Below are 72,089 nucleotides of genomic sequence, written 5' to 3'. Positions count from 1 at the left end.
AAAAAGAAAAACAAAGACAAGACATAGAGAGATAATTTCCATGAATAAAGTGTAGCCAAACACATCACACCTTACCCCTCTATAAGGTATAACATGATACCGTAGAATACCTAATGAACTACCGAACTTCACCTATCGACAACTCATTAAGTACCCTACAAGGGATTTTAAAAACCATTTTCTTACTTTTTTGGAAGTGGTGAGCATTTTCTTACATTTAATAGAATTTTAAAAATTAGTTTAAAATTTTGTCCATTTTATTTTTACACAAATTTTTGGAAAAATTTCGGCAGAGTGCCGTTTGTATTTTAAGAAAATAGTTCTTTAAAAACCTTTAAAAATACTTCCAATAATTCTTTTTCATCAAACTCACTACTACCTCAACACAATTCAACATCATTTCTCAATTCAATTGTCATAAAAAATAATACTCAATAATTCCATTCATTTTTCATGAAAGTAAAAACAATTTACATTCATCAACCAAACTTTACATTAGCAAAACCAAAATAATATTATTACAAACTCTATATAACTGCTTATGACCATTTTATGCATGTACATACATTTACATACATCAAACTAAATATTACAATCAATGTATAAAATATACCCGACAAAACTTCAGGATGTGGCTCCAAGATCCTCAGCAGCTCACTCTGCTACCCCTCTAGTCTCTATATCTGTGACAACAATAACAGCCATCGCTGAATACTATGACTCAGTGGTGCACAACATACTAAAATAACAGTTTATGCATAATTCAAATCACATTTATTCAAATACAGTACTGAAAATGAAAGACAGATACAAAACATGATTTATAAACTTTTTATTCCAAACAATTTCATTTAGGAAGTCTCAAAATGAATTTCATAAAAATACACAGTTATATCATGCCATTCGAAATAATATTCATCTCAATAGCCGGAGGCTTATGAGAAATTACAAGGCTAGCTAGCTCAAACATATGGGTACCCATTCAAATTTCTTCTTCTACTAGCAAACACCTCAATACTTCAGCCAGAGAAGGAATCAAAATTCAAAACTAATTCCCCCCACTAGTCATGCTAGTGAGGCATTCAAATATATGGTCATGACACTGTGGTTTCAAAATGGTCTTAGCAATTTACTAAATATTTACTGTCATTTCAAACACATACAAATAAACTTTCAACAATTTAAGTCAAAAGCATAATAAACATTTCAATACAATTAAGTCATAATTTAATATTACAATTCATTCAAAACAATTTGCAGAAGAAAATTTACAGAAATTTCTATGTTGTGCACAAACCTTATACGAGTCACCTCTTGGCCTTGACTCGATGCTTTGGGTTCTTTCCCGATATTCTTTTCAACTGAAACACACAATTTCACAGTGTTTCAGTATCATAATTTATCATAAATCCAAAAATAATTTCAAATCTATTTATGACACTATTCAAGTCAAATTGTTGACTTTCTAATGCTTAATAGGTATGGGAATTTTAATTTCACCCACATACCACATTTTGATTACCTAACTTGTTGGTTTTGATTGTTTTCCTCAAATCTTAAGTCTCTTAGGTGAAATTCCAAAATTTCAGATTTGGTGTCCTGTTTTGCACTGTTTCATTGGTCAAATTGCTGTAGTAATTTAACTAAGTTTTCTTTATAGAAGTTATTTCTTATTATCTTAACTTTATTTCCTTTTTTGAATCACTCCATTTTGAGTTTTGTAGCCCTAGTTATAGCCATTTGAACATGGCTGGCCGGATTTGGTGTTACCCAGAATTCTAGACAAATTCCTGGTTATTGGCCGTTTTTATGGGTTGACTGCAGGTAGTTTTTCAAATAGGTTATGGTCAAAATTTGGGCTTTTTTTCTTCATGAAAGTTGTAGGGCTATGTCTCAGCTTTCTATCGGTATAAAATTCAGGTCATTTGGACCTTTCTAGTCCAAGTTATGGTCATTTACGTAACTACTATTTATTTGGTCATTTTTGTACAGCTTAGTTTGCCCAATTCCGGATTTGGTCTAATTGTTCACTAAGTTATGGTCACTTTCTGGGCATGATTCCTAAATTAAAAATGTGTCATTTTATGTCTAGTTTTATTCTCAATTGGCCTCACACCAATTGGGTAGGTAAATTTTTTGTTTTAGTCCCTGAAAGGGACTTAGGTCAAGCTACTTACAGATTGACCCTCACCAATCTGAATTAGAACTTGTTTCCAACAATTCATACACATCACAAATGGTCACAATTGACCATTTTTCAACTCAAATAAAGTTAACTACATCATTTGGCCAATTCTCAAATTTTTCTTCAATTTTTCACATGCTCAAAACCCTAGCTACACATAAAGTTCAATCTAATGCATTTCAAAGTGTACATTCATGACCTACACACCTAATGCACCTCAAATAACCATTCAAACACTTCAAACTCATTCATTTCAAACCCTAACCTTAGCTGGATGAATTTCATGTTTGGTCCCTCAACAATTGTTTTTGTTTGATTTTAAGTTGATTTCTAGTTTAATTGAGCTACAAACACAATATATAAACTAAGATTTTCAAATTCAATTACTTACCTCCACTTGAATCTCAACTTTTCAATTTCTTCCTTTTTCCTCTTTTCTTTTCTTCTTCAATCACCTTTTCAAGTTGGTCTAATAAGTTTTAACGGAGAATTTTAGGGCAAGGTAAGGTTTAATGGGTGGAATCAAGCTTTGTCCAAGCTTTAATGGAGGTTTTCTTCAATGGTAAAGTGAGGGAGAGGAGCCAGCTGATTTGAGGAAGATGAGAGAATGATTTTCTTCTTTTTTTTTATGTCATTATGTCTTTGAATTAGCTATTTGACTTAGTCTAAATTTGTAAGAAAATTAAATTAATTTTTGACATCATCCATGATATCATCCAAGTGATGTAATAACACTTTTTCTTTTTCTTTTTTATTAGTTCTTTTAATTTAATTCTTGGTTCTAAAATTTTCTTTTCTCTGATTTTATTTGACAGATAGGTCAGGAGTCAGCTCTAGGAGTGAATTGACCAAATTGCCCCTTGCCGGTTCAATCCGGTTTGCAAATTATTCGATATTTCTTTCAGATCCCTAACCTAATTATTTGACCTGCTTAACAATTCTTTTCTGTGATTGTCTCTTTTCCACTGTGTTCGCAATAGTCCTAAGAACCGCAGCATTACATTTAACGGTTCGAAATTTGAGTTTAGACTGACCTCGCAGTCATTTCTCGAAAAAGTCACTCATCGCTGTGACTCCCGGCTCATTTAACTTCTTGTGTTTTGTTTTTCTTATTTATACTTAACTATTTGGCAATTACTAATTATTTGCGTTCAGGGCTTAACTAAATATCTTAGATGTGGTTCTAATCCCCTAATCGTCCAGACCGATACCGGTCACCGGAACAGTGAAATGTACTAGGCTATGCAAATAGGGGTGTTACAAAACAGTGGCCACATCTTGGCTAATTTGCTAGGAGAAGATAAGACACAAAATCTGGACCTAAAGAAAGGTTCAAGATATTATTTGATACATGACATGTAAATTACCTATATGAATTGCTAAATGTATAAGTTACATGTAAATGAAGCGGAAACCTATTTTCCTACTATAAATTGACATGAAACTACTATAAAGCACTAATAATGCATGACATGAAATGATAAGATCATAAGTAATTAATAATTATTAATTTGCCCAAAGTACACTTAGACTTATTTATATAGCATAGATCGATTGGTATACCAATTAGGGACTACAGATTGCAATACTACCTACAGGAATAATCATTGATAGACTATATATGTATGATATGATTGTTCTACAGGCTTTATGCCTACCCGTTGGCCATTGTGCCTGGTTTTATTTCTGGCTTTATACCTACCCGCTGGCCTTGTGCTTGACATGACAGATGTACACATGTTAGACATGCGGGTGTCTAACTAGTATACTCCTGTGTATCCAGTCTTTATAGTCTGTCATAGGTTACTTAGGCACAAATATGTGTAATACACTTTAAATACACAAAGAAAGTACTAATATGGGTATAATAAGTTTGAATATGTAATATATGAATAAGAAGATCCCGATAAATTATTTGCTCTCAAAGTGTCATAATTAAGTAATTAATTCAAAATTTTAGTAACTTTTATATGGAATAATTATTTCAATTATTAGTTTTTTTTTTTAATTATTGCACCACTAAGCAAAAATGCTTAGCGCGATGGATTGTTTCCTCGCGTAGGTACAGGAGATCATTACTAGCAGTAGCAGCAGCAGCAGTAAAGCCTAAATAGGTTTTTTATCAGACCTGCTACAATGTCAGTGTCACCTCAACAGTTCGTTTTGGTAGGGCTCATGTAAATTTAGATTTTTGCATTTTGATTATTGTACATAAGTAAACATTGTAAGTTATTTTGATACATGTAATTAAATTTTAGATTGTATATAATTGTACATTATTATATGTAATGTTATGTGAATGAAATGAAAGTTTATTTTCTTGAAAATTTTATGAGTAATGATATGATATGGTACATGAATAATTGATATGAGAAATAATGTGATGAAATAGATATAATTGATTTTAACAGGTAAATAAGGAAACCCGCCCTGCACTAATAAAACATACGAGACTTTGTCTGGGTCTCCATAAAAATGAAATTGAATAAAAAAAATTTCTACATGAAAGATAATATAATTAAATAGACAATTAAATTAATATTGTACATGATAAGATAGGATAGGGTGCTCCGGCACCGAATGTAGCACACCTTGCTCGATTACACTGTAGATGGGTGAGAGGTGTTACAACCTAAATAAAAGATACTTAAGATTTGAGATTCCAAACCCTCGTTAATTATCAAAATTCACAAATCCTCTTTTGAGCTTGGCTTATGACAAAAAATAAATTTAAAAAAAAAAAACAAAAAGAACACAAAATGATTGTTTCAAAATCCATTAACTCTTTAAACTCCTTTACCTAAGATCTCTCATACCAAACATGACACTTCTTATGCATTCTAGACAAGCATTGAACTTTACCCCCTTAAAAATAAATAAGGACATAGTGACAAGAAATCCTATTTCAGGCTCTCCATATAGCCAACCTCAAGTAGTTTGGGATTAAAGCTTTGTTATGTTGTTATTGTTGGGTCCTCATATGCTTTTCAATCCATAGTCCTTGTAACTTTGATTCATCTACAAAGACCCATAACCATGATGTAAGAAATTGTTGAAAATGTCAATTCTATTTTGAGATCCATGTGGAAGATTGTAACGTCCTCACTTTAGGTAGTCCGTACATTCTACTATTTCGATGACTAATGCCTGTTCGGACAGCCAGGATGTCTGGAACTAGACTCAAACTAGAGTGAGGAAATATAAATTGACCAAATACAGACTAAGTAAAATTAAAGAAAAGTAAAAGAAGCGAAGTACAACTCGGTTAAACAAGCCGGGGTCACGGCGATGGGTGACCATATGGGGAAGCGACTGTGAAGCCAGTTGCAGACCCCAGACTCACGAGAAACTCTAGAAAATAATTTTCGAGATTAAATTAAAGGATTTATAAAGATTAAATGATATTAAAAATGTTAAAGAAAAATTCAAGAAAATTAGTTAATCAGTACAGACCAAAAATAACAGATGAGCCTAGTTAAGGGCATTTTGGTCATTTCAACGCTAGAGTTGAATTTTGACCTAAATTTCAATTAAAATGAGAGAGATTAAAACACATAAAATGAATTAAAATCATGAAAAATGCAATGGAAAAAGGGAAAAGAAAAGAAAAGAAAAAGAAAAAGAAATAAAAATTTTGATGTAAGCATGACCTCATGCTAACTTAAGCATAGCCTAAGCATGAGGCAAAAATTACTTCATAAAAGGATAAATATGACTACATAAGAGAAAAATTGACCCAAAAAGCTTGTCATCTTCCTCCTTGGTCTTCCATGGCCAAAAATCCTTTCTAAAATACTCCCACCATTTTTCAAGCTTTAAGCTTAATTTCCCACCCTTTCTCACCATAAAACCCTAGACTTCCTTCACTAAAAATCATCCCTACACTATAAGGAAGACTGTAGCTGCCAAGAAGTGAAGAAAAATTTGAGTTTCACAAGTCTAAGAAGTGCTCACAAAAGGTTAGTGCATTAAACACATTTCTTTCCTTCTCTAAGTATGATTAGTATGGTAAATTGAAGTAAATTTCCAAGAAATTAAAATGAATACCATGAGTAGGGGAAACCTAATTTTGGTAGCCATGGAAAGTGTGATGAATTGATGGTTTTGAATTAGTTAGTGATGTTGATTGATGAACTTATATACATTAGAAGTCGAATTGCCATGCTTGTGATTGAAACTTTAAGTTAGGGTTTTGACCTAATTTTGGTAATTTTGCATTATGGCTTGAAATTGAGCATGTTGAGATGAATTGTTGATCATTTAAAGTACTATGAATGTGAAATGAAGTTTGGGAGTTGGGAGGATTTGAAATTGGGAGTGCAATTTCTCTTACAGGAAATTCAGACCTATGAGTCTAGTGAGGTTTTTGAACCATAATTAGAGTTGTGTGTCATAATGCCCCATTTTTCATGAAGAAACCATGCACAAAAACTGTCCCTAACTTGTCCTAAAATTGACTTGAATCTGGGTAACCCTAATCTAGAAATGGAAAAATTACCAAATGAACAATAAATGTTCAAATGGCCATAACTCACACTAGGAAGGTCAGAATGACCTGATTCTTGAACCATTGGAAAGGGTAAACATAGGAGTACATTTTTCATGAAGAATATTTAACCTAGATCTGCCTCTAACCAAGTCAAATTGTTAGCACAATTTAGATCAACAAAACTATCCAGAACCAATTTGCCCAGAATTTGTTGGACTTAGGCTTACCCGACCAATTTTGGAAAAAATATCATAACTTGGTCTACAAAATTGCAAAAGCAATGAAACTAGTGCCAAAAGTTTTATAAGACATAGATCTACAACATTGTTGTTTTGACCAGAACCCAGAACCAAAGGAAACTAAGTCAAATTATTAGAACAATTTAGTACACCAAATTCTGGAATTTGCCTCAACTACCACCTGACCCCAGAACAAAATTTATATAATAACTTTCCCTAGGAAATCCCAAATGGGATGAGCCAAACTGTTCTGGAAACCTAAGAGATAGGGCTTCAACTTTGATTTAGAAACTTTTCTCAAAATTTGAGTGTAAGAACCCTAAAATGAGAGTCAAATCCACTGACCTGAACCTGGAATCCTGTAGTCAAAGGGTTCCTGAGTCCAGGCTAGTTAATTTGCTATAATTAATTCTACAAGACCTGAAAAATTATAATTCAAAATTTTGAATAATCATAAGACATAGGGTAACAACTTCTATGAAGAACTTTAGGCCTAAAAGTGGCTGTAACATGTCCAAATAATTAGGAAAATATTGATTCCAGAATCTGTCTGGTTCTGGAACTTAAGGGAGTTAAGGAACCAGTTTTGGTTATTTGACCATAACTTGAGTTCTAAAACTCCAAATGACATGATTCAAAAATGAAAACAAAGACAAGATATAGAGAGACAACTTCCATGAAGGAAGTGTAGTCAAACAGTGGCCACATCTTGGCCAATTTGCTAGGAGAAGATAAGACACCAAATCTGGACCTAAAGAAAGGTTCAAGATATTATTTGATACATAACATGTAAATTACCTATATGAATTGCTAAATGTATAAGTTACATGAAAATGAAGGAGGAACCTATTTTCCCATTATAAATTGACACAAAACTACTATAAAGCACTAATAGTGCATGACATGAAATGATAAGATCATAAGTAATTAGAAATATTTAATTTGCCCAAAGTACACCTAGACTTATTTATATAGTATGGATCGATTGGTATGCCAATTAGGGACTACAAATTGTAGTACTGCCCACAGGAATAATCATTGATAGACAATATATGTCTGATATGATTGTTCTACATGCTTTATGCCTGCCCGTTGGCCATTGTGCCTAATTTTATTTCTGGCTTTATTCCTGACCCGCTGGCCTTGTGCCTAACATGACAGATGTATACATGATAGGCATACGGATATCTAATTTGTATACTCCCGTATATCCAATTTTTATAATCTGTCATAGGTTACTTGGGTACATATATGTATAATACACTTTAAGTTTAAATAAATATACGAAGAAAGTACTAATATAGGTATAATAAATTTGAATATGTAATATATGAATTAAAAAATCCAGATAAATTGTTTGCTCCCAAAGTGTCATAATTAAGTAATTAATTTAAAAATTTTAATAAGTGTATGAAAAGATCACAAGTATAAGTATTGAGACTGAACATGAAATAATCGAACTGAAAAGATCCCGATTAACTTAATTGTTTCCAAAGTTCTATAAACATGTAAAAGATTATAAACTCATGAAATCTATATTTCTTTATAAAGTTATATGTTGATTGATTACTTCGATTATTTAGCTATTTTTATTTCAATTTATGCACCGCTAAGCAATATGCTTAGCGTGTTTGTTCTTATTACGCGTAGGTACAGAAGACCAGTACCAGCAATAGCAATAGTAGAACTTAGACTGGATTTTCATCAGATCTGCTATAGTGTAGGTTGTCAGCTCATCAGTCATTTTGGTAGGGCTCATGTATATTTAGGTTTTTGCATTTTGGTTATTGTATGTAAGTACATGATGTAAATCATTTTATCATTGTAAATAAAATTGTAAATATTGTACTTGATTCTATATGAATGAAATGAAGTATTTTATTTACTTGAAATGATTACGAGTATTATGATGATATGACATGGTTTATGGAGAATGATATGAATAAGGAATTTTAATCGGTAAATAATAGAATCCGACATGCACTAATAAATTAGATGAGACTCTGTCTGGGTCTCCACAAAAATAAATGTGATAAAAAAAATTTCTACACGTAGGTTAATATAATTAAATAGACATTAAATTAATATTGTACACGACAAGATAGGATAGAGTGCTCTGACACCGAATATAGCACACCTTACTTAACTACACTGTAGACGGGTGAAGGGTGTTACAAAGATAGAAAAATGAGCTAAAGATACTTTGAGAAAGGAAGTTTAATATTTTGGAAGAGTTAACAAGGCATGTTATTGGATTACCCCAATTTTAAAAATAGTAAAAAACATTAATCTTTCAGTTGAAAGCCACAAACAAACTTGCAAACCAAATCAAACCATCAAGAGCTCAAGTTGAGTCATCAAATAAGTTAAGCTCAAACAAACTTCATCTTAGAATAAGTGAGTTGAACCTGCTAAGCAAACAATGCAGCCAATTACGTGACACACTAGTTACATTTTCCAATCCAACAATTCTAGGATTGAGAATGAAAGCATTCATACCTGGTGCAAAGAACATAGCAAAGTCCTTAACTCTTGTTGTCAATCAAAACAAACATATAGCAAAATGCTAACAAATAACAAGTTTTGATGTCATTTCAACCGAATTCATTAATCAAATTATCAAAAGTGATTAAAGAAAAAACAATATAAACTGTGTGAACAAAGTGCTCATTATTCATTTGGAATTCCTTGAAATTGAACGCCAAGGAGTGTGGATTTAAAAAAATTAGTAAGTTCCCATGCTGAACTAAGTTTGAAACTAGGCTTTCCATTTTGGTTTTGTTTGCCAACGCTAACATGTCCTTTAATTTTCATATACACTGCTGATGTAGGACTTATTTTCACAAACTATATATTCTAGCGCTTCCCCCCACCCAAAAAAAAAAAAAAAAAAAACGAGATTAGGCTTAGAACTCACAAGTTAGTTGTCACTTGGCATTGCATGGGATGGTCCATCTAACTTGGATCTGGCTCCTCTTAGCCCTGCCTTCAAGCACTCCCCCCCCCCCCCCCCCCCAACCCAAAAAAAAAAAGTGTAGTGGGATTCGACTTAGACCTCACAAGCCTAGTTGTCACTTGGCATTGCATGAGGTGGTCCATCTAATCTAGATCTGGCTCTTCTTAGCCCTACCTTCAAGGTCTAGCTCACTAAGTATTAGGGTTTATAACCCCAATTGATATGACACAAAGAATTAGAACATAAATAGGAAAAAATATAGAGAAACAAGAGAAGAATAGCAAGAAACAAAAGAAGAAAAGAGAGAGAATTGGAAGAGAGAATAGTATTGAAATTGACTAAGTTCTTTAGTTGGTTATTCTTATTTCAACATTACAAGCTATTATTTATATAGATTCTCTCTAACAAACTAATTGTTCCTACCCTTTTCTTGTTATCTAATTAACTCAGTATATCTCAACTACAATCCTGCTATCTTATTATCATCCTTGCACAATTGTAGTTACAACTCAGTACATCCCCATTACTTTTCTTATTATATCTTCTTCTTCAATATGTAATAGTTAGCCCATGGATCCACCTAAGTTTTGCTTAGTTAGTTTAGCTCACAGGTTCAGCTCACTACGGTTCAGCCTACCAATCTTTCTGGTCTTGAATCTGTGATCGTTGGGTCTCACAGCTCTAAGACCATATTGAAATCGAGGGCCATGGAGTGTGAATTAATAAACATGCAGGTCTCAGCTTGAAACTAGGCTCTCTATCACCAAAATGGCCTAAGCCATTTTGATTTAATTTGCCAACATTTATAAGCCCTTTAATTTTCTTGTACATAACCTAACTTGTTCCTACAAACCATATATTCCAACAAATTCATTACTTTTGCATATACAATGTCACACCTTACCCCTCTGTAAGGCATAACATGATCCCGTAGTATATCTAATGAATTACCAACTCCGTCTACTGATAACCCATTAAATACACTACAAGGGATTTTAAAAACTTTTCTTACTTCTTTTACAGCAGTGAGCACTATTTACAGGTGTTAAAAACCTTTTTGAACTGAAGTGATAGAACTAACACATTTGAATTATTTGGAATTTCTGTAAAAATTTTGGCAGAGTGCCATCTGTATTTTGGATAAAACAGTTCTTCAGAAAACCTGTAAAAAACACTTCAATATATTTCCAAATCTCAACTCCAACATATTCTCAACACAACATTTTTCTCAACTCAAATCCACAGTGATTTTTCAAGGACTGAGATAAAAGAAATATAATACAATTTTTTTACAAGTCAAAATAACTCATAATTATTTTACAACTTCAATGTACAATTTTAACTTACAACTGCTCAAAACCAAAAATAATATGTACATACAGTGGTCATACATTACAGTACAAAATGCAAAATGTTGGTATACTCATTATACCCGGTAATCTCTCGCTGGAGGTACTAGCAGCCTAGTCTGCTGCTCTGTCTGTCTGTCTACTGCGACAAAGAATAAAGCTATCACGAGACAATGTCTCAGTGGTGCACAACATTAACCAAATACAATTTAAATCACAATTCATAAATCATATAAATAGTGGATACTTAAAACCATAGTAAATTTCAAGACAGTAATTGTCAATAAGAATTTAAACTCCATTTCTCAATATCATAATAAATTTCAATAAGTCAGATCATGGTTGAATTCAAAAGACAGTATATGTCAATAAGAGTTTAAATTCATTTCACAATCTCACAATACATATCAATAAATCACACACAGCTTAATCATGTTCCAAAGTTCAATTCGTCCCAAAAGCCGATGGCTAATGAGGTATTCAATTCGTCCCAAAAGTCGATGACTAATGAGGAATAACATAGCTAGCTAGCAAAAATATGAGTACTCATCCAATTCGTCCTCAACAGGCACACACCTCAACACTTCAGCCAGAGAGGGAATTCAATTCGTCCCACTAGACAAGCTAGCGAGGAATACAATCAATATACATGACAGTTGTGGTTTCAAACCATTTCCAATGTTTTTCAATCAATAAGTATCCATCAATATCATTCAAACAATTTTACACAGTTTCAAACCATTTACAATGCTTTTCAAGCTATAAATATCCATTCAAACACATTTCCACAATTTAAAACAATAATGTACAATTAGTCATAATTCATTTCAATGGAAAAATTCAAAGAAATAGTTGTTGTGCACAAACCTCTGATAACTGTCTCTTGGTCTGGACTCAGTGTTTCCTTCCCTTTTCCTGAGTCTTTGGTAACTAAGAAACACAATTTGAAGTGTTTCAGTGCTAAATTAAATTGTCTCTAACGATAATGCTCGATAAGTAATTCACTGAAAGCTATTATTTGCTTAATCACCTAATATACCGACCCTCGATGCGTTCTAGGTAAATTAGGTTTTAGTGTCACTAATATGTCACATTCGATAGTGTTTTAGGGTTGGTACACGTTACCAATTTCATTTTCTTGTTTAGTGCATTTTATTGCAACTTGCTGGATTTTGGTATACTAGTTTGACCTAGCCGGAAGACCTAGTTCCCTCGGTTTTCGGGTTTCGGTCAAAACTACAAACTTGTAGATCTATGTCTTATGGAACGCGGGGTAAAAGTTTAGGTCATTCTGAGTTATGTAGACCAAGTTATGGTCATTTTACTATTGCTGGTCAAATGGCATCAAATTAGGTCATTTTAGGTCAACTTTGGTCAACTTTGGTTCGGCCAGTTTTTGGACCCGAACTTGTGCAAGTTGTTTGACTTGCTTATGGTCATTTCTGGGCTTTGGTGTCATCATAAGACTTGTAGGTATGGGTCTTAACTATTCATGGTTAAAATTTCAGGTCAATTGGACCTGTTTTGAGTGAGTTATGGCCTAAACACTAACTGCTGCCCAATTGGTCAATTTTCAGGCCTCATTTGCACTTAATCCGAATTGGTCATTTTTCATGCTACCTTGCAAGCAGAATTTTGGTATGCTTTCTCAATGAAAGTTGGCACATTTTGTGCCTAGTTTCACCTCCAATTTGTCTCATACCAATTGGAGTTACACATTTAGAGTTATAGGCCAAAATGCACACTGTCCTTAATTACCTTGCTTAAACATGTAGCAATTACACATTTACCTTACCATAAATCCACTCCTCAACCCAATTCTGTTTTGGTACATTACCAAAACCATATACCACTTCACTTTAAAGTCACTTTGGGCAGATTACAAACATCCTCAATACACCAAATAAAACTCCAATTCATAAAGTCCAAATAAAACAATACATACACATGGACATTTCTAATTCTTACACATACTTTACACAACCAATTTACATACACACTCATCAATCCTCAATGTCACAATTCTGCCCATATCTTCATAAACACATACATTTATCAAAGAAGCCTCAAGGCTGCCGAAAAGCTTCACCATGCCAAAGTGTCCATAATTCATCAATTTCCATTCCAAGTGCATAATCACCATTTACATGTGGAATTAACTACTAGGACATCAATTCACCCTATTCAACATGAATTCCCATCAAATATATGTAAAATAAATCATCAAATATACAACTCCATAGCTACCCAAAATTGATATATTAAAAACTCCTCAAACTTGAAAATTTTCTTCACAATTCAAACACCCATAACAAGTATACAAACTTTAACAAAGCAAAGTTCAAAAATACAAACTTACCTATGGTTGGGGCTTGTTAAACCTTCACCAAACTTCTTGATTTTGGTATCAAGCTCTTCCTTGTGATGTGGGGACAATTTTTTATGAAGCAATCTAAGTGATTAGAGGTGAAATGGAGGAAAGGATCAAGCTCTAAGTGAAACGGCAATGGAGGATTTTCTTCCTTCTCAATTCGGCATGGTTGAATCTAAGTGAGGAAGATGAAATGCAGATGGGATAATGGGTGTACACCTACCCCATTTAGCTTTTAATTAATCCTTTAGTGGCCCACTCACTCAAATAAATCATATAATAAGTTTAACTCCCACTTATTCCACATTAAACCCTTAATTGTTGCTATTTACTTTAGGTACCACCAAATTAATTTTTCATTTTATTTTCTAAGTGTAATATTACTTATTTTTAATGGAAATTTAGGTCAAAAGACAATTCGAGATGTCAAATGACCACAATGCCCCTGTTCGGGTTGCATTCCCGATTTTTCGATAACACCGGATTTTGTCTGTTTTTCGATTTCTCACTTTTCTTTGTACTAATTATTTAATTTTTCTTTGATATTTCTAATGATATTTATACTTCCATAAGGGTCTATTTAAGTCGTAAAAATATTTTCCAGGGTTCCCCGCAATCCAGGGCTAGTCAACGGTCCACGCCGTGACTTCCCGGCGCGGTCACCCATCGCTAGGGTTCTCGACTCGTTTAACTTGGTTACATTTATTTGCTATTATTTTTCCTTTGTTTTTCTTGTATTTTCTTTTCTTGTATTTCACTATTTTATGTCTCCTCACTCATAACGAAGTGTAGTTCTAGGCATCCTAGCTGTCCGGACAGCACTGGTCACCGGAACAGTAGAACGCACTACCGAACTTAGGGGTGTTACATACAAATTTATACATATTACATAAATATGTAAACATAAATCAAAAGCTCTCTAAAAGCTCCCATCAGTTAAATGCCAAAAATGGATAATATTCCAATTTTTAGCTTTTCATGGAAATATGAACTAAAAGTTCCTTGTTAGCTGTTGGTTTTCGGATTAAATTATGGCTCACCAAACACTTTGGTTAGAGGATGGTGGGTGAAATACTAATCAGTGAACCAATACTATAAACTTTTAATTGTTATTCAAAGAAATATAGATATTAATAGTTGCCAGCAATGACATCAATGTAGACAGAAAAGAATTGTCACACCTTATCCCTTTGTAAGTTATAACATGATTCTGTAATATACCTAATGAATTACAGAACTATACCTACCGATAACCCATTAAATATACTACAAGGAATTTTAAACAAAATATAACATTTTATGTTAATTCTACTTTGCGAAAAACTGCATGGTGATGGTTAAAACTTTTAGCAAAACCCAAAATTTATAACCTGTTGAAAACATAATATAAGTCAAGTAAAAGATTTCCTTCATCCATTTCACAAGCATAATAAAAATTCATTTACATTTCAAGTAAACATTTGATTTCAAATCTTACATTTATTAAAGATAATAAACTTAACATTACAAAAGCTACATTTACATGAGTCTCAAAATAAAATACAAATATTTACAATCTCAAAATATTATAGCAATGTAAAGCTTCTTAATACAAACTACTCAATATCTGTACATCATACTTATAGCTACAAAATACATCAAAAGGAATTATAGGAGTATACCTACTATATGTACCCACAATCAATACAAAAAATGCTGCTCCCATGTCTTTCACTCGGCAGCCTACTCTTTTCCCTGACCTGCGATAGTATAAATAAGCTATCACTGAGTATATCACTCAGTGGTGCATAACTAATAACTCTAAAACTTAAAGCAAATAACAACTTATCAAAACATAATAAATCATATTTTCCATAAGTATGAAAACATCACAGTAGTTTCTAAGCCCATAAGAACCATTTATTGAAATCATCTTTCAATGAAGAAATCACAATTCACAAATCACAATTCATAAAGCATAAGTTTTGCCAACATCAACACATAGTTTAGATCATTACACAAAATTTAATGATCAATACCGTGTTGTACACCACGATAAAGTAAATCAATCTCATTAACCATTATTAATGAGAGAAGGACTAGCGAGCTAATGAATACTCATATAGTCTCACCCCACTAACCGTTATTAATGAAGGATATAACCATAATCAAATATCAAACCCCAAGTACTGGATTACACCTACCGATAACCCATTAAATATACTACAAGGAATTTTAAACAAAACATAATATTTTACGTTACTTTTACTTTGCAAAAACTGTATGGTGATTGTTAAAACTTTTAGCAAAACCTAAAATTTATAACCTACTGAAAACATAATATAAGTCAAGTAAAAGATTTTCTTCATCCATTTCACAAGCATAATAAAAATTTATTTACATTTCAAGTAAACATTTGATTTCAAATCTTATATTTATTAAAGATAATAAACTTAATATTACAAAAGCTACATTTACATGAGTCTCAAAATGAAATACAAATATTTACGATCTCAAAATATTATTGCAATGTAAAGCTTCTTAATACAAACTACTCAATGTCCGTACATCATACTTATAGCTACAAAATACATCAAAAGGAATTATAGGAGTATACCTACTATATATGTCCACAGTCAATACAAAAAATGTTGCTCCCATGTCTCTCACTCGGCAGCCTTCTCTTTTCCTCTACCTGCGACAACATAAATAAGCTATCACTGAGTATATCACTCAGTGGTGCACAACTAATAACTTTAAAACTTAAAGCAAATCACAACTTGTCAAAACATAATAAATTATATTTTCTATAAGTATGAAAACATTACAGTAGTTTCTAAGTCCATAAGAACCATTTATTGAAATCATCTTTCAATGAAGAAATCAAAATTCACAAATTACAATTCATAAAGCATAAGTGTTGCCAACATCAACACATAGTTTAGACCATTACACAAAATTTAACGATCAATGTCGTATTGTACACCACAATAAAGCAAATCAATCTCACTAACTGTTATTAATGAGGGAAGGGCTAGCTAGCTAATGAGTACTCAAATAGTCTCACTCCACTAACCGTTATTAATGGGGGATATAACCATAATCAAATATCAAACCCCAAGTACCGAACTACACCTACCGATAACTCATTAAATATACTACAAGGAATTTTAAATAAAACATAATATTTTATGTTACTTTTACTTTGCGAAAAACTGCATGGTGATGGTTAAAACTTTTAGCAAAACCCAAAATTTATAACCTGTTGAAAATATAATATAAGTCAAGTAAAAGATTTCCTTCATCCATTTCACAAGCATAATAAAAATTCATTTACATTTCAAGGAAACATTTAATTTCAAATCTTACATTTATTAAAGATAATAAACTTAATATTACAAAAGCTACATTTACATGAGTCTCAAAATGAAATACAAATATTTACAGTCTCAAAATATTATAGCAATGTAAAGCTTCTTAATACAAACTACTCAATGTCCGTACATCATACTTATAGCTACAAAATACATCAAAAGGAATTATAGGAGTATACCTACTATATATACCCACAGTCAATATAAAAAATGCTGCTCCCATGTCTCTCACTTAGCAGCCTTCTCTTTTCCCCTACCTGCGATAGCATAAATAAGCTATCACTGAGTATATCACTTGGTGGTGCACAATTAATAACTTCAAAACTTAAAGCAAATCATAACTTGCAAAACATAATAAATCATATTTTCCATAAGTATGAAAACATCACAGTAGTTTCTAAGTCCATAAGAACCATTTATTGAAATTATCTTTGAATGAAGAAATCACAATTCACAAATCACAATTCATAAAGCATAAGTGTTGCCAACATCAACACATAGTTTAGACCATTACACAAAATTTAACGATCAATGCCGTGTTGTACACCACGATAAAGCAAATCAATCTCACTAACCGTTATTAATGAGGGAAGGGTTAACTAGCTAATGAGTACTCATATAGTCTCACCCCACTAACCGCTATTAATGGAGGATATAACTATAATCAAATATCAAACCCTAAGTACCGAACTGCACCTACCGATAACCCATTAAATATACTAAAAGGAATTTTAAATAAAACATAACATTTTATGTTACTTTTACTTTGCGAAAAACTGCATGATGATGGTTAAAACTTTTAGCAAAACCCAAAATTTATAACCTGTTGAAAATATAATATAAGTCAAGTAAAAGATTTCCTTCATCCATTTCACAAGCATAATAAAAATTCATTTACATTTCAAGTAAACATTTGATTTCAAATCTTACATTTATTAAAGATAATAAACTTAATATTACAAAAGCTACATTTACATGAGTCTCAAAATGAAATACAAATATTTACAATCTCAAAATATTATAGCAATGTAAAGCTTCTTAATACAAACTATTCAATGTCCGTACATCATACTTGTAGTTACAAAATACATCAAAAGGAATTATAGGAGTATACCTACTATATATACCCACAATCAATACAAAAAATGCTGCTCCCATGTCTCTCACTCGGCAGCCTTCTCTTTTCCTCTACCTGCGACAACATAAATAAGCTATCACTGAGTATATCACTCAGTGGTGTACAACTAATAACTTTAAAACTTAAAGCAAATCACAACTTGTCAAAACATAATAAATTATATTTTCCATAAGTATGAAAACATCACAGTAGTTTCTAAGTCCATAAGATCCATTTATTGAAATCATCTTTCAATGAAGAAATCGCAATTCACAAATCACAATTCATAAAGCATAAGTGTTGCCAACATCAACACATAGTTTAGACCATTACACAAAATTTAACGATCAATGCTGTATTGTACACCACGATAAAGCAAATCAATCTCATCAACCGTTATTAATGAGGGAAGAGCTAGCTACTTAATGAGTACTTATATAGTCTCAACCCACTAACCGTTATTAATGGGGGATATAACCATAATTAAATATCAAACCCCAAGTAGCCATTACTATTGGGGAGTTCCGAAAGGGACTGTCATGCTAACTGTAGTTTTAAAATAAATTTTCAAGAGTTTCTCAATCAATAATAATCACATTTACAAAACAATAATTACATTCAAATCATCATAAAATCCATAAAGGAGTTGGCAACACACAATTTCTCCATTTCAAGAAGATTATAACTCATTCAAAGTAAACTTATTCAAATAAACTCATTTAAATTAATTTACAAAGTTAAAAACAAAGAAAAAGGTTAGTTATGCACAAACTTTCAATAATTTCTTTTCTCTTTACTTACTTCTCCTCGTTCGTCCCAACCTCTTCTTCTATTGAAAATACACAAAAAGAATACCTCAATACTCATCTCAATTTTTGCCAAGTACTCATTATATGAATGTCTAATGCATTCCTAAGTTAGCTTTGCAATTTCAATGAATTATAGCTTTCTGGACAGCTTAGTGCATTGCACATTGAACCCAATTTTTTACCTAGCTTCAATCATAATTTGATGAGGTATTCTCCATGAAAATTGTTCCTCTAGGTCTCAGCTTTATTTTTCTTTTTGTATCACCTAATTTAGAGTTTTGTGCTCAAGTTATATTTAAAGTACTTTTACTGTTTACATGAGGTAACCCTGTAGATTCCAGGTTTTCAGAATTCTGCCCAATTTTGTATCTAACATGCAAGCCTCTTAAGTTCATAATTTGACCTAGGTCCTTAAAACAATATTGTAGGTCTCTATCTTAGGTTTTCAAATAATTTTGAATCTACATGGATCAAATTAAGGGAAACAATGACTGGCTTGAATGTTGCCATGAAAGCACAAAAAGGAGTGAACCAAAAACCCACAAACTAATTGGAGAAACTGGACTTCATCTTCATTTTCAAGAAATTTAAATTTATAAATTCCAATTTATGTATCAAGTAGGGAAATGTTTAAGGATAATCAAGGATATAAGTGGCATTACTAAAGAATCGAGGAAGTCTTGACAAGAAATAAGAGACACCCACATCAGAGAAGAGTCCTAGAGCTGTTTCAAGCGTTGCAAAGACCTGCAAAATGTCCCATATAAAGAAATTTGCTAAAGGAAACTAGAAACACTAACTTCTAAGATAGTGATGGATGTGAAACATATAAATTTCAGCTTCGCTAAGGCTCCTATGCATTAATATCATTGAATTAATAAACAAAAGGTATTTAGAAGTGCATTCTTATGATCAATAAATGAGAAAAAAATATACAAGTACTGCAAATTCACCCACATAGAAAACATTTAAGATCATAGCGACAAAAGTTCACTTCTAATAAGGGTAAGATGTATTCTCTGTTGCTTCAAACCTTTACTAGAGAGGGAAAACTATCGAATTCTCAGTTGCAACACGAAATCTTTCATGTATAGAAGCACCACCACCACCTCCCATGACAATTCCATTAAGGATAGAAACCTTCAAGGGAATTAAAGAATGCATTTGGAAGTTATATGAAATGTAGATATAAATGATAGAATGCACTCCATGGGGTTTAGCATATGTTGCCATCACATGTTTAAAATGAATTGCTTCCCAAAGAACTTGACACCTAATCTCCAATCAAATAAAGTTCCTCAAATTCATAAAAAGTCTAATTCAACTTATAAAGCATGAATTTGAAATGTCTGTTAAAAATGTGCAAATCAAATACACATTAAAACTAAAAGAATTTTAGATTTAAAATCTCTCTATGACATGAAAAATATTCCATCTAGAGTAAAGTTATGGATGATCAATGTTTTCAATGTAAAATATTAATTTTTAATAACGACAACATACCAAAAAGTAGTATCAAAAGACTTATAAATATTGAATATTGATATAGAAATGGTTTCAAATAGAGCTAAATGGTGAAAATTGATCCGTGTGGCTGATTCCAACTAATTTGGGATTAAGACTTAGTTGTTGTTTGTTGTTGACACTAGATAAAAGGGAAAGAAAAAAGTATTCATATCCATACCTTCAAGAATATCACGAACCGCAGCAGAAACATCACCACCTGCGCAAAATGCTCTTCCATTTCCCTACATGAAAATAGCCAATCAAGTTTAACAAATTTATCTTAACAACTAACACAGGGAAATGTAACTTAGCAATGTAAAAAGAGCTGCATAATCTCCATATTCCAGGGAAAATATGACGCTGGATTTGATTTTAGTATATGAATCTTCAAATTTGAAGAGAAATGATAAATCAGGACCTTAAGAACAAGCAACTTGACATTAGGATCCTCCTCATAAGCAATGAAAAGCTCCAGTAGGTGAGAAACCTAGAAGACAGTAACATGAATGGAGTTACAACACTACTCATTCGCATAACATGAATGGAAAATCAAAGGGAAAAAAGAAAAGCTTAAAAAAGATTGAATTGAAGTTGAACAAATACCATTTCAATGGAAAGGGCATTCAAACTGTCTAGGCCTGTTTAATATCAAAGTTCTTGCAGATAAGTTCTCTTCCGCCAGAACCTGTTGGAAATAAATAATATAAAAGAAAAAACCGGAATTCATATTGAAATGAAAATTTTATAATAAACAAATAAATTTAGTAGAAATCAATGAAATTTCATTTGAATGAACAAGTTTTTACAATCTCGATAAATTCAATTTAATAATGATTCTTTTTCAAAATTTTCAACGATAAAAAGAATTAAATTAAATTCAACTATTTGTGAGTGTTGGAAAAAAGTAAAAGTTTTCTCATTTGTAGCTCTCAAATTAATGATAGATATAATCGAAATCGAATAAAAGTAAACCAAAAAGAAAGCAAGAAGGCTGAGGAAGAACGGACTTGGTCATGCTGGGCTTTGACTGAGGCCGAGGCACGAGAAGCCATTGTTTTTCAGCTTCGATATTATTAGGCAAGCATAATATAACTAAGGAACGGAGGCTCCTGCCCTCGGCTGGGTTCTGTTGGCAGTTTGGAATTTTTTCTAACGCAAGATGATGACGTACGAACCACTGTTAAAATTATGGTTTATTTCCATTTAACTCATACTCTTCACAGCTAATGTAGAATCTTAAAGGAGCACTTTGAGATTTAAATGGCCTTGATTTTGCGTCTTTAAGGTTTTTCGCAAGTTGAGTAAAAAATATAACTTGCATGTGTATTCAATTAAAATAGAAAAAAGATGATAAAAAAAGATAAATATGATAAAGATAATAATAAATAAGAATTAAAATAAGAAATAATTAATATTTAATAAATAAACTGAGAAAAAATTTTAAAATATCATCTAAATTTATAATTATGCTATTATTCTATATAATACATAGTTTTCATAAAGTATTATCTAATAAAATTGTAATAATTTTAAATTAATAAATATTTTTATCTATGTAATCAATAAAATAATGATAAAATTAATATTTTAATTTAAATAGTTAAATATAATAAAAAATTTATATACAAATATATATAATAAAGAATAATAATATGTAATGCAGATTATAAAAAAAATAATAAAAAATATATATAAATAGATTCCTCTCTCCATTTGTTTCGAATTTTTACGGATACTCAATCCGATCGAATTCTAATAGAACGAATTTTGATAGTATATAATCGAATTTAGGATGAGCCCGAGTTTGAAATTTAATATTATTAATGAGTTTGGATGGGGTTTGAGTTTTATTTATTAAGTATCCGTTATTCAAATATATTTATATAAATATTTAATTAAATATAAAATATATATATATTTTTTATAATAATCTTTATAAATTTTTTATCTTTTATTTTATATAAAATAAAATTAAAATATTTTAAAAAATTATAAAATATAAAGTATTAATAAAAATAATTTATATATAAATTATTAATTAAAATATATAAAATTAAATTAGTCAAATATTTATCATGTAGTAATAATTAAATTTGAAATGAATTTAAATAATTAAAAATAAATTTTAATTAAATTTAAAATAAATTTAAATTTTAAAAATATTAATTAAATTTAAATATAATGATTTATGTCTTATTATCCATAATATTCCCCTCTCTTCTTTACTCATTATTATTTTTTACCTGTCATTCCCTTCTTTCTCTGTCTCTCTCTTGCCCCTATGTAACTTTCAAAAGTCTCTCTCTCTTGATTATGTTAACATTTTCTCAAAAATAAAATACTTTTATATTTTAATAAATAATATATTTTTTTAATTAAACATATTTTAAAATTCAACCTTTCAAAATGTTATGATAAATTAAATAATAGAATCAAGTATATTACTAATTTTAATATTTAATTTTTTTTAATTTAAATTATAATTACTAATTTTATTTTTTATTAGTTATATATTTTTTAAAATTTACCTGTGCAAATTTTCCTTTTCTAAATTTATATAAAATAAATATTTTGAAGTAATTTTTTTTGTTTAATTAAAAGAATAATTTAGAATTCAACTTTTTAAATAATTAAGATAAATTAAACTGAACCTGGTTTAGTGCCGCTCATCTGGCTGATGCATGTTTGTTCCCATCCTCCAATTGGCTTATTAATAAAAAAAAAAAAAATCTATTTTATCCTAAGCTACGTCGTTTGGACAAGCTCTCATTTCACATACAAACCTAAATCCCACAAGTTTGGACAGTCGGCACTCTGCAAGGCTCCACCGGATTCCCTCTCACTGTCATCGCCATCCTTTCCTCTCCATCAGCCTCTCTCTGAGTCTTGCTTCTGCACCGTCGCATCTGCACAGAATCTATCGGCCCTCAAGCTAGCCCCTGCTCCGCAATCTCGCGGCCTGCCACTCAATCTCGCCGCTGCTCGTTCACGCGTTGCCGCTTCTAACAGGTGAGTTATTTTGTTCTTCCAGATCGTGTTCCTTCTTTCAATCTGAAGTAAATTAAATGTATTGCATCTGATGTTGGTTTATGTGATTTATACTCTATTATGATGTTGGCTGTAAAAAATTGTTGGCTTTTGTTGGTATATTGACATGTTGCTTTATGTGATTTATGCTCTAATTTGGTTTAGCAGCAGCTATGTTGTCTTTAATGAAATTCTTAAGGCAGCATCTTAGAAAAGTGTTTTGTTATTTCATATTTTAACATTTATACAGAAAATTAATAATCTGACAAAAAGTTTTTCTCATACGTGCAAGACTTCCTGCAGATATATTGCCTTCTCTCATCTTCTACATGAATGAATTTTTACAATAACACTACTGAAATATCTGCGAGACCCGTGGTTTTATATTCTGCCGTGCCTAGTGGGTATGGCCATATGGATTTACTCAAGGTCTTTAACTGTGGTTTTTGGTCTGTAACTGTGTAAACACTCTTATTTCTTTGTGGAGATTGGGTTTGGTGGGGGGGGGGGGGGGGGGGGGGGGGGGTGGGGTTGGGGGGAAGAGTGTGTGGGGGAGGGTTGTTGCTGAAATTTGCTGGGTATTATGTTATTGATTGATTGTGCGTTGCATATGGATTGTTGATTGTTTCTTTTTTTTTTTTTTCCCCTTTATAAATACAATGGAAAGAAGATTATTGATTGTTGGGACATGGGAAGAATGTTATCTGGGTATTGCATGAGTTCAGTTGCTGAAGCTTTGAATTTTGATTGAATCTTGAAATTGAAAGACAACCGATCGACTGAATTGAACCGGGCTGATTTATTTTGATTCAGACTTTCACAAATGCATTTTGGTTTTTCAATTTCGGTTCAGTTCTAAAATAAACTGACCAAATACTCTCCCTTAATTTAAAGTGTCGGTATTTGGCATGTTTGATATAATTTATATATCATGATTAACTTTTTCATATCATGTTTTATGTATTATGTTTATTTAAATTATATAAACTTCGGTGAACATTTAGTATGATATGCTTAATTGTTTCTTAAAATATATATAATTTTTATATATCATTTTAATTAAAATATATATCATTTTTATAGATATATAATTTGATAATTGTAAATTTAAGTATTTCAAAAAATTTTTTTAAAAAAGATTAGGATATGCCATGAGAGTGTGCTACATAATTCAGTGAGAGTATTCAAAAATTGACATGTGACATATCTTAATCTTTTTCAAAAATTTTGAAAATTTTAAGCTTATAATTAAAGCGTAGATAAAATGATTAGTATAATTAATATGGTTCAAAATAATAAATTTTATTTAGTCTTTTTTTAATATATCTTTTATTTATATTATTCAATTAAAAATTAAATAACTCAATTTATTAAATTATTTTTCAAACTAATGAATTTTATCTTTCAATACTTATTAAATAAAAAAAATTTTCGTAAACAAATAAATAATTGCTATTCTAAAAAAGAAAGTGGTATAACATGAGACAGATGAAAAGGAAAAGTGACCTTATTTTTTCAGAAGGAGAGAATAATATAATATTACTCTATCTTTTCTCTTCAATTTCTTAATATTATAATTTTTAGATTTTGAATGATTATTTTATTTATCCAAAAATATGTTATATTTAAACTTTCAATTAAAGAAAATTATATTTTTATTTTAATTTTTCTATGTAACTGATAAAAAATTGATACAAAATATTGAAAGTATTTTACTAAATTGAAGCAAAATAGAGACAATTTTACATATTAATTAAAATAAACTAATTTAATTAAAAATAAAAAAAATTATGATTTTAATAATTATATAGTTTTTTTGGATTTAATTAAATTAAAAATCCAATTTAATTTTTATTTTAAAAAATAAAAATCAATTGAAACTACACTAAATTGAAAATATACTATTCTATTTTAAATTTTATATCAATATTTTTGTTTCTGCTAAATTTCATTTGTGTTATATCATATAGATTTTTTAATATATAAAATAAAATTTCATATATTTTATTTTTCTTGTAGGATCATCCAAACTGTCTGCACTAAACCTTTTTTTTTTCTTTTCAAAGAAAACTGCACTAAACTTAGACTGGCCTACCCCTATCTATTCACTTTTCCCAACCGCATCAGCTTCACTTTGATTGCAATTGCTCATTCTTCTTATCAGGTATGGTCTTCTTATTTCTTCCTCCTCCTTCCAAGTTTCATTCAATTCCCTGCCATTGGGTTTACTTAATTTCTGATTATAAGTAACAATTGAACTAAAGTCAATTGGGTATGTCATAGATTGATAGATTTTGATAGAAAATGATGGAAAGTTAGTTTTTTTAGATTGCATATCTCAACAAAGCAATTGCTTTTCTTGTGCAGTAATAGGAAGATGGCTAGACAAGCTAATAATACCCTTTTCCTTGAAGAATGGTTAAGGAGCAATAGTGGAAGTACTTCTTGCAGTACCAGTATCACCACAAGCCACTCTTCTTCTTTGTCTGCTCGGGCCATCATTCAAGCGTGGTCTGAGCTCAGAGACTCTCTTCAACATCAATCATTCCTACCCAATTATCTTCAAGCTCTCAAAATCCTTCTTCACTCTCAAACTTCCCTTCATGTTGCTGACCCCCAAGCCAAGCTTCTCCTTTCCATTTTATCTTCTCAAAATCTCTTGCTTCCTGTTGAAGCATATCCTTTGTTGTTGAGGCTTCTTTATATCTGGGTTAGGAAATCGTTCAGACCCTCTTCAGTAGTTGTTGATTCAGCAGTAGAGGTATTAACTAAGGTTTTAGATAGCAACTTTGATGCTACGAGAAGCCCTGAGTTATTTGCTGAAGGCGTTCTCCTTCTGGGTGCTTTTGCCTTTGTACCTTCTGCATCAGAATCCTCTAAGACAATTTGCTTGGAGTTGCTTTGTAGACTGTTGGACAAAGAGTACAAGCTTATTAGCTCAATTCATGAACTTATTCCAGATGTTCTTGCAGGGATTGGTTATGCTTTATGTTCTTCTGTGAATGCTTATTACATCAGGATTTTGGATGCACTATTGGGAATTTGGGGGAAGGATGATGGGCCACAAGGTAATGTTTCTCATGGGCTCATGATTTTGCATTTGTTTGATTGGATTATGTTTGGGTTCATCAAATCACATTCAAATGAGAAATTGCAAAAGTTCTGTGAAGAGATTTTAGAGACTCCAAATCCAAAATATGTTCCTTTTGCTCTAGTCATGGCCACAGCTGGTGCTCTAAGAGCTTTGAATAGATCAATATCAAGTGGCCACGACCTGCAGATTATTTCACGATTAAGGATTTCTGCAGAAAATAGAATAGAATTTGTGGCGCAGGATTTGATTGCTAGCACAGGAGACTTTTCTGGTATAGGAAATGACGGCAAAACTAGTTTTCTACTACAATGCATTTCATTAGCTTTGGCTCGATGCGGATCAGTGTCTTCCCGAGCTCCTCTGCTTATATCTCTTGCTTCAGCATTGCTAGTGGAAGTATTTCCCTTACAGCGTTTATATGCAAGAATTCTTGAGTTAGCACATGGCAATTATTCTAAAATGAATCCTAGTGAGGTAAAAGAACATCTGGATAGTGTTCCTTTTAAGGAAGCAGGGGCCATAAGTGGTGTTTTCTGCAATCAATATGTTTCTGCAGATGAAGAGAACAAAGTGATGGTGGAAAATATGATATGGCATTTCTGCCAAGATCTATACTTGAGGCATCGACAGGTGGCCTTGGTTCTTCGCGGCAAAGAGGATGAATTACTTAGCGATATTGAAAAAATTGCTGAGTCTGCCTTTCTTATGGTTGTGGTTTTTGCATTGGCTGTTACGAAGCACAAGCTAAATCCAAAATTCTCCCCTGAATCTCAGATGGAGACATCTGTTTCAATTCTAGTTTCATTCTCATGTGTCGAGTATTTTCGCCGGATGCGATTGCCAGAGTATGTGGAAACAATAAGGAGTGTGGTTGTGAGTGTACAGGAGAATGAGAATGCATGCAACTCATTTGTAGAATCTATGCCCTCTTATGCTGATTTGACAAATCCTCAAGGTATCCTGGTGTATTTTGTCATTTCATTCCACAAGTGTTGTGTTATGCTGGATAATAAGTTGATTCTTGATTTTATTATTGTGAAATTATTGCTTGTTCATAAAATTTCAAATGTCATATTGTAGAACTGCTGACGAAAGTGGAATATAGATGGTTCAATGATGAAGTGCAAACCGCCCGTATTTTATTTTACTTGCGGGTTATTCCAACGTGTATTGAACAATTGCATGGTCCAGTATTTAGCAAGGTGGTAGCTCCAACTATGTTCCTGTATCCTAATATCCTTTTAAAACAATTAATTAGGTTTACTGGGAAGCTCATTCCTTATATGGTATTTGTGGATTTTGGTTCTTTATTACAAGTATAATCAGATATATGGGACATCCAACCAGAAAAGTAGCTCAAGCTTCCCATTCTTTATTTGTGGCATTTATATCTTCAAGGAAGGATTCTAATGAGAATGAAAGAGCATTATTGAAGGAGCAACTAGCTTTCTATTACCTGCAGAGATCTTTAGAGGTATATACGTGGCTACAAGCTGTATTCATTGAATTTAGCACATTATCATTTAAATATAGGTGCTGACTTTGTGCTTTTGTATGAATGCAGGGATATCCTGGTATTACTCCTTTTGATGGTATGGCTTCGGGAGTTACTGCATTAGTTCGAAATCTTCCTGCTGGAAGTCCAGCCACATTTTATTGTGTCCATAATCTTGTTGAAAAGGTGAACATTCTCTGCAGTGATGTTTCCACTAAGGATACTGATATGTGGAAAAACTGGCATGGAGACTCAGAACCTTGTAAGAAAATCTTGGAGTTGTTGTTACGGCTTATTTCGCTAGTTGATGTACAAGTAAGTACTTGTTTGTTAAACTTTCCATTTTTTTTTCATTTTTTTTTTCTGTCTCTATATTGATATATTGGAAGTAGTGAAAACGGACTTAGTGGCCGTAGATTTCTGGAAATGAGCCCTAAATGGGGAGGAATGGAGGAATTGTATCCACATGGTCAACTCCATCTAGTTTGGGATTAAGGCGCAGTTGAGTTGGGTTTTCTAGCCTCTAATTGAAAGTTGGTTTTATTGTATAGCTTGATTAGAATTGATTTGTGTGCCACTCAAAATCAATATAAAATTTTAGGATGCCCGATGTGAATGCATGCTTGGGTTTATATCAAATATTACAAATTTTAAGGATGGCTGGAACATATAAATTTAGGAATAAATCTATGAGGCAAGGCTATACCATAATATGCTCCTCTTTGGGTGTTAACTATACTGGCATTTGTTTGCTTTTCAGGTATTACCAAACTTAATGAAGTTGTCAGCACAACTGATTGTCCAGTTACCTAAGGATGGCCAGAATGTTGTTCTCAATGAGTTATATAATCAGGTTGCTGAATCTGATGATGTTACACGAAAGCCAACATTAGTTTCATGGGTGCAGTCATTATCTTACCTTTGTTCTGGAACAACAAGTACAACCTTTAGAGGCAATAAAAGTGAAGAAAGTTCTGCTTTGCCTCTTCCAGATCCATCAAACAGGGACAGGATAGAAGCACGGCTCTAAGTTGTTGAGGTGCACATTTTGTATTGCCTTGTGAATTTTATTTTTATAACTTGAAGTCTTGTAGCTGATGCTGCCTTGCTAGTAAACTTAACTTGAGAATAATCTTAGGGAGAAATCATGAAATGAAAACATTCACATAAAATTGGTCTTTGCCTCTATTTATTGTTTGTTTCAGTAATCCAATCAATTGGACAATGTAACTGTTAACTTTCATTCTTCTTGCTGTAAAAGCTAATAGAGAAAAGAAAATTAATTTTTATTCCTGTGTGACTGCTTTCCTATATACATTCATGTCATTGCTAGCAACTATTAATGTCTATATTTCTTTGAATAACAATTAAAAATTTATAGTATTGGTTCACTGATTAGCATTTCACCCACCAACCTCTAACCAAAGCGTTTGATGAGCTACAATTTGATGTGAAAACCAACAGCTAACAAGGAACTTTGAGTTCATATTTCCATGAAAAGCTAAAAGTTGGAATATTATCCATTTTTGGGCATTTAACTGATAGAAGCTTTTAGAGAGCTTTTGATTTATGTCTACATATTTATGTAATATGTATAAATTTGTATATGCAAAATTAATGAATTTGTTGGAAAATATGGTTTGTAGGAACAAGTTAGGTTGTGTGCAAAAAATTAAAGGCCTTATAAATGTTGGCAAATTAAATCAAAATAGCTTAGGCCATTTTGGTGATAGAAAGCCTAGTTTTAAGCAGAGACCTGCATGTTTATTAATTCGCACTCCATGGCCCTCGATTTCAATATGGTGTTAGAGCTGTGAGATCCAATGGTCGTAGATTCAGGATCGAAAAGATAGATAGGCTTAACCTTAGTGAGCTAGAACCGTGAGCTAAACTAACTGAGCAAAGCTTAGGTGGATCCTTGAGCTAACTATTACATATAGAAGAAGAGGAGCCAGATCCAGATAAAATGGACCAACCCATGCAATGCCAAGTGACAACTAGGCTTGTGAGGTCTAAGCCGAATCTTGTTATATATATATATATATTTTTTTTTTTTTTTTTTTTTTTTTTTGGGAGGGGAAGGAGCGCTAGAATATATGATTTGTGAAAATAAGTCCTACATCAGTAGTGTATAAGAAAATTAAAGGACACGTTAGCGTTGGCAAACAAAACCAAAATGGATGGCCTAGTTTCAAGCTTAGTTCAGCATGGGAACCTACTTGTTTATTAATCCACACTCCCTGGCCTTCGATTTCAACGAATTTCAAATGAATAATGAGCACTTTGTTCACACGGTTTATGTTGTTTTTTTTTTTTAATCACCTTTGACAATTTGATTAATGAACAATTTGATTAATGAATTCAGTTGAAATGACATCAAAACTTGTTATCTTTTAGCATTTTGCTATATGTTTATTTTGATTGACTACAAGGGTCAAGGACTTCTCTACATTCTTTTCCCCAGGTATGAATGCTTTCATTCTCAATCCTAGAACTGTTAGATTGGAAAATGCAACTAGTGTGTTACGCAATCGGTTGCATTGTTTGCTTAGCAGGTGCAACTCACTGTTTCTAAGATGAAGTGTGTTTGAGCTTAACTTATTTGATGACTCAACTTGAGCTCTTAATGGTCTGATTTGGTTTGCGAGTTTGTGAACTTAGTCACATGATGGGATTATTAATTTGTTGCTTTCAACTGAAAGATTAAAGTTCTTTACTATTTTTAAAATTGGGGTAATCCAATAACATGCCTTGTTAACTCTTCCAAAATATAAAAGTTCCTTTCTCAAAATAGAATTGACATTTTCAATAATTTCTTGTTTCATGGTTTTGGGTCTTTGTAGATGAATCAGAGTTATAGGGACTATGGATTGAAAAACATATGGAGAGCCCAACAACAACACAACTAAGCTTTAATCCTAAACTAGTTGGGGTTGGCTATATGGAGAGCCTGAAATAGAATTTCTTGTCACTGTATCCTTATTTATTTTTAAGGGGGTAAAGTTCAATGCTTGCCTAGAATGCATAAGAAGTGTCATGTTTGGTATGAGAGATCTTGGGTAAAGGAGTTGAAAGAGTTGATGGATTTTGAAACGATCATTTGTGTTGCTTTTGTTTTTTTTTTTTTTTTTTTTTTTGGTCATAAGCCAAGCTCAAAAGAGGGTTGGTGAATTTTGATAATTAACGAGGGTTTGGAATCCCAAATCTTAAGTATCTGTCATTTAGGTGAGATAAGGGATTTCACAAACTCATATATTCTTTTCATCAATTTGTTCTATAATTTGTCTGAATAATAAGAAATTGGATTGCATGAGAGACGAGAGAACAAGAATACAAACAACTAAACCTTAATCCCAAATTAGTTGAGGCTTGGCATATAGATACTTTTTCGCCATTCAGCTCTATTCTGTTTGTGATCAATTCCACGTCAATATTTAAAAATTGTAAATCTCTTGACATTGCTTCCCTTCACGTCATTTGTCTTAGAGATTAAGGAATATCTGAAAATTGAATTTATAAGATTTCGCATTCCTGCTTTCTGATTCTTGAATTTTGGACAAAAATAAAGTCCAAGGATTTCAAGCCCTCATTCTAGACATGATTTTGTTGGGAAAATTGTGATCATGAAAGGAATATCTTTAAATTTTAGAGATGTTGGTCTTTTGATGCTTTCACATGAATTGCAGAACCTTGACTAGTGTTAAATGAACTAGTGGTAGAATGAAATGGCGGAGGACCATTGGGAGTGTAAGCTACATGGTAATATGAGATTGTGATAGGTAATCAATCAAATTGTAGTAGCATGAAATGATTTGTTAAGTGTTTGATTGCTAAGGAATATAAAGGGAACATTTTTTTCACTCCTTAAACTGAAAATGGTCTTTTAATATTTATTTCTATGGATAATTTGTTTTGTTTGGTTTGATTTCTAATTGAGTTTGATTTGCTAACTTTTTGTCAATTGAGAATTTTAGCTTGGTAAAATTTTGCAATCTGAAATCAAGCTAGGCTTGAAACTTGGGTTAACCTTGAGCTTTGGCTTGTTGTTGATGGACTAAACTCAGATTTGCCTATTCTGCTTGCTTTAGCTATTTGCAGTCTAAAAGTAAATGGTCAAGAAGTAGCACAACCTCACTAGTAGGAGTGAGTATCGGTCAGTTCAGTTCGGTTCAATATGGAAAACCAAAACACTGAATAAACTAAAATTTTTAGTACACTAAACCGAATTGAACAAACCAAAATTTCTGGCAGACTAAATCTAAATGAACCTAACCAATTCGGTTTGATTTATCAATTTATAGGTTTCATCTTGAGCGCTTTTTTTTTTTTGTGGAAATCATTTCAGACTTAATTTGTTATATTTCCTATTTTAACTCTAATTTGAGATCAATTTTGGATTGGTTTGATTTGGTTGTACTATTTTTTTCTCAAAAAACTGAGCCGAATGGAATAGATTGAGTTTTTTAAAATCAAGAGCCTAACTGAATGACCGAATATACTGAGTCGAATTTCAAATTAAATTGATTTGGTTGATATTTTTTTTAAACTGAATCCTGCTTACCCATACACACTGGTCCCACTCACTGGTCACTTTATACTTGGAACACGCACACACAGAAACTCAGTTTGTCCAAGTTGGTCTGATCCATGACCTGTAATTCCCAATCTCTCGTCTCAAATATCTGCTGCCATTCCACTAGTTGCAAACTTCAAGCCTGCATCTCGCCACGCCACCTCCACTTCTGGATGGCGCTCTTGTAGATCTGCTGCACTGCTCCTCCATTGAGCTTTCTCTCATTGCTCTGTCTCTCCGTCACAATCAGTAGCCCTTCGACCTTAGTGACTGTGTATTGAAAGAAACATCTCACCTCTGCCAGAGACTTACAAAAGGCACGAAAAGAAGGAGTGCCATGTTGAGGAAATTGTTAACAGAAGGTGCAGTCGTTGCTCGACCACCAGCATCTCCAATGCTGTAGACTCCATGTTGCTCCACTCTCTCAAAGAACACTATCTCGAAGTCTCCAAAATGAACCCTCCTCCTGTACGTATTATCCAACTCACTTTTCCTCTTTAACACGCATTTTTATTCAGTCAAGAAGTTCTTGTCCTGGAATTTTGAGCAAAACGTTAGGGTTTTGAATTTGTTCCTATTTTTTATGAGTTGTAGTTGTTGCTGTTTTTTCAAATAAAAGTCCATGGATGTCTTTATTCTACTTTCTTCAGTAATAGGAGAATAATTTTTAATGGTTGCCATTGATATTTTTCCACTGATTTGTTCTATGTGTGGCCTCTGTGGTTTTGCTTACGGCATCAATTTAAAACCTTTCCACTAGCGTGCCACTCCACATTCCCGCCTCTTAAGTTTAGTTCAGTATATGGGCAAAAACTGTTGTGACTTGAAACCTGATAGTAACAGTTAACTGCAGTTCCCATCTCCTATATGAGGAGGTCTTATTGGGTCCCTCTGAGATAATAAGAATCCGTGGACCTATTGAGACCAATTTAGGATAGAAAGGACTGTGAACTCTTTTTCAGCTTTCAAGTCATAATTGTTTGTACATATAAAACAAATTTAAAAAGAGTTTTTAATTCTTCATTTTGCTGACTTCTGAACTTCAGGTACTTGATCTTTTAAAGTTAAAAGGCTGGGGATCAAATTTTGAAAACTTTATATTTTAGGGAAATTTATGCGTAATCCATTCTGTAAGCAACTAAGTTTTGAATTTACATTGCTGTTGATAACAAGATGATTGCATCTTTGGCTGTACTATTTGTCAATTTTATCTAAAATTTTCAATACTTTTGGGAGAAGTGTGTGTCAAAATATTTTAGCATCTGCTTACCAATTCTATCTAAAATTTTCAATACTTTTGGAGAAAAGTGTGGTGTCAAAATTTTAGTTTCTGCTTATGGATAATTTTTGTCTAGTGGCCTTAGCTTGTTTACATTTTACCCATTCATGCATTTACTGTTAAATCAGAAATGCATATTATGGATTAGCTTCCAAGTTGGTGGTCTATCTGCTGTTTGACTACGTGGTGAGTATTGAATATTATGGGTTGAATTATATTACTAAGTAACGTAGGCAGGTCTTTTGAAGTTATAATTGTTAGTAATGTTTTAATTTTCTGGTTCACATTTATCTGTTTACTTTTTTTAAAAAAATCTTTCTGTATTTAGCCAAGCGTATTTGTCTTTATATTGGCAATGATGTGCTTTTTCCTCTATTATGTTCAATGCTCTTGTGAAAGGTTAATGTAAGATCTGCAGGTGCTTTAGTCTTGCAAATTGGCTTTCAATCTAAAATTTTATGAGTTCACCCTTTAGTTCCTCGAACAATGAAATGCAGAATTTTTATTTAGCATGATCTTCCCCATATATATAAGGACGGTAATTGTTAACTTGATCTAATCCGCCTCGTACTTGATCAATTTTTTCCCAACTCTGCTCTTACTTGGATATTGTGCGGATGGGGATAGGGATGGCGATAAGGAGGCCCCCCTGCCTCAAATCTCTGCAATCCACCTTGGTAATAATATATTATCAATTTTTATTCAAAAAAATTAATTTTATGTATTTAAATATTATCATTTTAATAAAAAGATATATGCATATTATTAAAAATTATGTTTAAAATTTATATTTTTAACTTGTAATTTATTTCTAATAAATAAATTTATATTATGTTATGACGTCAAAAAAAATGTGGAAAAATTCGTCTCGTCTTGCCTGGTGCTCGCCAGACTCTTGGTCGAGAAATGTCCGACCTGAACTTGATCTTCGGTGATTCAGGGATGGGGGGAGAGATTTCCACTCTGATCTACCCAATTGCCATTATATATTCAACATTTTGTTTATTGGACAAATATCCAATATTATGTTTATTGAACAAATATCTCAAAATTCCTAATTTTAGGTATACTGAACAAACATTCTGGTTGATGATTGAAAATGAGTTTGCTATGACTTCTATATCCATAGCCAACAAGGGGTAAGGAGATTGGACTATTCTTTGCCAGACTTCTTGCACATGCCAAGAAAGAATAGATTTAATGTTCCTGTCAATAAACACCTAAATAAAGAATAATTTTCATCCCTATATTTTTTCCCCGTATCTTGTGATCCATTGAATCTAATGTTCTATGCTGCCATTAGGTTGCTTGAACTTATATTGGGTGCCTGGATTGAATCGGATTTTGGTTAAACTTGTGGTCGAAACTTCATAGTGAAGAGACCAGGAATATTTGCCTGAGTAGTTTATTTGATGTTTCTATTGTTTGAATGTCTTGGAATGTTGAGAAAATTAGTATGACACATTGAATTGAGTAGGTGACTTTCCACTAATAATACTATTTATCATAATTTGCACATCACCTTCCACAATAATGTTTTGGAATCCTTTATGTGTGCCAATAAGGAAGGTTTCTCGGCATGTTGAGCTCTTCCTCATCCATGGGTCTTTGATCCCTAGAATTTTTTAACGAAACAATTTTGTCATCACTTGTATCACTAGCTTTACTATCATCACTACTAAAATATATATATATATATATATTTTGTCCTCCTCCAAGCATGAATCATTTTCAAGGTTAGAGTCAAGGTTAGAGGCATAAGCTGGAACAAAAGGGCATGCTTAAGGACAGTATTGAACCTATATTAAGGCCTATCAAGATAGGATTGGATATTGACGCGGCAACTTAAAGAGCTTGCCCTAAAGGTGGATTCACAAAGGCTTGCCAAATGAGGTTCAATTAGGTTAATTAAGATTTTTTTCATACATAAATATTAGTCTTTTTTTTTTATAAAAAAGGAAAGATATTTCATTAATTGGAAACGGAATACAATTCAACTCAACTCAACTAAGTCTTTATCCAAAAAATTTGGGGTTGGCTATATGGATTCGTTTTCTAGAATAAAAAACGATTTTGGGTTAAATTATCAGAAATGTGTAATACTTTTAGGTCATGTTGTACTACTCTCCTCCAAGTCAATTTAGGTCTACCCTTTTTTTTCTTTCTATCCTTTAACCTAATGTGTTCTACTTGTCTAACTGAAGCCTCTTTATGTCTACGCTTCACATGACCAAACCACCTCAATCTCCCTTCTCTCAACTTATCCTCAATTGGTACCACTTCTACCTTTTCTCTAATACTCTTATTACGGACTTTATCTAATCTAGTATGGCCACTCATCCACCTTAACATTCTCATCTCTGCAACTCTTATCTTAGACGCATACGACTCCTTTAGTGCCCAACACTCACTACTGTATAACATAGCCGGTCATATGGCTGTACGGTAAAATTTTCCTTTCAACTTATTGGGAATCTTATGATCACATAAAACTCCCGTAGCACGTCTCTACTTCAACCATCCGACTTTAATCCTATGACTAACATCCTCCTCACATCCCCCATCTACTTGTAGGACTGAGTCGAGATATTTAAAGTGATTACTTTGGGACAGTACCACTCCATCCAAACTAACTCTTTCCCTATCACTAGTTTGGCTTTCGCTGAACTTGCAATGCATATATTCTGTCTTCGTTCTACTTAACTTAAAGCCCTTTGATTCTAGAGTACTTTTCCAAATCTCTAGCTTTCTATTGACTCATTCTCGCGTCTCATCTATCAGAATAATATCATCCGCAATCATCATGCACCAAGAAATACTCTCTTGTATATGTTTCGTCAATTCATCTAAAACTAATGTAAAAAGGTAGGGGCTTGTAGCTAATCCTTGGTGTAATCCAATTGAGATCGGAAAATCTCTTGTGTCCCCTCCCACTGTGCGCACAATAGTAGTTGCTCCTTCATACATATCTTTCAACACTTGTATGTACCTAATAAATATCCTCTTTTGTTCTAACACACTCCATAAAACATCTCTTGGAACACTATCATAAGCCTTCTCCAAATCAATAAAAACCATGTGTAGATCTTTCTTCACATCTCTATATTTCTCCATCAAGCTTCTAATGAGAAAGATCGCTTCCATAGTTGAACGACCGGGCATGAAGCCAAATTGATTAAGAGAAATAGAAGTATCATAACGTAGTCGATGCTCCATAACTCTCTTCCACAATTTCATAGTATTTTATTTTTGCATAATGAAACGGAATACAAAAGTAAAATGCAAATCAATATATTTTATTTTTGCATAATGAAATTAAACATTTATATTTGATAGTATACGTTGATAGATCAAGTAGGTTGGCCAATAGGCTTATCATATGCTCTACTCTTCGACTCCATGGTCTTTTCATAAGCCCTATAAAATAATCTTCAAATTTAAATCTCTTACTAAAGAAGGGATTTGCACCTTATAGCATGCTATTCTCCAAAAAACAAAAGAAGTCAACAACAAATATACATAAAAACTTCATAAGGAGGAATAACTTTATTAAAGTAGAGAAGCACAACAAAACACTCGAGATCTACCAAAGACAGATTTGAGAATTTATTCACTTAAGATCTATTAGCAATGATAGATAGGGGTCAACAGTTTTTGGTTTAAACAGAAAAATCAAATCAAAGCAAATCAAATTAGAATGATCAATTTGGTTTTTTTGTACATTTGCTTTAATTGGATTGTATAATTTTAGGATTTTTAGTTTTCAGTTCGGTTCGATTTTTTGCAATTATAACTGAATGAATCAAATAACATAAAAAGCTTAATTTTTTATATGGCTTTAAGGAAGGCTTCAGCCCATGATGCAGCCTTACACTTGATTGCTTGTTACCAGTCAATCGTTGTGTCTCTTGTTAGCTTGCGTGTGGTGTGTGGCCTACTCTTTCTCCTTCTTCAATTCTTCTTGAATTGCTATTTGTGAATCTCCGGTCTCTCCTTATCATCTCTCGTTTATGTAAGCTCCCTCTCTCTCTCTCTCTTGAGGGCACTATTTCTTTAATTCTTTCCCTACTCAACTATTTTAGTTACTAAAAAAAAAATTAGTTATTTATTTGTTATGTTTGTTCATTGAAGAACAGTTCCAAATTTCACAGTTTATTTTCTTAAAAGATTTGAGTCTCTCCTTGTCGTCTTTCTTATGTGTAAACTCCCTCTCTCTTTTGAGTATACTATTTATTTAATCCTTTCCTTATTCAATTATTTTAGTTACTGAAAAAAAGAGTTATTTATTTGTTATGCTTGAACTTTGAATAACAGTTCCAAAATTCAGAGTTTTTTTTCTTGGAAGTTTGACTCACCTGAAAGGCTGAAACATCCAACTCTAAACTTTGTTTCAGTAATCGGCATGTTTGTTAGTATTTTTTTTTTTACTGTTTTTAGTTTAATTTTTTATTGTTTGTTGGGTAATGGATGTTGGTATCTGAAACGGCCTAATGGTAATGGATGTTGGCAATATTTGAAATAGCAGTGATTAATATGTGTGATGTTAGTTTAATTACATGGGTTTTACTTCGAAACTTTTCCTATCTTTGTTAATTTGTTTAATATTTAGTTTATTTCTCTAGTGTATATAAAGAAACTTTTCCTATTAATCCCTTTCTCATGTTAGTTTCTTTCTCATTCACATTCTTTTGGTTTTCATATAAATAAAATCCCTTTTGATATTGTCTTGGCTATTATTATGTGTAAATTTCATTTGATATTAAATGAGTTAAAATTTTGATGAGAATTGTTTTCCTATTTTAATTTTAAGAGTTTGATGTTATTGTATTTTGGGTGAACAAGAGAATACATGGACATCTTATAAAGAATTAATTATATGTGTATTACTGCTCACTTCATTGATAATGATTGGAAGTTGCATAAGAAAATTCTTAATTTTTGTCCTATTACAAGTCATAAAGGTGATACAATTGGTAAGGCTATTGAAATGTTTGCTAGAATGGGGGCTAGATAAGATAGTCACTATTACGGTGGACAATGCTAATTCAAATGATATAGCCATTTCTTATTTGAAAAAAAAAAAAGCTAGCTAATTAGGGGTTGGTGTTAGTAATTGTAATTACCTTCATATGAGGTGTATCGGACATGTTCTTAATTTGGTCATTATAGATGGCTTGAAAGATGTTAGTGAGTCGGTGTTGAAGGTAAGAGATGCAGTGAGATATATTAGGAGTTCTCCACGTAGGTTGAAAAAGTTTATGGAGTGTGTTAAATATGAAAAAATTGAAGCCAATTCTTCTTTGTGTTTTGATGTTTCAACTAGGTGGAATTTGACTTGCTTGATTTTGTATGTAGCTCAAAAATATGAAAGGGCATTCGAAAGGTATGAGTCACAATAACCTATGCTCAAGATTGAGTTGGGGGAGAATGGGGCACTTAATTTTTATGATTGGTCTAACTATAAAAAAATAACTGAAATGTTGGCTCATTTTTATGAGTTTACTTTGTGTATTTCATGTTCCCGTTATGTCACATCTAACGTTTTCTTTCATGGGATAAGTGACTTGGCTTATATGTTGAATCAATGGAGGGTTAGTACTGAAAATAAGATGAAAACTAAGGGGGGAAAATGAGGAAAAATTTTGATAAATATTGAGGGGATATAGATAAAATGAACAAATTTATTTATTTTGTTATTGTTCTTGACCCTCGCGATAAGTTTGAGTATATGGAGTTTTCATTTTGCCAAATGCACGGTAATAAAAGGGTGAGTAGTTATTCTAAAAAGTGAAAACATTTATGACTAACTTGTTTAATGAGTACAAGAAAATGTACCAATTTGGGACCCTCAAACCTAGTTTAGTATCATCTTTCCTTAATACTATTGTGATGCTAGGATATTAATGCCACAAAGGCAGAGTAAAGAAGTCGCCACCGGAGTAATAATCGGGATAAATTCTTAATAAGGGATGTGGGTGATAACTTATCCCTTACAGAGATCCAATACCTTTCTTTTACCGTAAGCCCAATGGCCTAGGTTTAAGATAGTAGGTACGAGAGAAGAAAGGTGTTAGGTACCCTCTCCACCTCGACTTATCTTAAAACAAAGGTCAACTTCTACTATTGATTCCTAAAATCTATCTTATTATTTTTTTTATTAAATTTCCTAATCATACATTTATACAATTCTAAGATTATACACATTTGAATTTAACCATTCAAAATTATAAGTATATGCGCATAAAAAGTCCTATCATGTGATATTTTTAAGTTAAAAGAATTACTTTATTCATCATCTTGCCCTAATATGTGAATTAAACTAAATTATATACAATATCTATTTACATGCTATTGAACACATTGGATCACATAAAGTATTAAATAAATATCATTGAGGGCTTTTCCAATCATACCACGTTCTTAAAAAGTATGTTCCTAAATAGTATGTTCCTAAACATGCCTTATATTTTAGGTTGTGTACTTAGGCCTTTTTTTACCATGTTCCCCTATATGTATTTTTATTAAGTTTCAATTATATGCTAAAGGTCCATTTAAAAACATTCAAAATAATTAAAATAAAATTAAGTTCCAAATTAAAATGGCTTTTACAACCCATATTCAAAAAATAAAATTAATCCTAAAAATTATTACAAGGCCTTAGGCTGATTAACCTCATGCAAGAGGTCTTGGAGTTTCATTTTGAATTGAGTTAAATGCACCAAAGAATCTAATGTTCTCCTTTCATGTTCATTCAGTTTTGGACTTCTCTTTTTGGGCTTGAGCTTATTTATATTTATTAATTATTTAAAAAATGAAATAAGAATTAAGAGTGTAAATAATAGAAAATTATATAAAATAACTAAAATAAAATAAAATTATCAAAATAAATTAGAATTAAAATACATCTCCTAAAAGAATAGAATTAGTATTCTTCCATAATTTGAGTTTAGTTGAGAAATTGTCCTCAGGCCAAACTCTTTTTTTTTATCTCTTTTTTAGCTCTTCTAAGTCTCCCAACTCATGCAAAACACAAAAATAATAAGTTAGAATCAATTAGGAAATAAAAGATGCCTAATTACATTAAAATTCTAATCCTACCAAAAATGATAGAATTGCGTAGTTAAAATTTATTTCACACAATAAAATAATATAAAAAATCACATAAAAAATACTGAAGATTCCTAAGACAATAAAAAAAATGGAAAAAATAAACCACAAAATCGTGCATTAAAATAACTTAGAAAAAATGTCAAAGTCAAATATGATGCAAATAGCATAAAACTAGACAAAAAATTCATAAAAATTTATTAAAAATAGCAAACTTACCTAGAAAATTATAAAAATTTATCACATGTTATCTAACATATCAAAAATATATATATATATATAGTTAAAAGAAACACATCTATTCATGCAAGATTTCACTCAGAAAAATTAAAAAAAAAAAACAGCTACTATTGAAAACTAGACAAATTTGAGCACCTTTTATTCTATAAATAATATAACAAACATAAAAATACGAGCCTAATAAGACATCTTGAAGGTGTATCAGAAAAAATAACAACTCAAAATAAGTAATCTAAGATAAAAATTAATTTTGCAAAATCGGGTTATATAGAAAGACAATTAGTCATGAATTAAAAATTTATAAATTTATAAATAATTAAAGAAAAATGCTTTTAAGATGATTCAAAAGGTTATTCCATATGGAAAGAACCAATGAATCTTCTAAAATTATTTTTAAGTTCTAAATCTAACAAATACATGATAAAAATACATGAATAATAAAAGCAATAAAATTATAACTAAGACAAATTATAGGAGCCCAATGAAAAATATACATTTATGTAGTTGATTTCTTTGAAATTGTGAGGCACCCTTGACACCTTAGAAGACTTCAAAATGACAAAAATATCATAAAACAAAATATTTTGGTGATTATTTAAATTAACTAACTTAAAATTATATGAAATCTATTTGTAAATTGCATGTAAATGTAGAGAAATATGCCTAATTATTATGGAATGAAGAAAGATATACTAGAAAGTAGCATTTTACACACCATAATTATAGAAAATTAACATAAGAATTTCTAATTTTCAGCCATTTTTTCTTCTCTCTAAAACCCTAATCATAATGATGTATTATTTATAGGGAGAAAACGATATGATAAACTAAACTAATCTAATTAGAATTTTAAAATTTAAAAAAGATACAAAAAGAGATAAATAATAAAAAATTCAAATCCTAATATGCGGCAATAAGGGATTTTATCCTTTTTTAATTTTTTATTTTATCTAATAATAATAATAATAATAAATATAATAATAGAATTAATAATAAAAGAAGTTAACTTCACTAGCATGTAAATCTTTTTTTTATTATTAATTAACTAAAATGTCTTTAAGCCCAAAATATTTAAGTCTATATTCATTTAATAGCTAAAATTAAAAGTTAATGGACTTCATTATTCAATTTAGCATAATTAAATATTTCCTAGGTCTATTTAAAGCCTTAAAAAATATTAGATACAGGCTTATGGACTTTAAAAAATTTTTATTTTCAAAACAAAGCAATTAATTTCCTAAAAATGCAAAATTATTTTATTTTATTAATATTCTTGACATTTCATAGCCTCTGAGTGTTTTAAGATTCCTCAATACCCAATAGTATTTTCATCACCAAGCTCTTCATTGTCTCTGCAAAGTATGCATTCAAGGGATAAAAAATAAATATCTACAACCAACCTGATTTTGAGGCAACCCTTAAGCGATAGTGGTAGTTCAATAAATTTTAAGCCAAAATTTTCTTGAAGCATTACTAAAAGAAAAGGAAAAATTGAAGAAACTGCATGTTTAGATTCAAAAACTGAATTTGAAGTGTATTTGAGTGAGGCCATTCAAGAGAACGAGGAAGATTTTTTATGTCCCAAAAATGTTTAAGAGGGGGTGAATTGGACTAATGCAAATTTTCGGTTCTTACTCAAAAACCTTTGAAAATTTGTGACTTGGTTCAACTGACTACTCTAATGTGAAGTGTGTGTGTGTGTGTAACTGCTTGAACAAACAATTGATACAAATTTAAATTAAGCAAGTTCAGTATACTGTTTCCGCAGAATATATCAGTACTCAGTTAATAGAGCAGTAAACTGAATTAAGTCACAGCACAACAAACAAAGCAGTAAATAGATTATATCAGTTTTCAGCAGATACAACAATAACTAAATTTTATCAGATCTCAGTAGATACAATAGTAAATAAATTATCTTAGTTTGCAGCAAATATAGCAGTAAGCTGTATCAGTTCTTGACTCAGCAAAATTAACTAAACCAGAAAATAAAGAGCATAAATTTAAAGAGTACGGATTGAGAGAATTTAAACATTGAATTTTTATAGTGGTTCAACTTAACTAGCCTACATCTACTCTCTCAACGATCTCACTTTCAATTTTCACATTACTATTCTTCTCTTTTAAAGGCAAGAGATAAAAACCCTTTACAAATCTTCAACCCAAAGCTTTTACAAGTAGCTTCACACTTCTACCAAGTGTTATCCTAAACACTTTATACAATCAAGCTTCAATAGGTACTTGAATGACCTCTCATAAATTCTAATAAGGTGTTTAAAATTCAATCTCACTCAATACAATAGAATCTATAAAGAAAAGATGTGTAGTTATGCCAATGATGAGCAATAAATATAATTGAAGCACTTTGAATGAAAGCTTTAATGACTTTAAAGGATTTGGAACACTATAGCAATTTTCATTAAAATGCAAAATGACAAAGAGTAAGTGTATTTACAGTCCCAAATTATTTTTGACCGTTTGAGAACTCATTGAAATGTTATAATTTTAAATTCCAAGAAAATAGCCATTATTTTATTATTTTTTGCGATGTTATACAGAGTTGAGTCAGTTAGCAAACTAGTTAACATACCATGAACAGTAGCAAACTAGTTAGTATACTATGAACAGTAGCAAACCAGTTAGCATACTAAGAACTTTGCACAACTCACAATAATGAGTTTTGGGTCATTTAACAATTGAAAACAAGTTTTGAAAAATTAGGATAATAATTTGAGGGATTAAAATTAAATATCATTAGCTTCTACTTCTCAATTCTTTTGACAAATAATCCTAAAAATTTTAAACTGTACTCTAATTTTGTACCTTCAATTTGATTTTCAATATATCTTGGAAGGTTGCTTTTTCTATCTTGTCTTTTGATTCATCTTGAGTCCTCTAAGGATGTCATCTTTCTTTATACTTCATCTTTATGAAGATACAATATAACACTTAAACAAAAATTAGTTTGATTCTAGTTGAGTTTTGTTATCATAAAAATCTATTGAAAAGTGCATTCAGTATTAGCGGGAGAGTACTTGATCCCTTTGGGAGTTCATTGACTCCTAGAATTGTAGAGGCTTTGATATGTACTCAAGACTAGTTATGTTTCTCAAATAGCCCAATGGATGTAGAGGAACTTGAAAAGCTTAAAGAGGTTATGTAATAAATTCATGTATTTAAATTATTTTTATTCTTTCATATTTTCATTTGAATATAGATTGATGTTTTTTTTTTTTCCATTATATAATTCAATTTTCATTACCACTAATTATTTGAATAACCATGGTTTAAGGGGATCAAGTTTGACTGCTACCCCTAATCTTCACTCTTAGATGTAAGTTTGATTGTTTAAAATTTTATATTGCTTTATGCTTCCATTGATTATGTAATAACTCTTTGATGCAACATTAATTTTTTTTTTTTAATTTTCTTTATGCAGGTTGCCATGTTCCAAATGAATCATTTGATGAGGTTTCTGCCTTTGTGGATTTGGTTGTAGTTGGACTACTCAAAATTAAATGTTTTTATATAGATTGTGTTGTTATTTAATGGATTTTATTTTCTTAATATGGACTGTATTTAGTTAGTCATTTTGGTGCTTTATTATCATGTAGTTGTTTTATGGACTTTATAATATGGATTGTATTGTCTTCAAATTATGTTTTGAGTTTTTTGGCTATGGTTGATTATTTTTTGAATTTGGATTTTGGATAGTTATGGATTATGTTTTATGGTTGGAACTTGGACATTTGGTGTTGCAACTGGGAATGTTAGATTTAATTATTATGAAGGTCAAGTTGGTGCTTTATTTGCAATGTTGGATTATTATTATAATGGCCAATTTTTAGCGAGTTCAAATGCATAATCTGATGTTATTTAGTAGTCTAAAATATTGTCAACTTGTATGTGTAGCACAACTGATTTTTGGCATCAGTAACATTCTATTTTCAGGTTTGGCAATTAAAATAAAATTAAATTTGTTTTCTTAGCAATTGAACTAAACCAATATTAGTTGGTTAGTTCGATTTAGCTACCTTTAAAATATCAGTTCGGATTGACCCTAGTAATTTTGAAATTTCAATTTTCAATTATTTCGATTTGGTTCGGAACCAAACTAACTAAATGCTCAAGCCTAATGATAGAGCTGAGAATATATGTCTAGAATCTGTTCTAAACGGATATAGATCTAGCAGTTATAGAAATTAAAAAACCAAAATAAGTAAAGGGAAGGGATTGTCACCTATGAAAATTCTTATTGATGGTCTGTCAAAGAGGAGATCAAAAACAAAGGAAAGAAGGGAGGAGAGAAGAAAAGATGGGAAAGATGGAAGAGGTGGGGGTGGAGGGGGGAGGCAGAGGGATGAGTTTAAATTAATTTAACAATATTAGATTAGTATGTAGCTATAATTATACATTAGAAATGAATTTTCCATATATATATATATATATATATATATATATATATTAAATTTTAAAGTTTTTTTTTATCAAATTTTAAATTGATTTAGAAATACTACATACACAAAATAAGACTCTTGAACTACTAATATTCCTTATCAATAACTATAAAATATATAATTGCACAAAATAAATATGTTAGAGTTTAAATTGATTTAGAAATATTATATAAAACTCTAAAATCACTTACATTCTTTATTAATAATTAGAAAGTATATTTTTTAGAAAATATTTTTGACAATTTTAATTAAAAGTTTTACGCGAGTTCATGATTATATTCAATTCTTTTAGTTTACATGATACAATTATATTCAAAGAATTAAATTGAATTTAGAAAAATTAATGATAAATTACAATATGATCTCTAAAATTTTATTTACTAATAAAATAATTTATTATTTTAAATTTTATAATTAAACATTATTTATTATATAAAATATATTCATTATGTAAAATATATTTTATATTTATTTTTAATTTAAATTTTATGGTGAAAAATATTTTTATTCATTAAAGTAACTTAATTATTTTTTTAATCAAGTCAAATAAATTCATGTATTTAAAAATAAAAATATAAAAATATATACCTCTCTCCAAAAATAAGTACTGACTTGAAAAGTAAACATTTCATTCTTTCCCTTTCAATCTCTCATCCTATTCAAACAAGTTGTAAGTGCAGATCTCATACTTAAGATTTAAAATGGAATGACAGTAATAAAGCAGCAACAAAACTGAACGCACCTTTAAGATAATTGCTTTCGGGACAAATAAAATAACTTAATACTTTATACATTGCAAGTAGGGGATAGTAGTTTTTGGTTGAAACTGAAAAATTGAATCGAATCGATTCAATTCGGTTTAATTGATTTGGTTTGATTTATAATTTTGATAATTTCAGTTAATCGGTTCGGTTAAGTTATTTTTATAAAAAAATAAAAAAATCAAACCGAACCGAAATTATTAATAGATATAGGAAATCAAATAAAATCGAATCAAATCGAATCGAACCGAAATCAAATAAAACCGAACCGAACCTTAAGATTTTTGAGTTTTGATTTCTAATTTTTTTTGTTTTTATGTTTTATTATTTAGATTTAATGTTAAAAATATGAAATTTTATAAATTTCGGTTTGATCGGTTTAAAATAGAACTGAACCGATATTTATCGATTCGATTCAGTTCGATTTTCTCTTATTAATCGGTTTGGTTCAGTCTTTAAAATTTTTTATTTTCGATTATCGGTTTGGTTCGGTTCGAAACCGAACCGACCCTTTGCACACCCCTAATTGCAAGGAGCCACATTAGAGATGACCAGTGGGCCAATTCTTGATTTGAACTACAAAATCCGGATTTTTTTTTTAAATTTTGATTTGATTCCAATTTTGATAAATTCAATGATTTATTTTTTTTTATTTTATTTAAAAAATATAAATTTAAATAGAATTCATTGTGTTCAATTAAAAATTAGTTTTTATTTCAAATTAAATTAGTTCAGTAGATTTTGCTTAAAATAAGTTTAATAAATACAAATGAAGATAAATTTTGACAAAAAAGGTTTGTAAAATATTTACATTTTACTTTTGAATACATGAATTTATGTCAATTGATTAAAAAATAATTAAGTTAATTTCAATAAACAAAATATTTTTTTTATAAAATTTCAATTAAAATTAAATATAAGATATATTATATTTAATAAATATATTTTATATAATAAATAAAAAATTTAAATATAAATTCTAAAATGATGGACTATCTTACTAATCAAACAAACTTCAATGGCAAATTGTAATTTGTTATTAATTTTTCTTGAATTCAATTTAATACTTTGGATATAATTGTGAAAAATGTTAAAAGTTTAATATTTTTTTTTATACAAATTTAAGAAAATTGAATGTTATTGTGAATTCGTGTAAAAGGTTTGGTATTTTTCATCCAATTAGCCTTTTAATTATCTTTTTATCCATACGTATAGAAATTATAAAAAATATTTATAAACCCTTATATTTTTTTCCCCTTCTTATTGCTCCCTTCAGTTTACAACTCTCCTAACTGTCAGTTTTAACATTGAAGGTGAAAGGACAAAATTACTTTTCAAGGGAGAATCATAATTTTAAATACGATTAAAAAAATAATTATTTTATTATATTAGTATTATTATGATTAAAATTTATTAAATTTAATTTTAAATTATTTCTTTTATTAATATATTTAAAATAAATATTTTTATTAATATATTTAAAAAAATAGTTTTTTTCAATGACAACTCTAATAATAATACTAAATGCTGTAATTATGACTTAGTTTAGATTCTGCTAGTAATAAAACCTGTTCAAATATAAAGGAATAATAAAATTAAGGCTTTATTAATTCTAAAATAAATATATTGGTGGATAAATACATTGAATATACATATAAATGTATGAAGTTGTTTTAATAACTTTAATAATTTTTATTTTTATTTTTAATTTTAATTTTTTATATATTATAAATAATTTACAACCAACATGATAAGTGAATTATTGAATATTCAATAGTGTGAGAAATTTGTTACAACTTATAAGTTTTGAATTCAAATTGATAAAATTTTTATAATTTTTCATTATTTTGATATTATTAATATTTTTTTACTTTCAAGTTTTCATGAAAAAGAAAATTTATAAAAAAATGAAAAATAACAACAATTTATTTTTTTTTAGATTTAAAGAATATATATTTTTAATGTTTCTCTTCAGACGTTGGCGTTAGTTTGCAAATAATTTAAAAAAATTGAATTTGAATTAATTAATTTTAATTTAATAATATTAAAATCCTCTTTAAATTATAAAATCTCTAATTTTAATTTTAATTGAAATTAAAATTAAAAAAAATCTGAATTTGAATTATTTTCTTGATGGAATTCAGCCAAAACCAAACAGTTGGGTAATGGGCCCCAACAAACTCTGCCCAGTTGAAATGAGAGTACAGTAGATGAATCACTAATACTACTTTTGCTCTGCGTATCTTTAAATTTTCAGATGAAAGTGTAGATGCCAAGGAAGTATCATCACTTTCCCTGCTCGCTTCGTCCTCATAATTCCTTGCAGGTTTTGGCATTGTATTGTTAGTTTCAAGAATCGAGTAGTAATGGAAGGCTGTGACCTCTCTAATGTCTCAGTCGTGGATAATGCTCTCTCGCTCCAAAACAAAATTGCTGCAATTCGCAGGGCTGGTCCTTCCAAGCTACAGGTTTCAATCTTCATATTTTCCATGGATTTTTTGACACTTTTTTCTCTATTAGTGATCTGGGTTTTATTTTTTTTGTGTCAGGTAATTGCGGATTTTGATGGAACACTAACCAAGTACATGGTGAACGGCCGCCGCGGCCAAAGTATGTTCCTGAAAATTTTTGCTTTCTTATAATAATGGTTTTTTATTTGATTTGATTTAGAAATTTTGATTATTGTGATTGTTTTTTCGTTTCTAATGGCATACATTAGGCAGTCATGGCCTTTTGCGGCAGGAAAATCCTGAGTTTGATGCTAAGAGGAAGGCATTGTATGAATACTATCATCCTTTAGAATTTTCCCCAACTATTCCCATCCAGGAGAAAACCAAGCTCATGGAAGAATGGTATACTACTAATGGCTTTTTGGTGAAGGGGCTGTTGTTGCCTTTGAGCATCTTAATTGATACACATCATATAGTAATTTACTATGTTACATGCTATAGGAAAGTTACAATTTGATGCTTTGGTAAACTGCATTCAGGTGGGGAAAAACTCATAATCTTCTTATTGAGGGAGGCCTTACATATGATGCAATTAGGGAATCTGTTGCTAATTCTGCTATTACTTTTAGGGAGGGTGTCGTTGAACTATTTGAGTTTCTGGAGGTAAACCTCTTCTTTTAACTACAACTTAAGTGTTATGGAAAAATCTGATAAGCTATTTTTATTTTTGCTTTCCAACCAGTTAGTGGTTGCAACCTATAAAATCAATTTTGTTTTTATTAGGACATCTGTTGGCAAGTTTGGTCTGTTACTTTTTAAGTAATTATGTTATAGTTCTATTCTACGTTACATATATATATATATCCACGGAAACAATGGCTTGAGCTATATACCATCTTGAGCTCGTTTGAAGGTTCACAAAGATCTCATATTCTCTCCTTAGGTTTCTCTCATCTAGATATACCATATTAAATGAGGAAAAAATTGCTTCCCAAGATACGTTATCTATGCACTCCCCCTCCAGTCATCTTACCATTTCTTTCCAAGCCTGCCAACAGCTCGTTTATTCTACTCAACTCAATTAAGCCTTTATCCCAAAGATTTGGGGTCGGCTATATGGATTCGCTTTCTTCACTCTAAACGATTTTGTGTTAAATCTTCAGAAATGTGTAATGCTTATAGGTCATGTTGTACTACTCTCCTCCAAGTCAATTTAGGTCTACCTCTTTTTTTCTTTCTATCCTCTAACCTAATGTGCTCTACTTGTCTAACTGGAGCCTCCGTATGTCTGCGCTTCACATGACCAAACCATCTTAATCTCCCTTCTCTCAACTTATCTTCAATTGGCACCACTCCTATCTTTTCTCTAATACTCTCATTACGGACTTTATCTAGTTTAGTATGAACAGCTCATTCATTACTTGAAGAATTATTCAGCTATTACCAAAAGAAAATGAACTTACCCACTAATAATTTTAAAGTAATTGGCCCACAGTCATTGCATCACTCTTCCTTTTAAAAGTAAAGCACCTGTTTAGTGGTATATAATAAATCAAAACTTAAAATTTCTTCTTCATGTAGAATCACCATTACTTCACCTCTTTCAATTGAATACTAAAGAATGTGAGGAAGAACGTCCATAATCTGAGGTCCCAATCCAGCATGGCACATTAAGCCTCAAAAGGCTACTGTTTCTCTACTATTAATGGGTTCCAAACATTGGGTTATTCATGTCAACTGCATCACTTACCATTTGCCTTTATGAATTTGCAGGAAAGGGACATTCCTGTTCTTATATTTTCAGCAGGGCTTGCAGATATCATAGAGGAGGTAAGTTTAAGAGATATCCTTTCTAAAAGTTCAACAATAGTTTTTTCATCGTTGATTTTTGGGTCTGATTTGCAACCTTGTGCATTGGTGTCTACGCTTTTTGCTGTGCCAGGTCTTGAGGCAGAAAGTTCACAGATCTTTTAGAAATGTCAAGATTGTCTCTAACCGAATGATATTTGATGATGATGGTCGACTCATTTCATTTAAAGGTATCATTTTAACCCAATTCTGCCTCATGTGATTGGTGTTTAACTTGTGTTCCTGGTATGGTATCTGTTCATATATTAATAAGTATGGCTTTTTTAAGCTTTTATACCGTGGCATTTCTGCACCTGCTGGGTGTGACTTTAATTGATGAATGATGATTGCCACCTAACTTGTAAGGAAATGCAGATGTTATTGAGAAAACTGACATTTAATTGGCAACATTTAGTTGAGTTGAAATGATTTTTCTCAATTCCATGATCAAAAAGTAATGCAGTAAGGAAAACTAAGAGTGTGTTTGCTATCATTATTGGTTTTATGTTTTTTGTTTTATGAAAACGAAAAACTGTTTTTAGATTTTCATTATTTATTTTTTTGAAAACTGTTTTTTTGAACTTGTATACATACATAAATGAATTATTTTTTAAGAAATAATAAATATTAATTATTGATTAATACTTTTAATGTACATATCCCTTAATTATAATTGTTGCAGATAAATAAATTAGTCTAAATAAAAGTTCAGTCAGTGTTAATTAGAAAGAGATTAAATAAATTCTAACGTCATCAAGTCTTAATACTTCAAGTAATGGGCTTTCACAATGCTCTCAATTTTTTTATAAGCATAAAAAACAGAAACAAAAAAAAAAAAAGGCCAAAAAAAAGATCTTCTTCCACTGTTGTACTTATAGGTTATATAAAGAACTGGTATAGAATAAAATAACCCTCCATTTTCTTTCTTCTTTTTTTCTTTTTTTTAATCCAAATACAACAGTGGAAACCATGATTTGCTGTTTTCAACTTGACCCTTTTTTGTTTTTAAAAGCACTTCTAAATAATTGATGAAAAGGTAAAGGAAATAGATATTGCAGAACATGTTTCAGTTTTTATTCTTAAAAAAAGAAAAAAGAAAAGAAAAACCATAATCCAAAACATTTCCGAACGCACCCTTAGTTTAGGAATTATTTTGATTTAATTTTTCATCTTAAAATTAAGAATTTTATTCTATTGTTTAGGAAATTTAAGTAGCGATTAGTATTTTAATTATTTTGGAATACTATTGTTTAGAATTCTTAGTGTTGGTTTTGTAATTTCTTATTTTGGGGTTACTAATCCTAGTATTAGTAGGAATAGTTGTTATACTATAAATACCTATATCATCTGGGAACTTTAATAAAGCTTTTTATTATTGGTATTGACAATTGAGACTTAAATTTTATTTAAGAGCTTTGTTATTTTTCCTTTGTTTTGTTCTATTGGTTCTACATCAGAAAATGTTGTGAACAGATTTGATATCATGATATATAGTTCACATTGCATCCGTTACAAGTTTGTTTTATACCTCTTCTTTTGTTATTTTTTTGACCATCCCCTTTTTTGTCATAGAAATGCAAGGGCAATTATGTTCTTGTCAATCTCATTTGCGTGACAGTAATTTTTATTGGAATGTTCTTTCTTTAATATTTTGACATTTTGAAAATATTAATATAAAATTCATTTATGGTAATACTAAGTGTTCTATGTTAGGATTGTTTTGATTATGGGTTTTGAACTAATTTTTTTGACAGGGAAGTTGATTCATAGTCTAAATAAAAATGAACATGCTCTTGATATGGCTGCTCCTGTTCATGAACATCTTGGTGATGTTGATGGGGTAATCGATGACAGTGCCTCAGTGAAGAAGAGAACCAATGTACTGCTTCTTGGTGATCACCTGGGTGACTTGGGAATGTCTGATGGTTTGGACTATGAGACTTCAATTTCTGTGGGGTTTCTGTAAGTCTGTAACACTGCTTAATCTTCATATTTAATAATTGCATATTTTGCCCCCCATGGGCTTAATATTTTATTTGGAACACCAGCATTTAGTTTTATGGTATTCAAAATATGAGGTGGTTAAAAAAGGTTGGTTAAGTGTTGAAAACTCCCAAAGTTCCTTTTGGTATGGAAGAGAAGAAACAAGGAAGGTTAGTGATGGGTGGGGATGATGCTAACTTTGGAAAAATATAGGCAGTCTGGTTATAAAAGAGTCAAGTCTGTGATTGCTTGGAGCTCTGCTGGGAATTTGAGGACTGCATTGCTGTTGGAAGTTGTAATAGATAAGCGATTGACTTCCTATAATTCCTTGTAACCCTCAACTCCTATAATATACAATAATTGTCTGAGGCTAGGTTCCCCTCTCCCATCTTTTTTTATTCTGCAGAAGTAGCAGATCTTGATCCCTTAACGGATGCCATGGAGATTTCTGTCAATGTATACTTATATGTAGTCAATGATCTGAAGATAACTAGTAATGGAAGATTTTTATTGCTTTGATGTACTTGGACTGCAAAATACTTTGGGAATAAGGAAAGCACTTGATATGTAGTGAAGATCATTTCATGAAATTGTCAAATTTTGCATGCAAAGTACTCAAACTGTATACCAAAAGGAGGGTGAAAAAGGTAATGAATGTTTACAGCTAGGCTGAGATGGAAAAAGAACATATCCTGTTAAGTACAGGAAAGGCATAAGATCGAATATAGTTATTGCCTCGTGCCTTTTGCTTCTGATTAATTGTTTTGGATTGTTAGATATCAAACTAGAGACTCCTTATTGAATGTCTTGATTTGTAATTATATTATTGCTGAACTTGCTGGTTGACAGTGAAAGAGAGTTCTAAACTATGACCTTTAATAATGATATTATTCAAGTGATGGGCATAGTGAGGATGAATCTTGTCAAGATTGTAGAGCAAATGTACAAGTCCCAATGTCCCATCAAGAAAGAAAGAAATCTTGTTCCAGTATTCCATGTACAAGTCCTAATGTATCTTTGTATATCTTGCAGTAAAATAGCATTGGACATCTATTGACAATGGGTATTAAGATGTGGTGAAGCCGTTGTATTTGTCATATAGGGTTACCATGAACAGCAAGTGATGGTTGTTGCATTAGTAGTTTGTGAGATGTACCGAGGCTAGATTCTGGAATGATTTTTGAATACAAATTGTAGTGAGTATTTATATTGCAGTTAACGACAACGTTCATACTTTCTAGTGTTTAGTATAATTATGTCTTATTTTCTTACTTGATTTTCCATCCATCTATCTCATGTGCATGTTATCATAAATACACTTTATGGCTTTGAATTGTGATATGAATGGGAGAAATTGGTTCAATAACTAACCTAACTTGAAAATGGCCAATTGTATATTTAGTAGAGCCCTACCCTGGTTGACCTTTGTTAATATGACTTTGATGGTTTAGGGATAGAGATAATTCCAGAATATGATAATTAATGATTTATTATTATTATTTTTTAATGTGTTGTCCATATGTTAATTAATGAATTACCTCATGCTGTGTTTCAGGAATGACAATATTGAGAACAATCTTGCTAGCTATCGCAAAGCCTTTGATGTTGTTTATCTGGTGATACTCGTAAGCTAGACTAGAAAAAATATGATATTTGATATTTCGCAAAGTTAATTAATCCATCTATGTATCAATTTTGATCATGAGGACATCCTCTAACTAGGTAAAGTTTGCATGAGAGCATAGTTTTGGTAGAGATAAGTGGTGGTGAGTTTGACATATTTTAGGTGAAAACTTACCTCCTTATTTATGATTATTTTACTGATATCAAGATAAATTGTTTCAAACAGAATGATGCACCAATGTGGGGTGTAGTCAAGCTTGCTTCTGAGCTGTGTTCAACTGAATCTGCCTGAGTTCCTGTCAATAAATGGTAAAAAGTTTCAGCAAGTCTCCAGCTTTGGTCAAGTAAGATCATGAGCTGCACAGATAACCTGATCTTTCTCCTGGAAGTGCCTGCATTCCACATAATTCACACATATAACTCTCATATCTTAAGGTCGAGCAATGGCAGTGGATTGTGCTCATTGCTTTATTTAAATATCCAAGATAATATATATGTAGCTCATTTAAGCCTGTGGAAATTAGATTATAATATATGGCAATGTATGTTATAGACCTATTTATTAAAGGTGGAATTTATTCATTTATATGTTTTGACCAAATTTGTATTCTCCATAGTTTTTGGGTGTTGTGATGAAAAAAGCAGTGCAGCCTGAGCAGGCAAGCAAGGATTTCCACTGCTTATGGGTATAATTTGGCTATCAGGTAAGAGAAACCCCACTTATTCACTATTGTTATTGGAAATTAAACCTGTTCAACAGTTTGCCTGGACCAAAAAGCCTTGCCCAATCCAAGCCCGGCTTGGCCCTTCTCATTCAATAAGAAGAAAAAATTAATGAAAAAAATATTTATATAAAAATTATTATTATTGATAAAAATGTTCCTATATGTTATGTACAAAAGATATTTTAATTAATATAATCAATGTAAATTAAAATTTTAATCCTATTTTAAACCAATTCTATTTATGCCAAAATTTAATTATATAATTCTATAATACTAATCATACAATCAAAAAGTATATATTTAATTTTTTTATATTTATAAAAATATTTAAAAGTGATATTTTGGTAATATTGTATTATTATTAGTGATTATAATGTTTTATTAATTTTTAACATATTTTTCATCTTATATTTCTCTATTTAACACAAAATTGTAAAAAAGATGAGGTGAGAATAATATTTTTTCCATCGCATAAAGATTGAAAGAATTTACAGAATTTATGGCTAAATATAATCTATTGCGTATATTACTATTTTATATAATGATTCATTATATATTTGTAATAACTCGTATATTAGTTTATTAATATTATACTAATTAACATTTAAAATTTTAATATATATTACAATATTTCATTTTATTTTCTAATTTTATTATTATTATTATTATTATTTATTTTTCATAGATTTTATTTTTGTATTTTTAATTTTATAATTTTTCTTTTTACTAAATTAATATATCAATCATTATGGGAAAACATATCACATTACTCTAATCGATGAACTTAAAAAGGCTATATGGAACTGTATATTAATGATAATAAAAAAATAATAATTTTGATTGATGATGAAGTAAAAGAATATAATAAAAATTATATTTTAAGAGTTTTCTAAAATTATATTTTATTAACATTTATTTTACATTTTAAAAAATAAAAATAGCAGTTGTAATATTTACTACTTAATTAAAAATTTTAAATTTTATTAAAGAAAATGAAGATTTATGATATCACTATTTAATATTAAATATATTATTGTGCATGAAAAGAATTGAGTACACAATACATACATTACAAAAGAGCCTAAGAGTTAGTTTTTTTTTTTTTTTTTTAAATATATATACCATTATTAAAGAAGAAGAAATTATTATATATGAAATTTTATGTTACGATTTTACAATAAATTTGAATATAAAAAAACTTGCTAGGAGCAATTAAATAATAGGTAAGAAAAGATTTTATATTTATATATTATATGAGACGCATCATATTTTAATATTAATTTTTAAAATATTTTAGCTGTAATTATTCGTATGAAATCAATGTCTACAACTAATGAAAAATGTGAAGAATAAAGGAGATATTATAATTTGAATGTGCAGTAACATCATATTGCTTTTTTTTTTTTAAATAATATTAAATATCTCTATAAGTTATAAAATAATCATTTTAATATTTTATTTTTAAAATATAAATTAAATAAATTATCATTAATTTTATGGGGAAATTTAGTTGTAAATTGTATGTAAAGTTCTTAAAGTTAAAAGTTTAATTTTAATTAATTACGACTATTATATAATAGTTAACAACATATCACTATTTAACTTATAAAATTTATTAAACATTAAAAAAAAATTGTTTGTGAAAATCATTTAGACTTATCTTTTAAAATAAAAGTAATTTAAAATTATAATTTAAGAAAAAAAATTATAAAATATGAATATAATATCAAATTTAAATACTCATTTTATACCATTACATAATTATACAAACAATTATAAATGTTTAAAGTTATATTAAGAAATGAAATATTATATATATATATATATATATATATATATATATCATAAACTATAAATTATATTAAACTATGTTACAAGCAATGCACATGTCACAAAAGCCAGGAAACTAAATTAGGGGTGTGCAAATGGTCAGTTCGGTTCCGAACAAAACCGACAAGACTGAAAACCAAAAAAAAAAATTTTAAAAACCAAACCAAATCGATTATTAAAAGAAAATCGAATCGAACCAAATCGATAAATATCGGTTCGATTCGATTTTAAACTGATCAAATTGAATTTTGTAAAATTTCATATTTTCAACATTAAGTCTCAATAACAAAAACATTAAAAAAAAAAAACTTAGAAATCAAAACTAAAAAATCTTAGAGTTTCCTTTATATATATATATATATTAGTAATTTTGATTCGGATCGATTTTTTTTTTTTATGAAAATAAGTGAACTGAATCGATTAACCGAAATTATTAAAATTAATAAATCGAACTGAACTTATTAAACCAAATTGACTTAGTTCAGTTCGATTTTTCAATTTAAACCGAAATCTGCTAACCGCTATACTAAAAGAATATGCATATTCACTGTTTTTAAGAATAGTAAAAAGACTATTTTACCCATTATACCGATATATAAAAACTCAGAATGCTTCACAATTCAATGATCTACACATGTGAATAAAAAGACTTACAAAATCAAATTAATGTCGCATAAGAAACACTAAGACAGATGCAAACTACCCAGGGACGGATACACACTAAGGTCAAGGGGGCATTCAGCTGCGGGAATTATTTTTCAAAAAAAATTAGAGGTATATTAGAGATTTAAAGTTAAATAAGTATGAAAACCTTTGAAATATAACAATTGAAAAAAAATTAAAAATATTAATCCATTAATACAACAATTATTTTTCTTCAATTCCTTTAATTTTAAGGAGAAGTTTTCTATTCTACTAGATTTTTGGTAAATTAATAATAAGTGATCAATTTTTATGTAACATAGTTCTAAAAAAGAAAATATATTCTCTCTTTAATTTTTATAGTTATGATATTTTTGTGAGTAATGGTTTTCTTTAATAATCTAAGATATCGAATTTATGCAAAACTTAGAGGTTATGAGTGTATACATAATTTTAGTAAAAATTGTATGTAATTTTTTTTTATTTAACATCAAAATTTGGATAATTAAAAAAGTAATTGATATTTGATACTAAAAAGATAATATAATAATATTAGCTATTATTAAAAAGATTTATGTCAAATACAAAATTATCGGCTGCTATTACAAAACTATATCAACTCCTATTACATAATTATAAGAGTTACCATTAAAAAATTATATTAAATTCAAAATTATATTAGTTACTATTAAAAAATTATATCAGTTATTATTAAAAAAATAATATATAGCATATTAATTAAGTTAAAAAATTATTTCATTTGCATTAAAAAAATTACATCAATGGCTATTAAAAAAATTATTTATTTTACTTCTCTTGAATATTTGGTATAGGTTTTATTAAAATTTTCATCTTTTTTGCTTATCAAAATTTTAATGATTGTTTTTTAATTTTTTTTGTTATTTTTTAAATAATAAAATAATACTTAAGATAATATCTTTGAACATCTTTTATATATATATATATATATATATATGTTTGCATTAAAAAAATTATATCAATGGCTATTAAAAAAATTTTTTATTTTACTTCTCTTGAATACTTGGCATAGGTTTTATGAAAATTTTCATTTTTTTTTGGCTTATCAAAATTTCAATGATTATTTTTAATTTTTTTATTATTTTTTAAATAATAACATAATATTTAAGATAATATCTTTGAACATCTCCCTCTTGTGCAAATTTAGATTAAAATTTAAAATAATTATTTGCATTTCAAAACTAAAATAAATTTTATTTCTTAACTCATTATTAATTTTTTGTCTATATATACGTATTACGTTTAATATAATTAATTAAGAATTTTATCATTAACAGTATGATTTTAAAAATATAAAATCTAAAAAAAATAAATATTGAATTATATCTTTAAAATAAAATAACTAATAATTTTGTGCAACACGACTAGTGGAATAATTATTTTTGTTAATCCTATTTTATGATATTTTATAAACCAGGCGGGAGAATTAGAGGCTCCATTTTGTTGCTAAAATATGGAAAGAAAAAAAAAATACAAATGAAATGAAAGTAAAATTTATGAGATTATTTTGTTATTAGCATTTCAATATCTCCAAAAGGCAATAACATGGTCCCAAATACCATTCCAATATTCATGTGGTGATGAAATTGGAATTTCATAAAAGAAAACATTACCAAGTATATTTTCCCTTCCAGCCTCACATTATTTCCTTTAGAATCAGTCCATGGAATGACTGAAATAATACTAGGAATTTGTCCCAAAAAAATATTAAAACAATTTTATATAAACATCATCAAGTTATTGTCCTACTACACAAATAAGGTGAGAGGTTTAGAATAATCAAAATTATAGGGATTTTTATCACATTATTATATAGGAGGAGCTGCATCTTTTGATGAATATTCAACTGCAGACTCTGTCAACTGGGTATAGTGGAACTCAATTTGAAGCCTGTGATGTATAGGTGTTGATGCCATCAAACCTTTCTTAATATCAGCTTGCAATTCTCTTATAGGAATTGCAGCTAAGAAGCTCTTAATATACTCTTTGCATGACTCTTTCCCTTTGCACATAATCTCCTCATCCTTCTCACTGTTTCCTACCTCATTCTGGCCTCCTGCCTTCTTTGGGGTCAACTGCAGATTCACTTCAGCTGAATTTTTTCCCTTGGATTTGCTTGGTTGCCAATTTTCCATGGCAGTTTTTTCGGCCAATGCTTTAGTCTCTGCTGGTAGCCGCAGAATTGATGTATCTTTGTCAAATTTTAGGACATAGGCCTGATTGCATCCCTCGTAAAGTCTCTCTCCCAGTGTATCAATGATGTAGTATGCATCTTGCTTAACCTTGAGGACAAAGAAATGGTCATTCCAACTTACTATATACACCAACGGGTCACCATTATTAGACCAGTTGGAACTATTATGGCTAATCTCCTCCCAGATACAGTCAAAGGTCATTGCACCATGAAGGAAGTTGAAATCTAGGCCTTCTGGATGGAAGAATCCGATGAAAGACTTCTCTGCTACAACTGAGAGAGGACGAACCTTGGCTTGGAGGACCGTTTCTAGATCAAAATGCCTGTCAGGAAACTGTTGTCTATAGTCCTCTTTCTCGCACAAATTTCTCCAGGCCAATGAACCATCTCTGATCAGGCTGTCAAATTCAGACTTGGTTGGCACTTCATATTGATTAGATTGCAGCCAATTAGCAATGACAGCAACGAGGGCTGTACAAGCACTCTCTCCAGCTGCACGCTCACTTCTCTGATCAATTGAACCGAAAAAGACCTGTGCTTGGAGCTTCATGAGTCCATCACGGCTTATTAACTCTTTCTGCTCCCAGCTGCCTACGGCAAAATGGTCATCTCCAAATTCAGAGAATGATGATCCACTAATAGTAGAACCTTCTTCTGATTTATTCCACTGCCAGAACAATTGTAATAATTTTAGAATAAAATTGAACTAATCCAATAACATTAAGAAGACACAAAAAGTAAACCCAAACACAGAAACAAGTGAACTAAAGGATGTAGTAAAAAGGTTCATATGTACCCCAAAAGTGGACTCATCAGATGAGCTAAGCTGTCTACGATCAAAATCTATGTCATCACCTCCATCTTCACCATAATTTTTCTTCAGAAGAGGCTCTCGTTTTACTTTAGGTTTAGGAGTTCTAAAGTTCAGTTTTCTTTTCCTCCAAGGTAAGATTCGGTGCTTTGGACTCTGTCTCAAGGACTGTTCATAGACTGTTGCTGTTGAATGTCCAAAACAAAAAGGTGCCAGGTCTGGTTTATGGTTGTTATAGTATATCCAACCCTCATCTTTGGAATCAATTATAGTACTCGAGTACAATGATCCTCCATTGAAGTTTGCATATGCCACTGTTTCATAATTGAATGACAACCAAGAATTAGAATTGCCATTACTTTCCTCTACTTCAGCCTCAGCATCATCATCAAGTGAATATGTATCAAATGCATAGTTGTATTCAGCAACTTCACGTCTGACACTGCTCTTACCCTCACTGCCCTCTTCTTCATGACAAGCCTTCTTTGTCCCTCGGAAGATTCTCACTTTTATAAGACCTGCTTTAAGACCAGAAAACTCATCTTTTTGTGATGATAGATCGTCTTCAGAGGAGGGTGATGAAACAGTTTGATTGAATCTGGGAATTGCCCGTAGAGGTTCTTGATCTGTTCCCAATTCCATCAACCTCAGAGATATCTGCATTATATTTGAACAAGTATCAGAAACACAGGTTGCTTGTGTGTGCAAAAGCTAGCTGCAAAACAGACTGGAAGGCATTGAAGTGGACTTACAAAAAGCAAGGGAGTACCATCACTGGTCCTACCGGGAACCATTAAAGGAACATTGATTTCAAGCTCTTTATCATTAGCTGTTGAAGCATATTCTGCAAGGTTTAATATAGCAGTTCCAACAAGGACACCATTCCTTGGTTCCTGGTTCAAGCTCTACAGAACCAGAAAAGAAAAAGTCTTATTTAATATCAGACCAGTAACCTAATTATGAAACTAAAAATGCTTAAAAAATATTTCAATTTTTGCTGAGGGCAAGAAAATGAAAACACTTTTTTTGGTTCAAGCTCTACAGAACCAGAAAAAAAAAAAAGTCTTTTTTAATATCAGACCAGTAACCTAATTATGAAACTAAAAATGCTTAAAAAATATTTCAATTTTTGCTGAGGGCAAGAAAATGAAAATACCAAAGCAAAGATTTAGGTATAAGTAAAATCGAAAACTTGACAAAGTTGCTAAAGGGCCCCATAGCTCAAATGGAACAAATAAAGAAAAGGTTTTCCAGGGCAAGGAATATGCCATAATTGTCACCCATGAATGAGTGACAGGATCTAACATGACAGTAACATTCACTATGTGTGAAGCCTGGCACTTCAAAATTATCACCACCGAAACCGAATTTTTAGCAGGCTAAAGATACTGAAAAATAATAATAATAATAATAATAATAATAATAATAATAAGAAGAAGAAGAAGAATATTGAATCCAAAAGTATAAATCATGATGCACAAGTGACTATAGCCATTAATACCCATAAGCATATTCTTAACACATACTATTGAGTTGACTTCCAACCCAACAAAATAAATACACACAAAACATGTAAATCACAAGAAAAAAAAATCAATACACAATAATTAGAATACAAGGCACTATTTCCAACCAAACTAGCAAATAATACCTACAGTACTCTTTTCTTTTTGTATGAAAAAAAAAAAAAAAAGAATATCAAGGAAACACCTAGTGAAGAACATTGGTCGACCAATGCAATTGAAGCTTCATATCAACAGAAAAGATTCAATAAGGAAATCTAAAAGATTTTTGGTATTGTCAAACCAGCAAAAGCACAGTTGTAAAGAAAAAGGTTCCATTTCCAACCTTAAGCCCAGAAATTGGTATATCTGATTACAATCAAAAAAGAGAAGGGGGAGAATAAAAAATGCCCTGCTTGTTTCCAGCCACCCACTGAGAAAAGAGAATTTCCAACAAAATGACAGGGAGAAAGCAGCAAAGGCAAGCATATTTAAATTAAAATTCAAACCATCCCCACTTTACAAAAAAACAAAAAAATTACTATGAATCGATCAAAACTTAACAATCAATCAAATATAAAAGGGGAAAAAATAGAAGAAAAAAACTTACGCTGAAAACATAGAATGCAACCTCCCGTGGATGAAACAAACCCTCCTTGTTCCCGGAAAAATTACGGACGGTTTTAAACTCCTCATTCCATTCAAACAGCCCATCACCAAAAAAACTACCTTCCTTTGTAAAATTCCTTCTCACAGAGCGCCTCAAAGGTCCCAAAGCAATACTCTTTTGACCCTTCGACTTTAACTCAACCACCACTGTCCTCTTCTTGCTAACATCATCATTTTCTGCATCAAATTGTACCATATTCAGGCCTTGCAGTTTCTGAATTGCTATTTTTACCTCAAATTTTCTGGATGATACAGGAGGCCAAGGTGGCCACCTCATCATCTTCACCACCATTATCTTGGGTAGTGCAGGAACTTTCCTGATCCTAAGAAAGAAAAAGGATTAAAAAGCAGTTCAGAATCAAAACTACAACTAGCAAATGTGGTGATAAAACCAGAAAATTGAGGGGAAAGAATTCAAATGGGCATGAAACATATGAATAGGATTATACAATTAAAGTTTGTGAGTGAGATTTTCCTTTTATCTAATCAGAAGGAGGAAAAGAGAGGAAAATAAAAACTGGGTATTGAAAAGCTTGGATTCTTGGAGAATTTTCAAAAGAAAATCTAGTGCTGATAAGGATTCAACAAATATTTGGAAATAAAAAATAGGTAAGGTAGTAAGAGAAGAGAGAAGAAGATGGTCAAGTTTACAACTTTGTATAGAGGTGAAATAAGCCGTTGGTTTTCAGGGGGAAAGGGGCCGGCAACGTATAAATTATAATAAAACGCTAAAACGTCTCTTTTTCCACTTTCGTTCTTCCACAAAAGGTCCTTGTATTTGTTGTTTATTTGTTTTGGCCCCCAACGTCTTTACCTAAATTAATCTAACGCCTTTTTTTTTTTTTTTTTTTTTTTTAAATACTCCAATTGAGACTCAAATTAATCTAGCACTTTACCTTTTATATATATATCAATCAGTCGTTTTACCCATTTGTTTTGTGGATTATTTATTTTTTATTTTAATTAAATAATTTAATATATATATTTTTATAATTATATTACTATTAAAATGATTGGTGAGAAAATTAATATTTTAAATATATTAATTAAAAAATTTTAAAAAATAATTTAAAATTATATTTGATAAATTTTAATTATAAAAATATTAAAATAATAAAATAATTTTTTTCAATATCATTTAAAATGATATTTTATTCAGAAAAATAATTTGAACCCTTAAAATTCAATGTTAAACAAATACTTAATAAATTAATTAATTATATATTTATTTTAAAATAAATTTTTAAGTATTATAAATAATTTTCTGTTGAACAAATATATATATATATATATATATATATATATATATATATATATATATATATATATATATATATATATTAAAAATAATTCACAGTTTTAAAATTTTTAAATATGTAATAAAAAATTTTAAATAATTATTATAACATAAGATAAGATTTTAATAATTAAATTTTGGTTTTAAAAAAATAGTTGAAATTTAAATATATTTAAACAAACGAATATATATAAAATTGTAAAAATAAAAATAAAGAAAAAGATTATGCCGTATATCAATTTTTTATGCACTTTTTTTATATTTTATATTTTGGTAATTATATTATAAAATTTTATTAATGATAAAATTTTTAAGTAATTATAATTTTTTTTAAAGTGTTAATAAATATATAAGTTGATTAATAAATGATGTTTTATTGCTTTTTTGAATTACGTGACATATATTAATAAAATAATAAATAAAAAATACATATATTACCACTATTAAAATTTTTAAACTTTAGATATAAGAAATGTATTTTAGAATAAGTTCATGTATATAATGAACGAATATTTAGTTTAAAAAATTGATTTTTAACGATATACAATATAATGAAAATAGTTTTATAATATCTGAAATTGTAAATTATTTTAAGATTTTTAAAAGATGTAGTAAAAAAAATTTAAATAATTATTATAAATTTTTAAATGAGATAAGATCTTAATAGTTGATGTCACGACTCAACCTATGGGCCGAACCGACACTAGGACCTGGGCCAGTCTAAAGCCCCCCTGTAGTAAGTCTAACTATTTTTTAACCTAACTCTAAGGCCCATTTGGGCCCAATTTCAAGAATTTAACCGGACAGAGTCCGGCCATAAAGTGGACCTTTCAACAGAGAGTTTTTGACTCACCCGACCTGTAAACACAATATATAATCAATTAGGGAGCTCAGCTCACCCTCCACATGCTCAATATGTCATAAAAATAAATGGGAGCTCAGCTCCCTCATCCAGTCTAACAACCATGCATATAATCATAAGTTTACAGGTCCAACATGACAATTATATTACAGTCCCCAAAACAAATAAATGTTTCTAACACATATGAAAATTCTAAGAGTTAATAGAATTACAAAAATATTAATAAATAACCTGCGAAGGAGAAAAGCAGGTTAACCACAACAAAATCCTCCTGTAGCCTGAAAAATAATGAACAGGAGTGAGTGTTCGACTCGGAGAGTAAAATATCAATTTTAACCATAATCTCTATAACTATCTAAAGCTAATGCATCCTGTAGAGTGAAATGCAACATTAACAATATTTTCACATCATAACAGCAAAAAGGTAATTTGGAGCACTCACACACCCAGTAATGTCAAATCATAAATATATGGGAGCTGATCCCCTATACAGCTTTCTTAAATCCAACATGTGCCAGCGAAGAACTCAAGCCGGACTTTCGCTTAATAAACCAAATCGGGTCCCAGCGAAGAACTTAAACCGTGTTTACCCCGAAGGACCGGGTCCCAGCGAAGATCTCAAGCCGTGTCTACCCGTCTTATCCATAGCCAACACCACATCACACGCACGCCAGCGCATGTACACTGCTCCAAATTACCACAACAACATCCATGGCACTTTAACAATTATGAATGCAACATAAAACGTGCCTAGAGTTTAACTACATAGATATATGCATATAAGTGATGCATGGGCATGCTTGAACATATAATAATATTGAAATTACAATTAAAATTAATATTTTACTCCCAGACTTGACAGCAGTCAGTGTGGCAGCTGGGCGGAGGAAGAAGGCTGTCCCGGCTCACCTGACAATTTTATTACAATCATTTAATAAATTTGACTCAATACAAACTAAGAAAAAGACCAAAGACGTCCTAAGTCGTACCGAAAATCCGGCAGAGTCTCCCCTATATCTAGAACCTACCCAACCTGCAAAAGGGCTCAAAACGCACTTCTATATTCACAAATCATACACTCACAATTCAATCACATCACACAGCCCCTCCTGGGCCCATCCAAATAGTCATCAATCACAATATGTAAATTTATAGTTTAGTCCTTATAATTGATCCTTTTTGCAAAAACTACCCAAATATGCTCTAAAAATTTTAAAACTTTGCCCCGCGGTCCTTAGCAATATTACTAGGCTATTGCAAAAAGAATCATAATTTTTTGAACTATCACGAATATTTTATAGATTTTTAATCCCATTTAAGCACTAGAAAGTTATGGAAAAAGCAAGGTTCGGGTTTGCCTATGCTGATTCCGACTTTGGGGACGCACTCGGGACGTCTCACAATGGTGGAGTAGCCAAAATCTCGATCCAATTCGAAGACTTTTTTGGTAGCCGGTCTGTCTGGCCAGAAATTCACAAACCTAGACAACTGTCAAATTTCCGTGAATTGAAGGTACCTACACGAATCCCACAACACAGGGGTTAGTATAAAATTTTTACGAAATTTTCTAAGCTCATTTAATGCTTAGAAAAACACTGTGAAGTTTCATGGGACCCATCGAAAAACGGTGTCGAAAAATTTTGAAATTTATATTGCCGCAAAGCTCTCGACGAGTGGAGCGCCCTGGTACTCTCGTTTTTCTCGTGGGGTTCGTGGTTTGCGAGAAATCTAGCCCGAAAATCAAAATAGGCTAAAACTTCCCGGATAAAAATTGGACAAACCGCTTTATGGATTTTGATGTTCTTGGTGTCTATGGAAAGCTCTTGAGGTATAGATGTTGTTTGACACAAGACCCGGCCCAATCGGTGGCCGAATCGGCCGAATTTTTGCAGGAAAGTCGAAAAGGCACACGCGCGTCAGCTGGTCTTCGCGCCCATTTTTCGGCTACCTGGAGCGTCGGCTGGCCGTGGGGAGGTGGTGGGGCGGCGCGCCGGCAAGGTGGGGTGGCTGGGGAGGCGGCAGCGCGGCCTGGGGGTGAGGGAGGAGAGAGAAAATGGGAAGGGAAGGAGGAGAGGTCGGGCGTGCAAGGGAGAAGAAAGAAGAAAAAGAAAAGGGCCGGTCCGATTCGATCGGTCCGATCCGGTCCGGTTTGATTCAGTTGGTTCTATTCAGAATACAAAATTTTGAATTTTTACTCTACCTTGGGATCGAAAACGAGGCCCAAAAATTTTGAAAAAATTCTAGAAAACTCAGAAAAATTCATCGACTCTAAATATATTTTTAGTTTTGCCACGTGGTCTTTAAATTAATTTTTAAAAATAATCAAAGTTTTATATTTTCGGAAAATCAAACCCGATTTCGAAAATCCGAAAAATTTCAAATAATTTCCTAAAATTTAAATAAAATTAAAATATTAATATTACTCACAAAATAATAAATTTAAAAATTTAGGGTGTTACATTCTTCCCTCCTCACAGAAAATTCGTTCTCGAATTTTATACAAGGCAGAATAAAGTACAGAATTATATATTGAATAGATAAGGGTACTTACTACACATGTCCCGCTCTGACTCCCAAGTGCACTCTTCTACTGACTGGCTCCTCTACAAAACCTTAACCATAGGGATCTGTTTTGATCTTAACTGCCTCACTTGATAGTCCACTATGGCTACAGGTTGCTCCTCAAACGTTAAGTTTTCTTTCAGCTCTACTACATTCAGCTGTAGCACATGAGAAGGATCAGGAATGTATTTCCTGAGCATAGAGATGTGAAATACAGGATGAACATGAGAAATGTTGGGTGGTAACTCCAACTGGTAGGCAACTGCTCCAACTCTATCCGTAACCTCAAAAGGTCCAATATACCGAGGTGCTAACTTGCTCTTCTTTCTAAATCTCATGACTCCCTTCATCGGAGAAACTTTCAGGAATACGTAATTGCCTACTGCAAACTCTACATCCCTCCGTCTGGGGTCTGCATAACTCTTCTGCCTACTGAAGCTGTTTTCAATCGTTCCCTGATTAAAGAAACTATCTCTGAAGTGTACTGCACTAGGTCTACATTATGCACCTTTGCTTCTCTCATTTTCGTCCAACACAGAGGAAACCTACACTTTCTTCCATATAGTGCCTCATAGGGTGCCATCCCTATGCTAGAATGGTAACTATTGTTGTAGGCAAACTCCACCAAAGGTAGCTGATCATCCCATTGACCTCCAAAATCCAAAACACTCATGCGAAGCATGTCTTCCAGTGTTTGGATTGTCCTTTCGGACTGTCTGTCCGTCTAAGGGTGGAAAGCAGTACTAAAGTTCAACTGTGTGTCAAGTGCCTCCTGCAACTTCCTCCAAAACCGAGAAGTGAACTGGGGCCCTCTGTCAGATATTATGAAAGCCGAAACTCCATGCAATCTGACTATTTCTCGAATATAGAGTCGGGCGTACTGTGCAACAGAATATGTGATCTTCACAGGCAAGAAATGAGCTGATTTAGTTAGACGGTCTATAATTACCCATATCGAATCATATCTTCGCGTGGTACGAGGCAACCCAGTCACAAAATCCATAGTAATCATTTCCCACTTCCATTATGGGATAGGGAGCTCTTGCAGCTTCCCTGACGGTCTCTGGCGTTCAAACTTCACCTTTTGACAAGTCAAGCACTTGGACACAAAGTCTGCTATGTCTCTCTTCATGCCATTCCACCAATAGCTATCTTTCACATCATGGTATATCTTGGTGGAGCTTGGGTGGACATTGTACAGTGTATAGTGTGCCTCTTGCATGATTTCATTTCTGAGATTGTCCACATTGGGCACACATATCCTAGAACCTTGCACTAGGGCGCCATCATTGGCAAATCCAAACTCACTATCTTCACCCTACTATACTCTTTTTATGATCTTCATCAATTGTTGGTTTCTGTGCTGGGAAACTCTAACTCTGTCTCGCAGGTCTGGTCTCATTGAAAAATGAGCCAACAATACCCCCTCATCTGAAAGATCTAAGATTAGACCTTGATCCATCAACTCATGTACTTCCTGTATTAATGGTCTCTTCTTCGCTGATATGTGCGCCAAACTGCCAAAAGATTTTCTACTCAAAGCATCTGCTACTACGTTGGCCTTCCCAGGGTGGTACTGGATGGTGCAATCATAGTCCTTCAGAAGCTCCATCCAACTCCTCTGTCTCAAATTTAAATCCCTCTGTTGGAAAATGTACTTCAAACTCTTATGGTCGGTGTATATCTCACACACTTCACCATACAGGTAGTGTCTCCAGATCTTTAGTGCAAAGACTACAGCCGCCATTTCCAAATCATGGGTAGGGTAGTTCTGCTCATGCCTCTTCAGCTGTCTTGAAGCATAAGCCACTACTTTTCCATTTTGCATCAAAACACACCCTAAGCCAACCTTGGAGGCGTCACAGTACATGGTGTATCCTTCACCACTCATAGGTAGTGTCAACATAGGGCGGTGGTTAGACACTCCTTAAGCTTCTGGAAACTCTCTTCACAGTCATCTGTCCAAATGAATGGAACATTCTTCCGAGTAAACTTAGTTAAGGGAGCTGCTATCCTGGAAAAATCCTATACAAAACGCCTATAGTAGCCAGCTAGACCCAGAAAACTTCGCACCTCAGTGATTATTGTAGGCCTAAGCCAATCAGTTACAGCTTCAATTTTCTTGGGATCTACTTGAATGCCTTCACTAAAAATCACGTGTCCCAAGAATGAGATGCTTTCTAGCCAAAATACACATTTTGAAAATTTGGCATATAGCTGGTGCTTCCTCAAAGTCTGCAACACCATCCTCAAGTGCCACACGTGTTCTTCCTTGGTCCAAGAGTATACCAAAATGTCATATATGAATACGATGACAAAACGGTTTAGGAATGGCCTAAACACCCTGTTCATTAAGTCCATGAAGGCTGCTAGTGCATTAGTGAGTCCAAAAGACATCACCAAGAACTCATAATGACCATATCTTGTCCTAAATGCTGTTTTGGACACATCCTCATTCCTAATTCTCAACTGATGATAGCCTGATTGCAGGTTTATCTTGGAAAAGAATATAGCCCCCTGGAGCTGATCAAACAGATCATCGATCCGAGGAAGTGGATACTTGTTCTTCACAGTCACCTTGTTCAGCTGTCTATAGTCAATACACAACCTCAAGGACCTATCTTTCTTTCTCACAAATAGAACAAGAGCACCCCAGGGTGAAGTGCTCGGACATATGAAACCTTTGTCCAAAAGCTCCTATAGTTGCTCCTTTAACTCTTTCAATTCTGCTGGTGCCATCCTGTAAGGCGGCATTGATATGGTGTTTGTACCCGGTATAACATCAATGCAAAACTTTATTTCCCTTCCTGGTGGAAACCCTGGAAGCTCCTCAGGGAAGACATCCATGAATTCTCTGACAACAGGAACATTTTCCATGTTGACACCTTCTACAGTTGTATCTCTTACCAATGCCAAATACCCTTGACATCCACGCCTTAACATTTTTCTAGCATTAATTGCTGATACCAAATTATATGGAGCCACGCTCCTGTCACCATTAAAACTAAACTCTTCCACACCAGGTATGTGGAAATACACATTTTTGTTCCTGCAGTCTAAAGAGGCATAATGAGTTGCCAACCAATCCATCCCCAAAATTACATCGAAATCTATTACTAGTAGAGGAACCAAATCTGCTGGGAGGATCTTTCCATCCACTACTACTGGGCTACCCGGAAAAGCCATGTCTACATCTATGTTGTCACTAAGTGGGGTAGCTACAGACAAAGGGCATTCTAAAGTTGTAGGGTTTCTACCTAACTCATGGCAAACACAGGGGAGACAAATGAGTGCGTAGCACCCGGATCTATCAAAACACGAGCCTTATAGGAACAGACTAGAAGAATATCTGCCACAACTACATTGGAAGCCTGAGCATCCTGATGGGTTAGGGTGAAAACCCGAGCTTGACCCCTACCCTGCGTTGCAGAACCCTGATACTAACTTCTACCCCTTGATCTACCTCTAAATCCACGTCTCCTTTGTCCTTGGCCCTGTTGGCCACTGAACTGACTGTCTGCCATGCTGGAAGCACTAGTATACAAATGACGAGGAACATTTGCAACAGAACCCTGTGACCCCATCTGTGGCTCGCTGAACACAGGGCATTCCCTAGCAAAGTGACCTTGTTAGCCACATTTGAAGCATACTCCTGAACCCATCATAAAAGGTCCTGAATGTCCTCTTCCACACTGTGCACAAAGTGCAAAGGAGGATCCTGAACCAGACCTAGAACTGCTGTATCCTGAACTATGACCACTGCTGGATCCGTAACCTGGTCTGAATCCTCGAGATTTATGTCTAAAACCACTCTTCTTGTTACTACTTCTTCCTCTGTAATTACTCTGGCCTCCGCTATCCGGAGCACCCATGTGGGGAACACCTGAAGAACCCTCTGCTCTATTTTTCTTTGCCCTTCTGCTGTCATCCACAGCATAGCTAATCTCAATCCGTCTGGCTCGATCAACTACCACATCAAAAGACTGATCAGACATCATGGCCAGGTTTGCATACCTCCTGTCAAGCCCCTTTAGGAACCTCTTCACCTTCATAGTTTCTGTAGCTACTGCTGTAGGGGCATACCTGCTCAATTCCAGAAATTCTGTAGCATATTCATCTACAAACCTGCTATTCTGCCTTAAGGCCTCAAAAGCCTACTGCTTTTGATCTCTGAAACTTTCTGGTACAAACCGGTTGATGAACAGTTCCACAAACTGAGTCCACGACAAACCCTCCATCTGAGGTAATATGTAGTCATTCATCCATTGTCTAGGCATAGGCCCCATGACATGCTGCATACACTTTATAAGTCTTCTATCACCAATCAGAACTCGCTCCTGCTCGTCATGCAGAATTCAAAAATCGATATGCATCGTCTGACACATCATAAGTACCAGGCACCAACTTCTTGAAATTGATTATCTATTTGTAAGGTTCCCCTCTTGGTGTGGTGGACTGCTACTGTTGTGGAGGGTGGACCATATACTGTGCCATCATATCGATGGTTCTTTGCAACCCAGCTAGAGTAGCTGCCATTGGGTCCATGGGACCCTGTGCCATAAAAGACTGATCCTGAACTGGTGGCAGCTGCTCTTCTACTTGAGCAGCTCTAGGCCTCCTACCCCGCCTCCTCGGGGCAGGCGCC

General features: G+C 31.6%; 3 protein-coding genes across 13 annotated transcripts; 2 read left to right on the top strand and 1 right to left on the bottom strand.

Annotated features, from left to right (window-relative positions):
* The first annotated feature begins 23,149 nt into the window (after positions 1–23,149).
* LOC110646164 (uncharacterized) lies at positions 23,150–29,279 on the top strand. Of its 4 annotated transcripts, XM_058135682.1 has the most exons (8): positions 23,150–23,383; positions 25,421–25,565; positions 25,769–27,450; positions 27,576–27,720; positions 27,813–27,969; positions 28,060–28,087; positions 28,194–28,305; positions 28,751–28,929. In XM_058135682.1, the coding sequence occupies exons 3-7, from the start codon at positions 25,779–25,781 to the stop codon at positions 28,292–28,294; spliced, it is 2,103 nt and encodes a 700-aa protein (XP_057991665.1). In that variant the 5' UTR covers positions 23,150–23,383; positions 25,421–25,565; positions 25,769–25,778; the 3' UTR covers positions 28,295–28,305; positions 28,751–28,929. The 4 variants fall into 4 exon arrangements, with proteins under 4 accessions (XP_057991665.1, XP_057991662.1, XP_057991663.1 ...); XM_058135679.1 differs by having other exon boundaries at positions 23,153–23,383; positions 28,060–28,305; positions 28,751–29,279; XM_058135681.1 differs by having other exon boundaries at positions 23,154–23,383; positions 27,822–27,969; positions 28,060–28,305; positions 28,751–29,279.
* A 19,330-nt stretch (positions 29,280–48,609) lies between these two features.
* LOC110660330 (uncharacterized) lies at positions 48,610–54,912 on the top strand. 8 transcript variants are annotated; one of them, XR_009143682.1, is made up of 10 exons: positions 48,610–48,875; positions 48,957–49,017; positions 49,127–49,259; positions 49,397–49,520; positions 50,631–50,687; positions 50,800–50,896; positions 52,460–52,667; positions 53,721–53,884; positions 54,244–54,304; positions 54,538–54,699. XR_009143682.1 is itself a non-coding variant. In XM_021818599.2 (9 exons), the coding sequence occupies exons 1-9, from the start codon at positions 48,774–48,776 to the stop codon at positions 54,601–54,603; spliced, it is 918 nt and encodes a 305-aa protein (XP_021674291.2). In that variant the 5' UTR covers positions 48,610–48,773; the 3' UTR covers positions 54,604–54,912. The 8 variants fall into 8 exon arrangements, 4 of the variants coding, with proteins under 4 accessions (XP_021674291.2, XP_021674293.2, XP_057991661.1 ...); XR_009143683.1 differs by having other exon boundaries at positions 54,244–54,313; positions 54,538–54,575; XR_002495891.2 differs by lacking the exon at positions 53,721–53,884 and having other exon boundaries at positions 54,244–54,410; positions 54,538–54,912.
* A 4,227-nt stretch (positions 54,913–59,139) lies between these two features.
* Positions 59,140–63,413, bottom strand: LOC110660331 (uncharacterized). The gene is made up of 4 exons (XM_058135677.1): positions 62,665–63,413; positions 61,305–61,457; positions 60,538–61,209; positions 59,140–60,408 (listed from the first exon to the last, which is right to left on the bottom strand). Exons 1-4 carry the CDS (start codon positions 63,013–63,015, stop codon positions 59,356–59,358), a joined length of 2,229 nt encoding a protein of 742 aa, XP_057991660.1. The 5' UTR covers positions 63,016–63,413; the 3' UTR covers positions 59,140–59,355.
* Between the last annotated feature and the right edge of the window lie 8,676 nt (positions 63,414–72,089).

The sequence above is a fragment of the Hevea brasiliensis genome, chromosome 14 (assembly GCF_030052815.1).
Source record: "Hevea brasiliensis isolate MT/VB/25A 57/8 chromosome 14, ASM3005281v1, whole genome shotgun sequence".
Classification (NCBI taxonomy): Eukaryota; Viridiplantae; Streptophyta; class Magnoliopsida; order Malpighiales; family Euphorbiaceae; genus Hevea; species Hevea brasiliensis.
The sequence above is the reverse complement of the archived record's forward strand: the minus strand, read 5'-3'. Positions and strand labels throughout refer to the sequence as shown.

Excerpts from the sequence above, each read along its gene's own strand:
- LOC110660331 (XM_058135677.1), bottom strand. The coding sequence starts at position 63,015 with ATGGTGGTGAAGATGATGAGGTGGCCACCTTGGCCTCCTGTATCATCC. Across the intron at positions 61,458-62,664 it reads TTGCATTCTATGTTTTCAGC|AGCTTGAACCAGGAACCAAG; the intron begins GTAAGTTTTTTT and ends CTGGTTCTGTAG. Across the intron at positions 61,210-61,304 it reads ATGGTACTCCCTTGCTTTTT|ATATCTCTGAGGTTGATGGA; the intron begins GTAAGTCCACTT and ends AATATAATGCAG.
- LOC110646164 (XM_058135680.1), top strand. The coding sequence starts at position 25,779 with ATGGCTAGACAAGCTAATAATACCCTTTTCCTTGAAGAATGGTTAAGG. Across the intron at positions 27,451-27,575 it reads TGATTTGACAAATCCTCAAG|AACTGCTGACGAAAGTGGAA; the intron begins GTATCCTGGTGT and ends GTCATATTGTAG. Across the intron at positions 27,721-27,812 it reads GTAGCTCCAACTATGTTCCT|TATAATCAGATATATGGGAC; the intron begins GTATCCTAATAT and ends CTTTATTACAAG.
- LOC110660330 (XM_021818599.2), top strand. The coding sequence starts at position 48,774 with ATGGAAGGCTGTGACCTCTCTAATGTCTCAGTCGTGGATAATGCTCTC. Across the intron at positions 49,018-49,126 it reads GAACGGCCGCCGCGGCCAAA|GCAGTCATGGCCTTTTGCGG; the intron begins GTATGTTCCTGA and ends GGCATACATTAG. Across the intron at positions 54,314-54,537 it reads TTGTTTATCTGGTGATACTC|AATGATGCACCAATGTGGGG; the intron begins GTAAGCTAGACT and ends TGTTTCAAACAG.